The sequence below is a fragment of the Xenopus laevis genome, chromosome 1L, assembly GCF_017654675.1.
Source record: "Xenopus laevis strain J_2021 chromosome 1L, Xenopus_laevis_v10.1, whole genome shotgun sequence".
Lineage (NCBI taxonomy): Eukaryota > Metazoa > Chordata > Amphibia > Anura > Pipidae > Xenopus > Xenopus laevis.
The window spans coordinates 41,737,470-41,809,558 of NC_054371.1; the positions used below are offsets into that span (position 1 = coordinate 41,737,470).

Below are 72,089 nucleotides of genomic sequence, written 5' to 3' on the forward strand. Positions count from 1 at the left end.
CAGTATCTTACACCGTTCCATTTGCTTTTCTAAGCCATTCCCAGCTATCTTGTTGTCACCAGTCATATCTGTGAAGGTGTCACCTCCTTTGCACTTATCTGTCATTCCAATGTTACTTTCCACATTCCTTCTAGAGTTCCACTGTGTCTCTTCACTCACTTATCTTTCTGCTCTTCATTCTCCTCTACCCTAGCTCACTGTTTCAGTTTTAGTCATAGTCTTTCTCTTCCTCATATTCTAATGGCCTCTTATTGTCAGACACAGGAACACAAATGTTTAAGATGCATCAGAGGGTCTCATAAAACGAGGGATTTCTTACATCCTTTGCTATAAGGAGCACTTTGAGTTCTATCACGGCACATACCAGCAATGTCTCAGCCGAAAGGGGAATCCTTATCAGTGTTCACATGACATAAGCACAGAGCAAAAAGCCAGTTTTAGATATTCACACAAGCATCTGGGAATATGGAGCTTGTTTTATATAGCTCTCATAGTATACCCTTGGTATTCTCTAGCCTAGTTTCCCATATATTACCCATTGTATTATCTAGCCTAGTTTCCCATAGGTTACCCATTGTATTCTCTAGCCTAATTTTCCATAGGATACCAGTATTCTCTAGCCTAGTTTCTTCTTCTGTCTCTTTCAAGCTTTTAGGTGGGGATCACTGACCCCATATAAAAACAAATGCTCTGTAAGGCTACAAATGTTTTGTTATTGCTTCTTTTTATGACTCCTCTTTCTATTCAGGGCTTCTCATATTCATATTCCAGTCTCTTATTCAAATCAGTGCGTCGTTGCAAGGGCAATTTGGACCCTAGCTACCACATTTCTGAAACTGCTAACAGGAGAGCTGCTGAATAAAAAGCGAAGTAAATTAAAAATCACGTAAAGATCTCTTACCTGGAAATCCCTGGTCCCAAGCATTCCAGATAATAGATCCCATATCTGTACAAACAAAAATCACAAACACAAAATTAAATAAAAAAAAGATATTTATTTTACACCAACAAAATATTGTACACCAATTCTTACAGAATTAATAGAATATGCTAATAGGATTATGATCCAGATGCAGTTCATTTTTTCTCAAAAGAAAATCCAACTTTTGCTGCCTGAGATGAATTTGGGTAGCACAGGATGGCCTAATACTTCCTCTGCAGCAGAGCATTTCAGACATGTAATGCCAATGAGAGAAGACAAGCGGCACAAAAACACTTCCACTTAGAACAATGGTGTGTGTGTATGTTGCAGACAGCCGACGGTAGCTTGTTTTGCTAGCGATGGGCATATCTCCTTTTTTTTGGGATCATTGCTATTCAAAACCAAATTATGCTGAACAAACAGTTTAGTCCCAGGACAGCCAGTGGGTACAAATGCCTGAACGGCTGCAGAGGAACTGTCTAATCTTGTCAGCATTATTAGCACTGATGGCTTTTCTTTTTCGCTTTTGTCCTTTAAAATGTTAACATGGAAGTGTCTGGGAACGGATAAAGCAACCAGTCCCTGCGGGATTATGAGCATGCTCCTTTCACCTGGAAACAGCAATACAGTATTTTTATGGGACATGAACTAGACAACATACAGATAAAAGATAAGATGATACCAGTAGCTGGTCGATGGATTTGGAATAGGGTTTGGAGAATTTGGAAGATAATACAGGTTTGGGACCTGTTATCTAGAATGATCGGGACTTGGGGTTTTCCAGATAATGGATCTTTCTGCAATTTGGATCTTCATACCTTAAAATTAAGCCTACTAGAAAATCATGTAAATAATAAATAAACCTAAAAGGCTGGTTATGCTTCCAAGAAGGATTAATTATATCTTAGTTTGAATCAAGTATAAACTACTGTTTTATTATTATAAAGAAAAAGGAAATCATTTTTAAAAACTTGGATTATTTGATTATAATGGAGTGTATGGGAGACAGCCTTTCATTTATTCAGAGCTTTCTGGATAACGGGTTTCTGGATAACGGATTCCATACATTCTTCTCCCCTTAATAAATATGTCTCATTTCTACTACACTTCTTGACTGTTATAGTGAGTAGGGCCCACATTGCTGTACATTGTCCCCAGCTGTAAGGTCTATAATAAAATAATTTTTAACCAACAAGGGTTAATGGGTAAACATAGGTTATAAGGACCCTTCTTTCAAGAGCTTACAATATAAAACAAAACATATTACTGGCTAATAAAGTAAAAATAAGACGAATAGCGTCTCACAACCTGTAGAGTGCAAGCTCTTGAGCAGGGTACCTAGTCCTTCTGTTTCAAACCTTGTTTGTTGATAATATTATTGCAAACCCCTGAGTAAATTGCTTGTGCTATTTCAGTAGATGAAAATGATTATAAAGATGACGATAATTATGATAACAAATAGAATCAGTATTATTAATCAAAGCATTATTTCGTAAACTATTTGTACATTTATGAGAATTTAAAGAATAGAATTTAGCTAGAATTGAGGTAAATAGTACTACATTACTCAAAGCTTAAGAATCCCTTGATCTAATATGTTTGTTTAGGAAGGTTTTTAAAAAATCAGGGGCGGGACAACAAGAGACACCACATTTATCATGACTTCCAAAACATATTCCAAGGAGACCTACAATCTATGGCAAACTACATCTCAACACTCAACTATAACACCATGGGTGTAACTATAGACTGTGATAAATTAAAAGTTCCCTGGTTGGTCTGTTTGCCTATTCCATGTTGAGTTGGGTGACTTGGGGCTAAATAAATGTATCTACTGAAATGTACCGTTTACACCTTTGAACCCTCTATTGTTTTACTTCTACTTTGCTCATTTATAAACCATAGGGTGAGAGGTGTACTGTAATTTGTTTCTTAAGGAGGAAAGAAAACTGCACCACTTGTACAAGAGATTTTGTCATATTTATACTCACCTTTATAGTAACTTTTAGGATGATGTAGAGTGTGAAATTCTGAAAGCAATTGGCTTTCATTTTTTTATTATTTGTGGTTTTTGATTTATTTCGCTATTTATTCAACAGCTCTCCAGTTTGCAATTTCAGCAATCTGGTTGCTAGTGTCCAAATTACCCTAGCAACCATGCATTGATTTGAATAAGGGGCTGGGATATGAACAAAAGAGGGTGATAAAAAGTAGCAATAACAATACATATGTAGCTTTACAGAGCATTTGTGTTTTTTATTTTGATGGGGTCAGTGACCCCCTTTTTGAAAGCTGAAAAGAGTCAGAAGAAAACATGTAAAAACTATAAAAAAAGAAAAAATGAAATCCAATTGAAAGTTGCTTAGAATTAGCTATTCTATAACATACTAAACGTTAACATAAAATTGAACCACCCCCCTTAAAACAAAACCCTGGAAGACATCATACATAAATTGCATGCCAGTGCATGAAATCAATACACAGTGCAGTCAATTACATTGTTTCTAATTAGCACCATCATCACCGTTATTTTTAATATAGAACATTACCCTACAATAAACAAGTGATTGCAATGAACAAACAAGGCTTGCAGAATGAAGCAGGAGGATAATAGCAGGGGTGCAGTAGCATTTCCCTATAGACTAGAGAACAACACTGTGATCACTTCCAGAGCTCTCACGTCAAACGCTGCGCTGTTCACCAGTAAGTTCACCAGTAAAAGCCAGTGCAGATTTTGCACCTTGGCCTGTTCAGTTTCCACTGCTTTGTAGCCTGTTCAGAGCAGGTAGGAGGCAGCTCACACTAGGTACTGAGCTGTACTAGCTCCAATACAGAAACCTGATAGAACTGCATATTCATGTTAATTTTTCCTCTCATTTCAATGTGATTAAGTGGGACGTGTTTTTAACCTTTTACCGGAGTACGTGTAAAAAACAAAAGCAGCCATGGCACATAGGGGCTGCAGGGATAAGTAGTTCTACAAAAGAGTGCTAGAAGAAGGTATCCTATCATGCCAGAAAATAAAATACAATCGGCTTCTGCATCTTCAATGTTAAATGGCTTAGCATTCACTTACAGAGCAGTCTAGACACATTAGTAGTAATGAGGGTAAATTATAACTTTATTATTCGCTAGGAGCAGCCAGACTAGAGAACCTTTTACTTTACCCAAACCTCAATCAGAGGATTCTTTGATCTCTTCTCTCACAGCTGTGATGGGGATACATAAATAGATGGGTAAAGCTGTGTGGAACAGTCTGCCTGTTTGTGTATTGGTGCCCTGGCCAGTTTAATAGGTGCACTTCTAACATTTGTATGGCACCCTTGACCTGCTCGGGCCACAACACACAATACATAGGAATAGAGGACAATACATAGAAAGCTGCCTGTGCTTACAGTCTATCTATCTCTATATCAAACTGTTATCTATCCATTTCTCTAGTACTGGGCTGCCAGTAATTTTCTTTTGAGGGGATCAGGACTAAACACATTGGCCAGAATTAGCCAAACATTTTATTGGTGGGCTACAGACAATGTAAAGCAAGCTGCACATTCATCAATAAAATGACATGAAAATGTACAATTTCCATGTACTCTTCTGTTTGCAGGTTCTTGAGCAGGTCAAATTATTCATCCCATGGTCAGGTATCGTAAGGACATGTCAATTATAAAGAAAGGAGTTGGCTTAAATATGTATGTACTGTATATATAACTTTATTTGTAAAGCACTGCAGCAGTAGTGCTGTATGGTGCATAAAAGTACAATATACAGTATGTATATATATATATATATATATGTATCTATAAAGCAAAAAAAACTTCCGCACACATAGGTCTTGATAAGTGAAAAAAAGCTGGTCTTGTGAATCCTGTGTGTGTGTATAACTTCATGTTCACTTTAGGCTCTGCCCTTCCTGATGACGGCTTGAGTTTGTAAGCTGAAACGTTGAAATAAATCTACCAGCTTTTTTTCACTTATCAAGACCAATGTGTGCGGAAGTTTTTTTGCTTTTTATATATATATATATATATATATATATATATATATATATATATATATATATATATATATATATATATATATATATATATATATATATATATATATTATATATATATAACAAGCAAGCTGGAGCACTCACTCGAAAACTGGGTCAACTGCCTGGGTGCTGGTTATGTAATAATATAAATAGCAAAAAAGAACCGCACTCACAGGACTTGATTTGATGAGGACTGTGACGTACGCTCAGCGTCCAACCGCTCGTATCCATTCTGTGTCATGTTAGTTACCGGATCGTAAGTCCCGCCTCTGTGTCAGTGCGAAACATCTGCTAGTAGTGCTGTGAGCGTAAGTCCATCCTCCCAGGTATATAGCATCACCTTACTCCCGTTCGGACTGCTAGTCCTGTGCCTGTTATTATTTTTTTACAATCTCTTTTCCATGTACATACATTTATCCTACCAACTGTCTGCAATACTATGTATCAATATAACACTGTTTATTTACTGTTACAAATATTGCAAGTAATACATGTTGTTGCAACAGTATCTATGTCTTTCCAATCTCTATTATGTTGCGATTTTCTCATGATAGGTGTTTCTAAATTTTAAATTTTAGTTTTTTTGTACATTGAGACACACGATGCCCTGGGGTACTATGCCAGCAATGATTGAAGGCAGGCCCTGGACGGTAATACGAACCCACTTAGCTGAACAACCTAAGGACGATTTGACTATTTACTATATATAATGACTATAAAATGTTTAAGATCCCCATGTGTCAGGTTACTGTCAGTGCGATCAATAGCTATGTATCTCTCCCCTCCTAAACTTCCACTGCTATAAGCCTTTCCCAGACCCAATACTAGGGTGATAATGATGAATAGCAAAGGGTGCGAGCGGGGTGAGTTTTATTACGACACCCTGGCTCTAGCACCTCAGCTAAAATGGGGGTCGACAGGCGCAGGACTAGCAGTCCGAACGGGAGTAAGGTGATGCTATATACCTGGGAGGATGGACTTACGCTCACAGCACTACTAGCAGATGTTTCGCACTGACACAGAGGCGGGACTTACGATCCGGTAACTAACATGACACAGAATGGATACGAGCGGTTGGACGCTGAGCGTACGTCACAGTCACGGATGCGATGGGAGTATAGGTTGCCGGCGTACTATGTGGGAACGTTACCGTCAAGGAGGGCGACATATTGGCGATCGCTACTTTTTGGCTGCAGATTAGTCCTCAGGGTAAGTGTCTCTCAACCTGCACTTGTCATTTTTTCTCGCTACCAGCACCGATCGTCACACTACTGTGATTACACGCTTGCACTGTAGTAAGTTATATCTTTGCACCAAATAGACATTGTAATACTATATAACACTTACTATGTAGGCGCTTGGGAAATATGGTATTTTTTTAGATGATTTCACTTGCTCACGTATACAGCACACAATGACGTCACACGTTGTAGGTTTTGGCGCCAAAATAGGGTTTAAATGTTTGGATTGTATAATGCACTGTGTTCATTTCCTGAAGAAGGCTCGAGTGTTAGAGCCGAAACGTCGGAATAAAACCACTTTATTTGCACCAAATCAAGTCCTGTGAGTGCGGTTCTTTTTGCTATATATATATATATATATATATATATATATATATATATATATATATATATATATATATATATATACATATATATATATATATATATATATATATACATATATATACATATACATATATATATATATATATATATATATATATAGTCAAATACAAGAGTCCTCTGCACTCAACCCATTATCAATATATTTAAGACAGCGACATTTTGTGCATACTGCTACTAAAAAATGCCTTACCCTTTAAACAAAACAGGGATTGTTTGTCCATATATTGCAATATATTTAAGATGGCCAACTACGTCAAAGTCATCCCATATCTGGCCAGTCCTATGCTCAATTTTATCTGATTCATTAAGAATTCTATTGCTTCATTATACATTTTACAAAGGGACTAGGTATATATATATATACATATATACTAAACAAGTTAGCCCCATTAGCCCCAGCACTCTTAATATATTACCCCCTGAAAAAATATTCTTGCACAACTGAACTGTAACTTTCTTAAAAAAAGACACTTTTAGTTACAAAGTTTGTACAAAGCATGCATAAGCTGATGCAGGCAGTGTCCATGTGTCAGTCGTATCCTAAGTTAAAAAAAGAAAGTGTTACCTTTGGGGGGAGACAGACCATACCCGCTTTTCTCTTTATTTAGCATGATCTCTTCCAAAGACACCATTAGGCGGGGGTTGGGAGAGCGAGCATTTAAGAAGAGAGCCACCTCCCCAAAATATAAAGGTTTTTAAACTAAACAAGCTGAAATGCAGCTCCTCACCTTTCTTATTGGGTGCACGTGGGCAAGGCTTAATTTACATACTAAACAAGTTAGCCCCAGCACTCTCAATATATAACCCCCTGAAAAAATATTCTTGCACAACTGAACTGTAACTTTCTTAAAAAACACATATTGTGAGTGCTGGGGCTAACTTGTTTAGTATGTAAATTAAGCCTTGCCCACGAGCACCCAATAAGAAAGGTGAGGAGCTGCATTTCAGCTTGTTCCGATTTTAAAAAAAAACTATATATATATCGCTATCTATCTATCTATCTATCTATATATATATATATAATATATATATATATATATATATATAAAAAGAATACACGGGGAAGACAAATCACATAAATATATACAGAATCATAAATATGTCATAGATATCTAGTAACTGCGTTGGAGCTTGCTGCTCTTGTGAAACCTAACACACCCAACCCAAATACATGCCTGGTATCATGTCACCTTACATATAGTTTTTGTACTCACAGGCTTCCAAGAAGTGCATTGTTTGATGTCAGGGCTAATTGCCTCATATTGGCCAACACTCACCAGTTTTGTCCAGTTTGTCTAGCTGCACAGAACCACTTTCTAGAGAAGAAACTCTCAATTGGGACCTCATATACAGCATTCATGGTGGGATTTGGCCCATTCTTGGTCATTATACTAGTGGGAAGGAAGACCAGGATTGCCCCATTTACATGGATCACCCTCAAGACTGAGCTTCACCCACTGGGTTTTAAAGGAATCGTTTAGTATAAAAGTAAAAACTGGGTAAATAGATAGGCTGTGCAAAAATAAAAAATGTTTCTAATATAGTTAGTCAGTCAAAAATGTAATGTATAAAGGCTGGAGTGACTGGATGTCTAACATAACAGCCAGAACACTACTTCCTGCTTTTCAGCTCTCTTGGTTTCCACTAATTGGTTACCACGCAATAACATATCAGTGAATTGAGGGGAGGCCCACATGGACCATAACTGTTGCTTTTGAATCTGAGCTGAATGCTGAGGATTAATTGCAAACTCACTGAACAGTTATGTCCCATGTGGCCCCCCTTAAAGTTGCTGACTAACTCAGAGTTAGAGAGCTGAAAAGCAGGAAGTTGTGTTCTGTTCGACATCAGTCACTTCAGTCTTTATACATTACATTTTTGACTAACTAACTATATTAGAAACATTTTTTATTTTGCACAGCCTATCTATTTACCCAGTTTTTATTTTTACACTGAACTGTTCCTTTAAAGCACAGCAAGAGCAGTATGCTGATCAGATTCCCAAATGCAGACCTTATTCGGGACTCATCAGTGCAATGAAGGGTTTTCCAATCAGCATATGTAGATCCATTTCCCTGGCTCTCCATTGACAGGCGACAGATTGAAGAAAATGTTGTTAGCTTTTAGTTTGTTATAAAATGGCCAGTTCTAAGCACCTTTTCAATTGGCCTTGATTTTTTTTTTATATAGTTTTTTTTAAATATTAGCCTTTTTCTTCTGACTCTTTCTAGATTTCAAATGGGAGCGATATTCTGGGACAATTTGCAATTGGTTTTCATTTTTTATGATTTGTGTTTTTTGAGTTATTTGCTGGTCCAGTTGCAATTACAGCAATTGGCAATTTGGGGCAAGGCACAAGTTCTGAGGAATATGTACTGATATTATGTTTAAATGTGCACAAGTCATGTGATGAGGAAGAGCCTGGTTCATTTTGCCATATTGTAGTGAGTGGATTAGTTGATACACCCACAGTCACATCTGTTTTTACCTCAGAATGAGTCTATTCATTTGACACTTGTTTAGCAGGGGGATGGGAATAAGATCGGCGGGGGAAACTCATCAGCAAATGGCCAAAGGCAGTTATGATAGTCAGAGGGCAGCATGGGCCAAGACACCCCAGGGCACATATGGTACACATATTCCCCGGCCAGCAGCAGGCACATGCACAGATAACAAGAAAATACACAAACCCTCCAACTGTGGAGCCTTGATAGGACTTTTCAACACCAGCCCCACAAAAGACCACACAGTTTTGTCGGTACTGTCTGACAGCAGCACAAGAAGCCCCTTTGATATCCATTGTACAGTATGGCAACCCCCAAGGGACAAGTCCCCCTGCCTAATACCTGCGAGTGAATTGGGGGTTCAAGTTGCAGGTTGGTAAAATCATACTGGAATTTGCAATTATTCTTTGTTGATGTTTCTGGAAACTCGTTATCCAGAAAGCTCCAAATTACAGGAAGTTCATCTCCCATAGACTCCATGTCAATGATTTCCTTTTTTTTCTGTGCAGGTATGGGACCATGTTCTGTAATAAATGTTTGCGAGGGGGCAGAATTGTAAAATGACTCCAGATGAATCAAGTAATTACAAACAGGAGGGAATTTGTAGCTGTGAGGCAGCCAGTACATTTCTTTTCATTCACAGAGTTCTATGTCCTCACATCTGGCTCCGGGGCCCACCCCCTGGTGTGTGACATATAGACAGGGGCTCGCATATCAAATGAAAGCTTCACTACAACCCCAGATATGCTAATCTAATCATGTTACCTCTCAGTGCCGAAACCCTCGGAGGTGGTACTTATTAGAACTCATTAGGAAGCTGTGACTTGCCCTTTTGTTGCACAACACTAGACTTAAAAATCCCTTGTTATCCTATCCACAAAAAGGGCTTTCATGTCCTACAATTGTGTTTTCTGTCATATATATATCTATATATACGTGCATGTAAGTATGGGTTGTTCTGCATCGGAGATCTACATATTGCATTGGTCTCTCCTACTCTCCGACACTGTAAATCAATAAAAAAAATATAAAAATATACTGCATGTCGTGGGACTGTCACTGGTAAGGAATGTTGGTTAATGGCAGCAGCAACAGTTCCATAGTCAGTTTTATTGCTCTCAAATACATACTTTGAATTTTTAGCAACTGCAGCAGTTAAAGTTTATTAAAGCTTAATATAAAATAAAATGATTTATTGTGGGTTAGTCTACTGCTTTGAGAAAGTGGCAGAAATGTTTTATACAAATCCAACCCCAACAGAGCCCTACAGTTATATGCCAGGTTCCTGTAATGAGCCTGGCTCCTGTTGTAGGTCTACTCTGCTCCTACTATAGTTACAGGACAAAGAATAAGAACAGACAGCTCATTTATGAACACAAGCATATAAAAATAGAACATGCACTGATGCTATTCACAAAAGTACTTGCATTTATACATGCTCCTAGCAATTTGTGGGCAGTGCCAATGTACCCCTTTAGCCCGTTCTGATGATTTGCACAACTGTGCTCAAGAATTTGAAGGCACAAAGGAACTACCACCAGCCTGGACCAGGGTTGGACTGGTGGGTGAAGAGTCCACTCCAGGGGCCCAGCCACACCCCCCCCCCCCACAGGGACCGCTGCCACCCATCCTCTCCCAAGTTTGCGTAAATGAAACCTACCTTTAGTGCATTGAGGAACGGAGTTAATCGGCCTGGGGGAGCGCCAATGGGGTTCGGGTCTGGGCTGGCAGAACCCACCAGGTTTTTTCCCGATGTTCCTCTGGTCACAGTGGTCACAGTCTCATTGCACCCCCGCCTAATGGTTTTAAAAATTAGTGGTGAGCACAACTTTCCCTTGTTTGTTATAGTTATACAGGAGCAGTGACCAGCTCCATGTTGTAGCTCCCACCCTTCCCAACTATAGTCAGGTGATCCCACTGGTGTCTAATAAAAGGGCAGCCAAGTTTGGGAGTTTTACTTTGAAAGCAGCAAGTAAGTTGCAGGTAAAACTTTTGTAAAATGTATAATGAAGCAATAGAATTCTTGATGAATCAGAGGAAAATTGAGCTTAGGACTGGCCAGATATTGGATGACTTTGACGTAGTTGGTCAGCTTAAATATATTGCAATATATGGACAAACAATCCCTGTTTTGCTTAAAGGGTAAGCCATTTTTCAGTAGCAGTATGCACAAAATGTCTCTGTCTTAAATATATTGATAATGGGAGTGCAGAGGACTCTTGTATTTGTCCCGATGTTCCTCTGGCCCAGTCCGACCCTGGCCTGGACTGGCAGTAATGCAAAGGTTCCACTAGAAAGTTCCATTCATTCACTTGTGCCAAGTGAGCTGGATATTAAAGCGGTGGTTCACCTTTGAGTTAACTTTTAGTATGATGTAAAGGATGATATCCTAAGACAATTTGCAATTGGTTTTCATTTATTATTTATGGCTTTTCAATTATTTAGCTTTTTATTCAACAGCTCTCCAGTTTGCAATTTCAATAAGCAAGTAGCAATAACAATACATTTGTAGCTTTACAGAGCATTTGTTTTTTTACCTGGGGTCAGTGACCCCCATCTGAAAACCGGAAAGAATCGGAAGATGATGGCAAATAATTAAGAAAACTATAACAAATAAATAATGAAGAAGATTGAAAAGTTAATTAGAATTGGCCGTTGGGGGATGGAAATACTTTTATGGAATGGAAAATCCCTTCTTCCTATCGCAGGTGCTCTCTTGCCACTACAACCTTTACTGTTGTCTGCACTGTGTGTAAGAAAGCCTCGACTCCCATCCACAAACAGATGCTGCGTGTTTGGGCCCCAGACACATTGGGGACCAGGCAATCTCCCCTGTATGATTTGACTGCAGCTGCAACTGTTTCCAAGAAAACTGAAATAATTAAACAACAGTTAAAGGGAATGTATACCCCATGCTCAACACGAGTTCAATGAATAGGATTTATGCTGATTATTCTTTTTTTTCTTTTGTTTTTTTGTTTTAATCACAAAAAATTATGTTTTTTGTTATACATTGATCTTAACAAACAGGGAAACTGAAGCTACCCCATGTTTGGTCCTTACAAGGTAGATAATTAGATCAGAGAATCCCTCAAAACATTGGCTGACATAGGCCTTTACAGCCATGGACAATACCTTAGAAAATGTATAAATTATTCTGTATAAAATGGCAAATTTGACAATGAAACAAGCTCGAATGCAGGAAAATCTGCCCTGGTAAACCTGATAGTTAATATGTCACTCCCTACATGATATTTATATATGATACACATATGTCCAGTAGTGATGTGTGGGCCGGCCGATAACCACGGGACTCGTGGGTCGGGCAGGTTCAAGCCGACAACATTGTTTTATAGACTCGCGCCTGCCCCGACTCGTCCCTTTTGAGACATCATCGGTGGGGTGGGCTGGCGTGGGTCTATAAGCGGAGGGGGAAGGCGGGTGTGGGTCCATGTTGGATAGAATGTTTAAACCATTCCATACTGGTCTCTTTTTCTTTTAACCAGGGGTTTTGATTACTCTACATCCATATTCTTACCAAAAAATACACAAAAAATACACATCCATTAAGTGGCCCCTAATTTACATTTTGGAGCTTTAATGGCAAAGGTTCTACATATATACGCAATGACAGTGCCACTGTCCAATAAGGAAAAAGTAGGATACTATACCCTTTAATTGGACTGTTACAGTTCATATTCCTATTAGATCATGAAATATTACAATATTGTGCCAGACCCAGACGTGGACTATTTGCCTTGACCTGGGCCTTAACTGAGAGATTTACAAGTTGGGTACAGGCCCAGAAATATTTTTGTATTAGGGAGTTTAAATGATGCCCCTAAGAATATACTTATTGAATGCATGGTTTATAAAGCACCAACATATTCCTCAGCGCTATACAATAAATACATTGAACATACAGGATTTACATACAAAACAGGCAATAACCGATACAAGAGGTAAAGAGGGCCCTGCCCAAAAAGTATATAATCATTAGAAAAAAAACACATGGAGATCAATATTAACTGATCAGTATATGGTTTCTTTATTACCCAGAACATATGCAGTGTATAGGTATTTACTTTTTCAGTGCTGATAAGACAAATCAAACATATAAAATGAAAGAATAATAATACTCCGTTTGCGTCTGTGTGACCCTCTGGATGATTGTTTATTATCTGCGCTTGATTTGCTATGATGAATGATTGAACGCATGTTTCCTGGTAGCTAACTCATGGCGACCTCTGGCTGATTTGCGTGATCCCTATAAATTACAGGGACAAGGCCTGAGAGCTCTGCTCAGTTTATCTGACCCCTATCTGATTTTATGAAATGACTGGTTCATGTGATACCACAGAATAGTTGGAAGAAAAAAAAATAACCCTTAAATTTGTTAGTCACGTAATCTCAAACTGGCTGGACCTATGTCTTTAAGTCAGGCTCCGACTGGCAATCTGTGAGTTCTGGCAAATGCCAGAGGGGCTGCTGTAAGGTCCCATAGACACTATTAAGTGGGCTGGTGGAGGACTATTTGGGCCTCTGTGTACTTGGAAAGCCAGGGCCTATTTTGACTCCCAGTCCAGACCTGCTTTAAGTTCCAGCCAAAGTCTGACAGAACCACACAGACAATGCTGCACTGCAATGTGTGTGCAACACAAAGATACACAGCACGGGGAGGTATTTGTCACTTAAACTATGGGGCTGGTGGGGCACAGCCTGGAGCCCAGCATGGGTGAGATTTGGGGGGGAGGGAATGCTTGTTCTCAATACTTCTGTAAGACCATAGATTTTTTGGTCAGTTACAGTTAAGGTGGCCATAGACACAAAGATCCACTTGTTTGGCGACATCTGCAAACGAGCGGATCTTTCCCCGATATGCCATTAACGAGCATGGCTATATCGGGGGTGATCTGAACGTACGGCCGTATGGCTGAACAATCAGATTATGATGCACAATGGGCTCCGGCGGGATCAAAATCAAACCTGTCTGATCTGATAGGATCTGTGCGTCTATGGCCAGCTTTAGCTTTAAGGTGCACACATATGCTTACCCAGATACTTTTGGAGCTATGGCTGAATAGTGAATACAGAATTTTTTCTTAAATATATCTGCATACCTCCCAACATTTTGCAAATAGAAGGAGGGACAAAAAGATTTCTTGTGTGGCGTACAGCAATTTTTTTACCCTGCCCATGTATGTGGCCACGCCCCCTAATTTCCATGTTCATTTTAAAAAAATTGTCGGGTTATGAAAGTTTGAACATATTTCTGTGGTTTTATGTGTTATTACAGTTTTGCTAATGAAAGTGAATTGCCATTTAAGATGCAACCCCAAGAGACCTACTCCTCTTAAATCATTACAATTGTTTCTTTGCTTATCTCAAATTGTAACAAATGTATCAAAGTGCTCCTGCCACATATTCTGGGCTCTCTGCCAAAAGCCAATTAAGTTTTAGAAACTTTGTATCTTTTTCTGGATGTTCAGTGCATGAGATCAATGAGAAAGTCAGGACATTTCAGTAACAATCCAGGACTGCTGGTTGAACAATCAAAATCGTGACTGTCCCGCAAAACAGGACAGTTGTGAGGTATGTATCTGTAACCTTGTTATTAGCTCAGGGGGTGTGCAACCTCAGAGGAGCTTGAGCTATAAGTCTGAATCCCACTGACAGTTATAGGGTTATCTTGTTATTTAGACTAAAATACATATATATTTACATTAATTGCAGTTACAAGAAAAGCCTCAGTTTGATTCCTGTGTTAGTGTCTCTAGCGAGTTTGTTAGTGACTAAGGTGCCAACGAATAGATTGTAAGCTCTATGGGCAAGGGTCTCTGTAAAAATGTTGTGCAACAGCTGCAGCACTACACACGGACAAAGCTATACAGACGCTTCTCATAAATAGAGATTAAATTCTGGAGTGGATGCTGGTTCTGTTGCCAAATCCCAAATCTCTATTAGGGTATGGTCACACTGGGCGTGTTGGGGAGATTTAGTCGCCTGGCTACTAATCGCCTCGTCTTTGCGGCGACCAATCTCCCCAGGTCACCGGCGCCGTGGCTATTCGTTTTCCGAAGTCACCCGAAGTTGCCTCACGAGGAAACTTCAGGCGACTTTGCGAACAAATCGCTTCGTGTGATTAGCGCCGGCGACTTTACATTTTAGCCAGCGCAGAGTGAGGGAAGGTGTTTGGGGAGATTGGTCGCTGCAAAGACGAGGCTATTAGCCGCCAGGCAACTAAATCTCCCCAAAACGCCTAGTGTGACCTTACCCTTAAAGGCTAACAGCAAATCAGCATCTCCTTGTTAGGATCACCCCCAATAAACACACATATACTAAAGCTGCTCATAGAGGGGCAGATTTAAGCTGCCAGTTCATTCCCTTGGTAGCTCATCTCCTTTTGTGTGGGCATTCCCTGACTTCTTCCCTGACCTTTTCCAGGTATCTGTAATCCTGTCATGGTGCGCTGACCTGCATAGACCTCCCTTATGAACCCATCATTGGACTTGGAGCCAAATAATAGGATCAGTCCAATTTGGCACAGCATATAGGTGGACAAATCAGGCAAAGATCTGCTTGTTAGGTGACCTCCCCAAATGAGTGGATCTTTATGTGTTTGGCCAGATTTAGTGAAGAAGGTTTCAAATTTAAAGGGCTAGTTCACCTACACAACACAATTTACTTTGCTGTTTAAATAGTACACTACAAATTATTGTTTTTTTTCCAGTTGCAATTTACTTTTTGATTGTAGCAGCTCAGTAAAGCTGGCCATAGATGTTGAGATTTTTAAAAGATCCGATCATCATTGTGAGACCACGATTATCTGGGAACGATCGTACGAATTGACCATCAACTAAAAAGACCAATTTGCCAGGAAAACAAATGGGAGCTGCCTGCTTGGCCCTGCAGACATAGATAGATTGCACTGGGACCGACAAAGATTTTTTAACCTGGCCGATCAATTTCCTGACAGATGTTGGCCGTAAAATCGTAAGATGTTCGATCGTTCGAATCCCACTAACTGCACTATAATTTCGAAGGATTAGTTAGACTTCGCTAAAATCGGTCGTTCGGCAAGAGAAATCTTTGCGTCTATGGGGAGCTTATGTCTAGTTGCCAGTGCTTTGAACTATTTCAATTTACATTAGATGCAGGTTTTTCTCATCAGCAACAGCTTGGGGAATGCCAGCAACTCATGGATGAAATAATAACAGTTGTTCTGTAAAAGACTTTAGGAAAGCTTCAAGCTAAGGAGCATGCTCAGTAGGGGCTAAAGTGGCTGCCTCTAAAGCTGGCCATAGATGCACAGATCCTATTGTAAGAATCAAGGATTCGTACGATTTTCGGATTGTGTGTGGTGAGTGCCGACATCTTTCAGTCCGGCGGAGATCGGACGTTTGGTCAATCGGACAGGTTTGATTTTGACTTGAATGATCCCGCCAGAGCCCATTGCGCATCGTAATCGGATCGTTTGGCCATACGGCCGAACGTTCAGATTACCCCCTATATAGCCATGCTCGTTAATGGCATATCAGGGAAAGATCCGCTCGTTTGGCGATGTCGCCAAACAAGCGGATCTTTGCATCTATGGCCACCTTAAGAAATGCTAGCAACCAAAATATCAAACTGTAAGTGTTTAGCAAGTCAGCATCCTGCCTTACTGAGCTCCTTCTGGAAAAGGGGGGAAATTAAAGGAAGAGTTAAGTGTAAAAATAAAAACTGGGTAAATAGATAAGCTGTGCAAAATAATATATAGTTAGCCAAAAATGTAAAGTATAAAGGCTGGAGTAACTGGATGTCTAACAGAACAGAACACTACTTCCTGCTTTTCAGCTCTCTTACTCAGTGACTATAAGAGGGGCCACATGGGACATAACTGTTCAGTGAGTTTGCAATTGATCCTCAGCATTCAGCTCAGATTCAAAAGCAACAGTTATGACCAATGTGGCCCTCCCTCAAGTCACTGATTGGTTACTGCCTCTTAACCAATCAGTGGAAACCAAGAGAGCCTAACTATTTACCCAGTTTTATTTTTTACACTGAACAATTCCTTTAAGTTAACTTTGAGTATGTCATAGAATGGTAAATTCCTAGCAACTTTTCAACTGTTCTTATATTTTAATTTTTGTCGTTTTTGAATTATTTGCCTTCTTCTTTTGACTCTTTCCAGCTTTCAAATAAGGGTCACTGACCCCATCTAAAAAAAATGCTCTGTAAAGCTACAAATATATTGTTACTGCTACTTTTTATTACTCAACTTTCTGTTCAGACCTTCTCCTATTCATTTTCCAGTCTCTTATTCAATTTAAGGCAAGGTTGCTGATGTAATTTGAGCCTAACAACCAGTTTGCAGAAACTACAGATTGGAGAGGTGCAATAACTCAAAACCCACAAATAATAAAAAATGAAATCAACTCAAGATATCGTATATTTTAAGATATCATATATATAAAGAGAACTGGTAATAATTATAGAAGTATAATGTGTATATACAATCTGTTGTGTTTTTGTATTAGGTACTGGGGGTTACTGTACCCCTTTCCCTCTTGTTCTTGACTATGTCAGTGCAAGTCACATAGAAGGAATACGGTATCCTGTTAGCATTCCTGTCAATAGACTGTTCATGTATTAGGCTCCAATTATTTCCTGCAGAAGCATATGGAAGCAATAGCAGCGCTGGGCACTCACCCGGAGTTTGGATTGTGGTGTAGTGCAGAGGGAAAAAGTCACAGCTGAGGGCAAATAATAACCTGCTCTCTGTCCCAAAATCTGCCACCAACCCAAGGTGATTATTTACATCAAACACTCCCAAGCATTTTTTACATTTAGAAACATTTAGATTGTAAGCTCTTGTGAGCTGAGCCCTCTGATGCTACTTCGTTCTGTAGCCCTTGATTGTTAAGTTATTGTAAGACTCCTGTTTGTGCTGTGTAACTTGCTGGAGCGACATCATTAAACGATGATGATATTTTAAAAACATTTCTTTAAAAAATCACAAAAATGCATTAATTAAGTATTTTTAAAGGTTTTAAAGTTATTTGTAACTACTTCTTTAAAGCATTCATAAATTGTGACTTCCCAGGAAATATTGAACTGCAAAATCCAGCTGTCCTGGGACGTTGACAGGTATAGTTTTACTACATCTGGAAAGCCACAGGTTAACTAGAGGCAGAAATTAGGAGGGAAAAAAAACCCCACCACCACCCCCATTGTTACAGACTTCGCGCTGCACGTTGGAGTCAGGTCATTTACTCACTAAAACTTGAATTTCTGTGTTTTTAAACACATGGATGCAATTATAACAATTCTCTGGTGGGTGAGTTAACCCCAGAAAGCCTTGTTTGGAGCAACAGCGCCCCCTGGCAGCCATAGAGGGGAACATGATGCAGGATTTATAATGGGAGATCATACATTGCATTTATCAACACTGGGCAAATGTGCCCATGGGCGCTAACCCATGGCAACCAATCAAATTGCTGCATTCATTGTTCTACTTGCAGCTGGCGTTAAAAAGCTATTCACCGATTGGTTGCTATGGGTAACTGCCCATGGGCAAATTTGCCCAGTGCTGATAAATGAGACCCAATGTCTCCTTGACACTGAGCACTTAATCTGTATTGCAATTATATTTTATGTTTATGTGAATTGTATTGCTAATAATGCTCTATTGTTACTTATTAATGCAGTAACCCCTTGATTTTTACTATTACTATTGCTCAAGAAGCACTATACAAATTTAAATATACATACATACATAGGACCATTAATAATGAATTTCCTTCTAGATAATCATACAGCACTATTGTCTTTCCAATGCACCCTAAGTAAAACCATGCATTTCCCCTAGGGCACAGATACTGGGATATTCATGTAATCTGCAGTCTAGACACTTCTCCAGGCTCTTCTGTTCCTTGTCCTGGAATATGGAGGGGTATTGGAGCAGCCTAACGTTATGTGCTTAGATGGATCCTTCTCTTTGACCCAAGAATATTGTACAGTTTAGTAAAAGTCTGTAGGTTTCTTAGATAAGCGCAACATCAGTATAAAAGTCAGCTGCGTTGCACAGGCTGGGCTTCTCTTGTTGCAGGGGCTTTTACTGTGGAGGAGTGGGAGGAGGGTTGTGACAGCTATTTACTTAAGGCAGATGATGAGTTTTGGAAGGTTTGGCTGGAACATTGAATCAATTACAAGGTTCCCCAGTCTATTGCATCTGAGAGGAGAAGGAGACACATCTGCTGGACCTTGGGATATATACACACATATATATATATATATACACATAGGCAAACACTTTTTTTTTTTTAACTTTTATTTTTCTTATTGGGATTTACAGACTTTAACAGATTGAAAGGTAAGATGCAATCACTTTGCGCTTATATAGGCAAAACAAACAATGGATGTGCAAATGATTAATTGCAGGCAGTAGTGTTGGGGTGCTGGGGTGGTATTAGGTGCAAGCTGGGGTTTGTATGTTAGGATTGGGCAGTGCTGATTGTGTCCAACACCCACCCCAATTTAGTGTCAGGGGCAGAGCAAACACAACTGTACAGTCAGGGAGGGTCATTCTCAGTTGTGGACCCACTGGCAGCAATATGGATATGTGGATGAGTTCCCCATGAAAGGGATGAGCAAGAGGATCCTGAAGCTGGAGGAGATGCCATCACCACAGGATGGGAATTGGGGCAACTTGCCAAGCTTCTCCCTGATTGGTTTTTACTCGCCTCTGTACGGGCTGGATGTACAATAAGGATTTACTATTGCGGAGCGCAAAGTTTCCTTCTGAAAATCGCTGAATTTGGGACGGTTCTCCCTTGGGCAGTTTCTCCTTTCTGTCGCTATTCACTTTGCTGGAGCTGAGAGCTGGTACCTCTGGAAGAATCTAGGGCAATCGCAGTTTTTTTTTGCCATTTTGGATTGTAGAGGATTCTGGGGGTGGGGAGGAAGGAGATTTGGGGCCATAATATTTACCGGATAATTCCTAATCATTTTTGTGTGTCGTTAAGAGCTCCTGACGGATACAGGTAAGAATATACCTATTTATTTCTGCCTTTGTGTGAAGTCGCGACGGAGCTGCGCGCAATGACGCCTGTTGTTTCCATTTGCTGAGACTGGTGTATTGTCTGCTGCCCTGTTGGCTTTTATTATGCCATTCAGTGCCTTATATTTGTCCTGTCTGTCTTGTGGCCACTTGTTTGTTCCCAACAACACGTTTGCGATGTCCAGTTGTCCCCAGCAATTATCTCAAGTCAAAGCCGGGGTTAGTCACTTATGGAGCCACAAAGGGAGCTGCCAGGTAGTTATTCCTCAGCCCAATCGCTGCAGCAACCCTGTTGGATGTTGCTTTCACTGGCTGGAAATTCTGCACTTTGCCAAATCTTCTTTTAATGCAACTTTATGGCGCCCACTGTGCCAAACGTATATCATCGCGCGCACTTGGCACAGCGTTAGAGCTTGGCGCATACTCTGCGTAACCCCAAGCTCTATCTCCCACCATAGAATAGTAACTTCATGGCCCCTATCCCTAGAAGTTCCCCCCTTGGATGGAGCGCTTAGAATTCGCTCATGTTGGCAGTTCCCCTATAGACATGGGCCAGACACGTTGGATCTCTCCGTGCGTTTTGTTGAACATATTTGGGTGGGCTCCTGTGCAGAGGCAGCATTTTTATTGTTTTATACTCGGGTTCTGTGCTGTGGTTATTGTATGGAAAATGACTTTAATTAATTGTACCATTAGTAATAATAATTAATCACTGGTGTCTGCTGTATATAGACAAAAGTCTTGCAAAATCCTTGCATTTGGATAAGCTTCTAGTTCAGCAGGATCTCTGCAGCCCTTGTTGTACTACAGTGTCCTGGGATGCAGTAAACTGTAGTTCAGTTTCAACTGAAAAGCCACAAGCTGCTGATGCTTCTGACTGCTGCTATGAAGTGTTCCCATGTGGGAATAAAGAGAATTAGATAAGATAAGGGAGTGCTGATAAACAGAACATCTGCTGATTGCAAAGTCAGACTTTTCAAAACTCAATAGGGAGCCCAGTGTATCTGCAGATTGAGATTCAATTCCCTGGCACAACCCTACAGTGTCTGCTATGGTTTATATAGGATTCACATTTCCATGGCATTATCCAGGGACCTAAAGATGCGTATCCCAGTCTAGACTGCAGGGAGCGAGAGATGTCCCAGCATGAAGTCTACTCTTTTCATTATGTTAATTCCAATTAATCAGCAAGTGGGACAAATCCAATTAGTCCTGATGTACAGTTAATTAGAAATAAGCAGGGCTGAGTCAGAGGTTACTTTTTTTTTTTTGCTTGGCTGTCTTTTCTTTTTTTTTTTCTTTTGTATAATCATTATGCATTTTGTTATGTTTTCTGAGGAAGGGAAAGTTTCCCTAGGAGCGAGTAAATGGCTTGACTTGTTTGTGGAATGATCTGGCAGCAACTGGTAAACAAGAATGCGGCCGGCTCTTGTGTGGGAGTCGGTGGAATCATTTGCCTCCACATATAAACAGGCTGATAGCATCAAGGTGGCCTCAGCATATTGCCACAGAAGGGGGGAGACGCCAGGCGTATGGAAAACATTATGAACAGGGTACAATTTACTCCCCCCCCCACCCACTGCTCTCCCAGATGTGTCCAGAGGAGGGAGGAAGGGGCTGGGGCTCAGTCAAGCTGATAATGGTCCTGATTGTGACCTGGAGCCCCCCTGCTTCTGTTATAGGTAGAACCAAATATTTCCAGTCCTTATGCTGGCTGCTTCTTAAAGAACAATGGTACCCAAATTACTGGAGGAATTCTATTCTGGCTTTGTTGTGGGATGTCATGGGAGGGACAGCAAATTAGGAACAGAGCATGTGCCTCATTCCTATATTTTTCCTTTCCAATTTAATGTCCATGCTCAGCACCATTTCTATGCAATTCCCACACTCACTTATGCACTTTTGCTTTACAATTGCCCATCTCAGTAGTTACTCAGATAATAATGAAGAACTTTAATTACAGTTATTTGATGTTATTGGCATTTATCTTGTTACACTGCAGCCTTCATTCATTTTTTGAAACACTTTAGCAGTTGTTGTATCTGGTCTGTATTGATCATGAGTTGGTAAAAATAAAACCTTGTGGGATCCCAGAATGGAGAGCAAATAGGACACAACAGAACTTAAAAAATGTGGGGGACGGGAGAGAATTGTTAATTACTTTTATTGGTAAGGTCCATTGCCCCAGCAACCACATATCAGCTGAAATGCCAGACAGGAGAGAATCACAATATAAGCCAAATCTTTATCAAGGGAACATAAATAAACTTGTAGACAAGGTTTCTGTTAAATATGGTACATGGCTTTAATTTTCTTCTTTTACTGGGTTACATAGTAATGCTGGGGGGTTGGGGGTTAATATAACAGAGTTACTAAATGCTATCACAACAACATACATTTGGGAGACAGATTGGCACCAGTTGGAAAACACTGTGGCTTCTGACAGACAAAAAGAAAAACAAATTGTCCCGGGTGGTGTGGGCAGTTGACGCAATGATAAAAAGAGGCAGATTGGTTTGGGTGGTGCTGGGGGTGTGCTGGATAAGGCTGGTGCCCGAGTTCCTTGCTATAGACCGAGAAACAAGTTATTGCTACAAAGTGCTCTTCTGCCCCCTGGTGGTGCTTAGGAACCATTAACAGATTGTTTTTATGCTCACAATAGTTCTCCCTTTTACCTAAGAGAATTTGATGATGTGTACCAGTTCATCTTTAAAGAATGCAGCAAATTGGGGTAAAGTTATGGTAGCACCAGACACAGCTTGAAATGCTGGGACCCCAATCAAAGAGAAAAAAATATCTTAGCGGTTGTCGAAAGCTGCTGATGTTGATGCTAAATTACAGCTCGACTGTCCTAGGCACTCTGGGAGTTGCAGTTCATCAAGTTCCAGTTTGTCTATCCCTGATATATATGTACTGGAAATGTCCCGCCATTCTACCCGATAGAGCTTGTTTTCTTTAGGAAGTCTGAGCCATGTTTCAGCTGCCACATGGGAGCTATTATGGGGGACAGATAAAGGCTCTCTTGTGAGAATTCAAAGCCCACAGAAGCTCATAAACTCTCCATGTTCATTATTTATTCTGAACACTTCCAGACTGTAAAAATGTGAGCTCTTCTCTCCTAATATATATATATATATATATATATATATATATATATATTGAATGGGTAAATAGCAGGTAAATACCTAGGCAGGGAGAGAACTGGAGAGCTTGGCACCAAACTTAAATACTTTGGTCCCCACTGAGATAGAGAAATTAACTCAAGAGGATTAATACAAATGCTTTTTCATTAATAAATGGACTGCCCCATCTGCTCATTATTGAAAAGCATTACTAGATAGATATAAATGATATATAAACCGTGACAGAAGAAACGAGTGAGGGGAGAATACAGAATCTAGATGTAGAATACAAGAATCATTTAATATACAGTGGTATCTTTTTATTGGGTTATCAGTTTTCGTAGATGGAGTTTCTCTTCCCCCATGCCTAGTCTCAAGATAATTTGGACTGACAGTTGAGATAAAAGAAGTACAAAAATAAAAGAAAGAAAAAATGAGAGAGAAAGAAAGAATGTTTACAATGTCACCACCTTACAAAAATTAAATATCATGTCCCATTTAATTTATGTAGAAATTTGTTCCACTTTATTAGAGAATAGTGTGGAATTAATAGATGTAATTGGAGGAAGCCTGTAGGCTTAGCGCCGTTTATTTGAGTAACATAACATTGTCATTGTCCCAAATAAAGAATATTGTAAAGAGGAATTTGAAGCCACACAGAGGGCACTTATAATCTTTATATGGCTCAAGTAACAGAGGGCTTGGCTGGGTAGAACTGGGTTGGAAGGAATAGGCTATTTGTATTTAAGTCCAGCTCTGGCCTTTTCTCTGGGGGTACAAACAAAGGAAACTGCCCAGACCCTGCAGAAGAAAATTAAAGAAACCCTATTTTGCTGAGCTGATTATCCCCTTATGGGAAATTTCACAGATGAATTGGTTATATCTCCAACTCCCCGCACCTACTAACAGACACAGGCTGGAGTTGTAGTTAGAGAGCTGACAAGGGGTAGTTTGCCCTGGACCCACCAGCAGTGCAATGTATGTTACAGGGTGACCCAGCGGCATTTGTAAAACCAGCAAGCAGCATTTAATATAATAATAATAATATTTAATAAAATGTCTCTGTAGCACAGACTAATATCTTTCATGCAGTTTTGTGCATAACAAGTGTACATACAGTACAGTTACACATTTGATGGATTATTAATGCGTGTGATTTGCCTCTAGCATCAATGACAACAGCTGGCGTCAATGTAATCATTCAGTTTGTTGTCTTATCCGTGGAGTCATTATTTGGCTTATCATTTAGTAAATTATAATACCCAGCTGTTCCAGTGACCAACCCAGCCATGGACATTTGCTTTCATAGCACTTGAAAGAAGAAGGACAACAGTGACCTCTAGTGGGCTCTGTGTAGTATTTCTCTCACGCTACTTCTAGTGTACACAGCTGGACGCATGGCTTTCTTGCTGGAAATACTTACGTGGCATAATAAAATATTCTGTGGTATTCTGTTATTTAGGAAATAAAAGATCCAAACTGGTGACGCCCCATAATATAGCTTTATATGAGTGAAATTTACAAACGCTTGAGGTTTCCTATTTGATATTTGTAAGTTCCAATATCTAAATGGATAGAATGATGCTGCAGAGGGAACTGAGTCTTGCTATCACATGTGAGATATGAGTTATGACTGGCTATATAATAAGAAGGCTGCAGGGTGAGTGCTTTTATACAGGTTACATTACTTCGACACAATGTGTTATATCTTTAATTAAAAGGCTGGGTGTAATTTTAGTTCAATAACAGCTGGAGGGAACCCCTGGTTTTCTCCATCAATCTCTGTCAATGGGGCTACTGATCCAAAATGATTTTCCGTTGTCATTGCAAGGGGCATCGTCACAGTTTGGCATTCTAAGGGTTACCACTGATTGCCTTCACTTTATTCCAGCTAGTTTATTGGTACGATAATGCCCACTTCCGATATTCTGTTGCCAGATAAGAGAATTTGTATCATCAGTACAATGAGGGCACAGCAGACTGATTGAAACATGATAAAATGCAGTCAGTCTGGGGGGTGACGTCCCTTTGAAGTGAATTTTTCCCTTTGTTGGGAGAGATTGTGCATCTTAGCACATGGCACCAATTACCATGGAACCCTTTGGAAATAAGCACCATGTGTGCAACAACCGGCTCCTTTCCACATTTGCTCCCAGCTTTAAGATCTAACAGAAACTGGGAAGTATTTGCCTTGGATTCAATTATCACTGAAATCTGCATATAATGCACAAGAGCCATGAATATCCTGTAAATGATATCCTTATAAATGGTGCTTAGTGATGTCATCGGTTATAATCCGAGCTTAGTGATGCCATTTCTGTCACATGACTCACTGAACTTGTGTATTATAATAAATAAAGTACCTCTGGTTGCAAAATATGAGGATATTAGAAGTCACTTTGGAATTCCATGACCTCTATAAAAACAGTTCTATGGTTATATGGAACTCCTCGGTAACTTATAATATCCTTATATTTTACAAGAGGGCGTACTTTATTCACTGTATAATGCATGACCTCTTCATTCTGGCGCCTCTGAAAATGAATGCTTTAATATCGACCAACTGCACAGAATAGTGGCGTAACTAGGTTTTTCTGGGCCCCACAGCAAGATATCTTTCAGGCCCGAAAAAAATTCTAGAGTTTGAATTGTTTTACCAATATTTATTGTAATTGTTATGAATTAGGGCCTCATGGGGCCCCTATACCTCCTGGGCCCCTTGCAGGTGCAGGGTCTGCTTCTTTTGTAGTTAAGCCCCTGGCACAGAAGTATGCACCACTCCTATTGCTCTGTAGGCTCTGTCTATTGCAAGAAGATGCTTCATCCCAGTAGTATGCTTGCACAGCACTGAATACTGCGACAGTACAGTTCTAATAATACATGCAACAGTGCAAGCGAGTGCTTATTAATACTGAGCACAGTTACACCAAAAGTCAGCTGCCGGGTATTGAGAGACTACTTGAAGCAAATGTCACACAGAGCTTACAATCTAAGAAAGCCATGAAGTAGAGGGTATCAATTGTATTATCTATGTAACTGCTCACTGGCTTTTTTAGGGACTTAATGTTCACCTTCCAAACACTTTTTTTCAGTTTAGTTGTTTTCAGATTGTTCCCCAGAAATAGACTTTTTTCATTTACTTTCCATTATTTATTTTTTATTGTTTTTCCAAAATCTAAGTTTAAGGTTTGATGTCCCTGTCTCTGGTGTTTGAGTCTGCCCACTCAGTTATTCAGGTGCCGACTCTAAATTGTTACAATTTAGCAACATTTAGTTGATACATTTCTCAGCAGCATCTCTGGAGTATTAGCAACTATTGTATCAATTCTAACAGCTGCCTTTAATGAAACCCAGAGATTCTGCTCAGCAGGGACAAAGATAAGAAATGTATCAACCAAATGTATCAGTTTAGAACAGTTTACAGGGTCGGCGACCCCCCGAACTGCTTTAGAAGGTGAAAAATGACACTTTACACTTCAATATTAGAAAAACGGTGACACATAGAAAATAGAAAGTCTTTGGAAAATGTCATCATTTCTGGTGATCTATCTGAAAACAACTAGTTGTTTGAAGGTTGACAACACCTGTAAGCTAACTTCATAGTAACTTCATAGTTACCAGATTCAACAGGGTTGTAGTGGACGGCATTAGGTTGCCCCTTCCTGAGAAAGATACAAAGCATTAAAGGAATGTTATAGATACTTGTTGTTTTTAGTTTTGTTTTACTATAGCTGTATATTTGGATGTCTGTGAGGTTTTCTACATGAAATGTAACAGAAGCAAATAATTGACTGATGTTCATGTCCTTTAGAGTGTAAGCTCCTATGAACAATCTTATTTTTATACTGTAATTTATTGTAAGACCCTTGTTTATTATGTTATTGTAATGTGCTGGCAGTATATAAATAAATGCTGCTGATGTTTGAGAGAAGGATGCATATGCATGTCTGTACATATATTTAAATATTATATATAGAGCCAAAGCTGGGCGAGGTTAATGGAATGCTGTAAGATATGTAAGAGATGTCCCATATGTGCCTATGACAGTAACATCCTGGCTCTCGTGTGCATAACGGCTTACGTGTCGCATTCCTGCTGAAACCCAGAAACATACTGTGCAAGAGACAAACCATACTAATTCTCCCTCCATGGAAAATTGCACAATGCAGAATAAAAATCACTTTATTGAAGGTGTGAGCCCAGAAGATTAAAGCAAAATGTAACTAGTTGTACATGTTGTGTGGGCTGCCGCTTTGTATTGAGGTGTGTCCTTCCATAAGCTCTGTAATGGAGGATTTTGCAAAGCATTTGGGGAGTGATAACTGTAATTAATCTATAAGGCTATATAAGCATTTGCAGCCGTTTGGGGAAAGCTAAAAGACAAGAGTACAGAAAAACACTGTTGACTTACATTACAAAATGCTGCTTGTAAAAATAGTTTTGTCAAGCTGTTATTTTTTCCCCGGTATTTAAGTCCAGGCATGGGATCCATTTTCCAGCAACCCATTGTCCAGAAAAGCTCCAAATTGCAGGAAAGCCATCTCCCATAATTAATTAATTTAATTTTTAAAACCGATTTTCATTTTTTCTTTAATAATAAAACAGTACCTTGTGCTTGATCCAAACTAAGATATAATTCATTCTTATTGGTAACAAAACCAGTCTATTTGGTTTATTTAATGTTTAAATTAATTTTAAGTAGATTTAATATATGGAGATGCAAATAACGGAAATATTCCTTATCTGGAAAACCTCGGGTCCCTAGCATTCTGGATAATAGTTCTTATACCTGTAATTCACTTTCCCCAAAATTACATTTTGGCCAATTCAAAGAGAATGTAACTCAAAGCCACTTTCCAATACATATTTTCATTGGTTGCAATGTTACTTGTACGTGTAATTGCTATTGAAAATGTTGTCTGTCTGTCCGATTTCTGCTGGTACTGAAATAACGTTGCAAAAGCCAGAGCTGAGAAGTAGCATGCAGAGCCGCTGCATGTGACAAGACAGAGTCAGAACCAGCAGTGCAGAAAGGGATAAAGCAATACTACTTTCAATAGCAATAACATTTACAAGTTCTTTAATAACAATGTAACTTTATAATGAATGTATATTGCAAAGTTGCTTGAAATTCACTCTTTTTGTGTGTGTGTGGGGGGTTATATCTTTAATTTTGCAGTGAAATCAGAACATATTATTGATTTACCATTTTTTTTCTCTGTATTTTGTGTAGTTGTTACGGTCCATGATGCCTGCCATGAGGGCATCTCTTATTTTGGGATGTCTCCTGATTATAGGTAAGATTCTATACTTCTATTGTATTTATGTTGTTACAGATGGTCTTTTGTTACACTCTGGGATGTAATACAGCTGCACAGTCATAGTATTTGCAAGACTCATGGCTGGCCTTACGGTCCAACAGTGTGAAAATAATGATTTGTGTATTTTGAAAAGATTAAAACAATGTTTTAAAAAATGGATTTATGGATGAAGATGCCACTTTGATACAGATACTTTGTACTAAAGGCATAACATGTACTGGGCAGGAGGAGAGAAGCAGTCTCTTATTGCATTCATTGATGACTGAAGATAGAAATATTGGGCTGAATTTGTCTTTGTTCTGTTGCTACCAATAAGACTCATTGTAAATTCAGAGTACTATAGGCAATGGCTTAACTAGATAATGCTGGGCCCTACAGCAAATAATTTTTTAGGCCCACAAAATGTCTAATGGATGACCTGTTTTACCAATATTTATTTACATTGGATATGAATTAGGGCCTCATGGGACCCCTAAACCTTCTGGGCCCCCCTGCAGCCACAGGGTCTGCTTCCTCTTTAGTTACACCCCTGATCATAGGACAAAAGATTGCCCCCCACCAAGCCACAGGACTGACAGCTTTTAGGTGACACTTAGATGCATCTCCTTAATATGCCCAATAGGGGCACCACAAATAACACTTCTGATAAACCTCTTATTCAAGCCACACAACTTATCTAATGCTACATTATTCTTGAGTTCATCTTGAGTTTATCAATTTTTCTCTCACTTTCCTTGTACTATTGGTTGGGGGGGACACATGTGGGAGGACATGCTCTATTAGATATTGCACTCTAAGGAGGCAGCAGATATTCTTAGTAGTAGTTTTAACTACAATAGATTTTCTTTCTTAATTGGAAACCTAGTTCTAAGTTTATAGAATTCTCAATAATGTCATTCCTTTATGGCACAGGTCCGTGGGCAATTCTTGCTGAAAATCCTTTGCCCACCATATTTCCTGACAAGGATGAGTTGGTTCAGGCGTTGCACTCCTCCTTTACACTAAAATGCACTGGCGAAAGTGAGGTGAGCTGGCAGAACCCCAATTCCAATCCCGAGAAGCAAAATGTAGTCATTCGAAGTGAAGAAAACAACAGCGGCCTCTTTGTGTCCATTCTGGAAGTGAGCGATGCGTCTGCCTTTGATACGGGACTTTACACCTGCTACCACAATCACACCCAGACTGAGGAGAGTGAGATTGAAGGCACAGATATCTACATCTATGTCCCAGGTTTGTCTTGCTCACTTTATTTGTTCAAATGAATTTTAGGAAACCCAGTGAAAATTATAAACAAAATTGAATTGAACTGGAAACTTTCTGATTTCCTATTTTAATAAGTTTCTGGGTAGCCTGTGTTGAGGTTCAGATGACTTTAGTTAAGTTCGTTGTAGCTGGGAACCGCCAAGGTTGGGTTTGACTTGCAAGTTTTTGTATTGTTAATGGAATGTACAGAATGGTCTTGGAGTAGTGTCGGACTGGCCCACTGGGATACCAGGAAAACTCCCGGTGGGCCCAGGTGTCAGTGGGCCTTTTGATTCTAATCATTTGGCCTCTTTTATGGCCATTCCCTATTTCTTTAAGAGGCTTAATAATGGAAGCATTGAGTATAGTATATAGAGATAAAAGACTAGAAGAATAAAGAGGTTGAGTGAGGAGAGGAGGAATAATAGTTTGGAAAGTGGGCCCCCAGTCTAAGGTGTTCTGATGGGCCCCTGGCATCCCAGTGCGACACTGTCTTGGAGTTGCATATGGGAACAGTTGAACAGTTTGTCATTAAGGGAGTAGATTGCTGGCCTGTAATAAAATGTTCAGTATGAGGCTCTTTCACTAGACAGGGTATTTTTCCTTGTTGGCACACAAAGCAATATAGCTGCCATTATGGCCAATTTTCAGAATGCAGAAAAGCACATGTTTTACTGTATTAGTCATGGAGCAAACATTCCTTGAACGGGGTTAGACTGGCCTTACAGAGAACTGATAGGTCCCAGTTTGGAAAAATTCTTATTTGTTTTTTACCAGAAGCCTATGTAACCATTTACCACTGTCTCCATATAACTGACTTGAGAGTGGGCCCTGGATGACAGGTTTTATAGTGGACCCTAAGAGGCCCAACTGTTTCTGAACCCTGCAGACCTCACCACAACTGGAATTCAACTGATTGACATAATCACCCTCTGGTTTTGTATCTTTCACAGATCCTAATGTTCCTTTTGCTCCCCCTGGGTTATTTGACCATATTATCGTGGTTGAGGAAGATGAGTCTGCTTTGGTACCTTGTCGCACTACTGACCCTTCAAGCGAAGTGATGCTGAAAAATATAGAAAGTTCTAGAACTGTCTTCGCCTTTTATGACAGTAAGCAAGGGTTTGCCGGAAATTTCCCCCCAGGATCGTACATCTGTGAAACAACCTCCAACAAAATGGTCTATCAGACAGAACCTTACATTTTACAGACATGGAAAGGTAACTAAACCACTTATATGAAACTTACATACTCATCCCTCAAGCTCATACAACAAACACACAATCCACACGTGCAGACACACACCACAAACCCAGGAACACATATAATAAACAATTAACGCTTAGCACGTATATAAGTATGTCTATGTATTGTAGAAGCAGGAACGAGGCATCTAAAGAATGCAGATATGTCTTTACTAAATGCATTGATTTTCTTCTAGCAACTCACAACATTTCAGTTGAGATGGAAGCCCCCAAGACTGTGTTCAGAGCTGGGGAAACCATTGCTATTGACTGCATTGTGCTGGACAATGAGGTGGTAGACTTGAAGTGGACCTACCCAGGAAAACAGGTATAATAGTTATGGAAACCAGATAAAGTGTAGATACAGTTTTCATTACCCTTATTAAATAGTGTTGCACAGAATATGTCATATGGTGGTAATGCCATAACAATGCTGTGTTTGCACCTAACCCATAGCATCCAATCAGCAGGGGACATTTACCCTTCGGCTGATTAAAAGCAAACATCTGATTGGATACGGTAGGTTGATAATTTGCACCAGGTCTAAAAACCCATAGCAGTAGAGCAGCATTTAATGGCCATGTGTTTGAAAGAAAACATGTTGCTATGGTCTAATATGCCATTAAATATAAACAAGATCGTATTCTCTTATCTGGAGTCTAAAGCACAATAAAAGACTAGGACAGAAATGACAATATCTCACTGACAAGGGAAGGCTGTTGGGATAATGTTGGGTATTGTAATTGAACAACAGCTGGAATGCTGTAAAACTGACAACCCTGTTTAATGTAAATCACTGTCAAATGAGGGCCAATTATTTTCTAATCCCACCCTAACAATATGCTGTTTATGAAAAAAGACTTGAAACCATAAAAAGTAAACTAATATTTATAACAAATACACATACTGTATTGTAAAGTCTAGGAGATAAATGAAAGGAAAAAATGAGTATTAAGTCTAGTTACCTATAGCAACCCAACCAGATATTTGCTTTCAAACAGCAGCTCAGTAAACTGTACATACTGATTTGCATGCTGGTTGTTATGGGTTACTAGAATTGGTACCGGTGTATGGGACCCGTTATCCAGATTGCTTGGGATATGGGGTTTCCCGGAAAAAGGGGTCTTTCCGTAATTTGGATCTCCATGCCTTATGTCAACTAAAAAATCATTCAAGCATTAATTAAACCCAACAGAATCATTTAGCTTTCAATAAGGATTAATTCTATCTTTGTGGGGATGAAGTAGAAGCTACTGTTTTATTATTACAGGGGAATGTAATAAAAGTCGCAAAGAGCAAAATAATTCGCACCAATAAGACTAAAAATCCACAACTCGCAATGTAATATTGTTCCTTAAACTGTTATTGCATTGCGAATTTTAATTGCGCATTGCGAATTTTAATTGCGCACTCATAAGAAGTGCTTGAAGGTGTCGTAATCTTCTGGAGCAAACATAACGACTTTTTCAGTAAGAAGTTTTATTACATTGACTGCGCATTGGCGCAAACTATAAAATTCGCAAACGGTCTTTCACTGTCGGAAGTGGTCGCTAAACAGTTTCCGGGCTCGCAAAAGCTATATTAAATTCGCACAAAGCAAAATTTGTTCGCGCAAAGGCATAACTTTTCGCATTGCGAATAGTTTTTCCGTTAGCGATTTTTATTACATTCCCCCGATATAGTGTTTTATTATTATAATCAGTGATTTAATCAATGATTTGATTAAAATGGAGTCTATGGGAGATGGGATTTCTGTAATTTGCAGCTTTCTGGATAACAGCTTCCTGGATATAGGATCCCATACCTGTGTATGCTATTATATTGCCTTGCTTTTTAAAAGAGTTATTCCATAACATTTGTGCTGTGGATGTTTCTATTTAATATATTAATTCTCTTTATTGCTTTCTTTTTTGTGTAATTAAAGAGAGGGGTTGGCATTAGAAATGTCGAAGAAAGCAAGGTTCCGTATCAGCGACTGGTGTACACTTTAACCCTCGCAAATGCCACTACAGAAGACTCGGGAGAGTACGAGTGCGCCGTTATACATGCAACCCTCGATAACCGGGTAGTCAAGAAGACAAACATAACAGTTCATGGTAAGAGCTGGTCAATGAATATGTAAAGCTAGGGACCTTGGGAAGTGTCCATGTAACAGATAGGATGTAAATAAGAAATAATGTACAGTATATATTCCATATATAGTGCTGAATACATTCTTTTTTACAACCTCACCCTCTGATCAGTGTCAATTTTGTGTATATAGAAAAGGGATTCATTGACCTGGAGCCCATGTTTGGATCGGAGGAATTTGCCAATCTCCACGAAGTGAAGAGCTTTATAGTAAACCTGCATGCGTATCCCACCCCTGGGCTCTTCTGGCTGAAGGACAACCGGACACTGAGTGAAAATCTGACAGAGATCACCACTAGCATTGTTACAACTAAAGAAACCAGGTATGTCAGCAGCACAATATGCTGGGAGTGTGGACTTCACACCACAAACAAAAGGAATCTCAATATTCAAGTGTGGTCATGAATGTCAACTCTATTGGGTATATTTATCAAAGAGTTAAGTTAGAGATAACCACAGTCCACTAGAGTGAAATACAGCCTCTCTCCATTCATTGCTATGGGATTTTTAAAGGGTATTTATCAAAACAGCACTCTCTTGGTTTCTATAATTCCCAATTAATGTCTAAATGGCCAGGACGCTAACTTAAACCTAAACCATAACCATAAATCGTAATGCAGCCTTACTTCATAGAAGTATTAGTTAGCACTTATTAAAGTAAAAAATATCTCTAAAACAGTCTGAGTCTAATTAAGATAAACCCCAGGCATAGACGTTCTTTTTGGAGATATTTGTTTGTAATTCTCAGGATTCTACCGGTCAAGTCTCCATCTGGAAGCGATCATTTCAATTTAACGAGCTGTCTAAGCAACACTAAGGGGGGCAGTGGGAGGATAATAAATCAGCCATGTAAAGGTGTTTGCAACTGGTCATTTCATGTAGGCCAAGAGAACTGGGCAGCCTCTTATCACAAAGTTAATTATTGCACTTAGTTCCAAAACTGTGGCTATAAAGCTCTTTAGTCAAGCAGAAAAGCAAAGTACAATGTAAAATTAGAGCTGACTATAATTTACTATCGTTGTTAATTATATTTACTATCTTATGTTTATTATATTTAATATTTAAGTTCAAATGTGTAGTACAGGTGTGGGACCTGGTATCCAGAATGCTTGGGACGTGGGTTTTTTTGGATAATTGATCTTTCCATAATTTGGATCTTCTTACCTTTAGTCTACATGTAAACATTAAGGGGCAGATTTATCAAGGGTCAAATTTCGAAGTAGAAAATACTTCGAAATTCGACCATCGAATTGAAAAACTTCGACTTCAAATATCGAAGTCAAAGTATTTTTCAGCAAAATTGCCCATCCTGCGATCGAAGGAAAATCAAATTCAAATCGATCGATTAAATCCTTCAAATCGAACGATTTTACTTCGACTTCCAAAAACTTTGAAAAATGCTCTAGAAGGTCCCCATAGGCTAACATAGCACTTCGGCAGGTTTAATTTGGCGAAGTATTGAAGTCGAAGTTTTTTTAAAGAGACAGTCCTTCAATTATCGAATGGTCTTATATTCGAACGATTTTACTTCTAATTGAATTCAAAGTCGAAGTCGTAGTATCCTATTCGATGGTCGAAGTATCCAAAACATTACCTCGAATTCACTTCGACCCTTGATAAATCTGCCCCATAATAAACCCAATAGGCTGGTTTTACTTCCAATAAGGATTAATTATATCTTAGTTTGGATCAAGTACAAATTACTGTTTTATTATCACAGAGACAAAGGAAACCGTCTTAAGAAATTTTGATTATTTTGATAAAATAGAATCTATGGGAGACAGCTTTCCCGTAATTCAGAGCTTTCTGGATAACGGGTTTCCAGATTACAGATCCCATATCTGTGCACATTATGCAGCCGCCTCACCGTTTTAACAATAAACAATCGTTTATTAATTATTATTGGCTGCTCCAAACCTATAAGGGAAATGAGACTGCTAAGGATCCTTTTCAGCTGAATACTCCTATAGATTTACTCATATCAGTACAGATTTTGCCATTATTAAATAACTTTCCCCTTTTTTTGTCCAGGTTTCAGAGTAAACTTAAACTGATCCGGGCCAAAGAAGAAGACAGTGGGCTTTATACTCTGGTGGCACAAAATGATGCAGAAACTAAAAGTTACTCATTTATGTTGCAGATAAAAGGTAAATATGGAGCTGATATTGAAAGCTCAGTTTTATTTTACTAGTCACATGTCATATGTCATATAGAGAATAAGAGAATATAGAGAATAAGACCACCGCATTCTAATATATAAGGGCTGGGCATAAGAAGTCACTAAGGAGTGAAAATCAAAGGTTACTCCTAAAATGATGATATTTTACAGTAGGGGTTATTTTATAGAATACCTTATTCGTAGGGGTTATTTTATTATATATTATATAAAAATGTATTATTAAAAATAACCCTGCAATTACAATAGGGGTTGTTTTGTAGAACAATTAAAGAATACTGTATGTAGTGTGTTATGTGACTCCATGGTCATCACTATGAGCTTATTACATCACTATTTACCATTACATCGTTATGACTATTATTCATGGCAATTAGTTATACAGATGGGACATTAGTTTCCTGCTGACTTACTTATTTTGAAGATGGTTTCTACATATGATTATCGTTAAGCATTCACAGTTGTATAGCTGCTGCCTGTCATTTATTCTTTGCTTTGTTCATCTCTAATATCTGCAGAAGGAAATGCATTTAAATGTCAGTCAGCATGACAGATTATACATTATTTTTATTTGCTCTGCAGTACCAGCTTTGATATTGGAACTGGTTGATAAGCATCATGGGGCATCTGGTGAACAGACTGTTGGGTGCTTAGCCAAAGGGATGCCGGTCCCTGATGTGGAATGGCTGGTCTGCAAGGACATTAAAAGGTAAGCATCCTGCACACTAGATAATACATTTTCTTAAACATTCTCCTAGCATATTGCTGCCTGTTCCACAATACAGCACACACATGACATCAACTGCTTCTTGACAGATGCAACAATGACACCTTGTGGTCCATTCTGGCAACAAATGGATCAGAAATCAGTATGGAGACCCATCAAGATGATGAGCAAATTGAAAGCCAGGTGACCTTCAAGAAAATTGAGGAGACAATGGCAATCCGATGTATCGCAAAGAATGAACTTGGTGTTGTGGCCAGGGAACTAAAGTTGGTTGCACCTAGTAAGTAAATTATTTCCATCCACTGTAGATCTCTAGACTAGAACTTACTAAACCAGCAAGCCATAAATTAACTGTGATACGACCTCCAATTGTCTCCACCCTATATGTACAAAAATCATCATATTCTGTATTTCCATAAATCTGTCAAAAGATGTATCTGTGTAATGCTAACTTCCATTGTCATTTGAGAGATTCCTTTTATGTTTTTAGCCCTGCGTTCGGAGCTAACTGTGGCTGCTGCTGTCTTGGTCCTTCTGGTGATTGTCATCATATCCCTCATTGTACTTGTCATCATATGGAAACAGGTGAGGCTCGAGTACCAAGTAACTTCTGAAGACATGTTCTAGACACGAAGTACAGGCTGAGACCTGTTATTTTTGTTTTTAATCAGAAACCAAGGTATGAAATAAGATGGCGAGTAATCGAGTCCATCAGCCCAGATGGCCATGAATATATCTATGTGGATCCAATGCAGCTTCCTTATGACTCTCGGTGGGAGTTCCCAAGAGATGGACTTGTTCTTGGTGAGGAGGCTTACAATTTTTATTTAGGATTTATTACATTCAAAGGCAAGGACCATAACAATAGCTAGTCTAATATATAAATCTCTTTATTTGTACCTGCCAGGTCGCATCCTTGGCTCTGGAGCTTTTGGGAAAGTGGTTGAAGGCGCCGCATATGGATTAAGTCGTTCTCAGCCAGTTATGAAAGTTGCTGTTAAAATGTTGAAACGTAAGTTAAATATTTTCTTTGAGACTGTATGCACTCCATGCAGAAAACTTATAGTATAACCTACATAAGGAAACACGGCTGATAATATGAGATTATGAGTTGCTGTCAGTTTCTTCAATCTGATTTGTTATTTTCAACCAACAGCTACTGCCCGGTCAAGCGAAAAGCAGGCACTGATGTCCGAACTGAAGATTATGACGCACCTTGGCGCACATCTCAATATAGTAAATTTACTAGGAGCCTGTACCAAGTCGGGTATGTACATACTCTTTATGGTGCTCCAAATAAAACAATAATTATAATAACTCTAGTGCCAATCTCTGGACATTGGTATTGAGTTGTTTGGTACTGCCAAATGCCTTGTTTTTTGTAAAACAGCCTCAACATTTAGAATATTGGTTGGTCTTGCTGTAAAGTAAATGGAGAACTGGGTAGATCTGGACATGACACATGTAGGTGTAGTATAAGGGCATGGCTAACATATTTAGAACGTTTTTTGGAGCATCTTGGTATGTACAGGGATTCAGCACATTTATCTGCACTCCATCCATTTAAAAGGCTACTAGTCTTACCATGACCTGATGTTCATACCACATTGTTTCTTAGCAAGCATGGTACAGATTTATTTAACAAAAGCCCTTATTCTGGTTGTCTTCAGTAAATGTGGACAATTTACGTTAATATACTATAAATATTTTCATTTCTAAGACACAGATGACTAATCTTTCTACTTCTATTTCACAGGTCCAATTTATATCATTACTGAATACTGCTTCTACGGTGACCTCGTGAATTACCTGCATAAGAACCGGGATAATTTTCAGAGCCGACATCCAGAGAAACCAAAGAAGGACTTGGATATCTTTGGGCTGAACCCAGCTGATGAAAGCACAAGAAGGTCAGTAATGGCTGTACTATACTCCACACAATGTTATAGTTTCACCAAAGATGTTTTTTAATTTATATGAAGTCAGTTAAAGATATAGCAGAATGCTAGTGAAAGTGTTTCGGTGAGACTCATTTAAGGAGAGGATCTCAATAACCTCAGAGGCGATTGAGTTGGTCGTTGCTGGGCTGAAGCTTTTTCAGTTTCCACCGCAAGGTCCCTATGGACGATACACAAAAGACTGTAGTTATATTCAGTAATGTTCAAATTCAGCCTACTAGCAACTACTGAAAACCCACATTTGGAGATCCCTGGTATATAATGGCAGGAGAGGCATTTTTTAAGCATTTTTCCAAAATATATTTCTAAAAAATCTTTTAAAGTTATTAGTAAATGTAATTGCATGCTTTTTCATTAATAATGGAATTCCCATTTTTGGCATTAGATTGTCTTCTCTGTGTTCAGAAACGTAATAATTAACACGCATGTATGTATGTTCATATTTTAGCTACGTTATTTTATCATTTGAAAACAATGGCGACTACATGGACATGAAACAGGCTGACACCATGCAGTATGTACCTATGCTGGAAATGAAAGAACCCTCCAAGTATTCAGATATCCAGAGATCCTTGTATGACCGTCCTGCATCGTACAAGAAGAAGCCTTTATCAGGTATGAGCAATGCTATTAAACCTAACAACTGAAGGGCCATGGGTAGAACATTAAGTTAATATTTTTTTCTCAAGGCAGAAGACAATTTTGTCTATAAAAGTGGGCCAAATATTTTTTAAGGAATTCTCTCTGAAAGTCTCTGAAGAAGAGGGCAATGTCCAACTCACAGACTACTGGGCATTGGAAACCACGAATCAGTTGTTGAGTTTGGCATCTGTGCAGTCATTAAAACTGATTTTATTTAATAAGTCTTAGTGTAAAATAAATACTCTTTATTCTAGGAAGTCCTGTGGGGTGTGTAGTATATTTGTGATATCAAAGTTTTGAAGAGCTTTCAAATTATGTTGTTGTTGTTGTTATTATTACAGAAGTGAAAAATATCTTGTCTGATGATGGATTTGAGGGTCTGACAGTACTGGATTTGCTCAGTTTCACATACCAAGTTGCAAGGGGCATGGAGTTCTTAGCCTCTAAAAATGTAAGTACTGCCCTTAGATTACAGTAAACCCAGGGCTAGCTTTAGGGCAGAGGTAGTATGCAAATAAATGAATAACTGGCTATGATGATAACGTGACCTGCTCCCAATGTCCATACTGGCTGCCAGTCCTGACATGTCTCTTTGAATACAATTAATAATGAGGTAAAAACTGTGCTTAGTCCAAATGTGACAGGGGAGATGAGCTGCACCAATATTCAGTTAATGGATCCACTTATCCACGTTTCAAAAAAAGTTCATAGGGGTGATGGAGGTGCGCTGAAGATACACGGGGGAATCCTATAGGAACAAGAATAGACAAAGCCTCTAATACACCATAGAGGCTTTGTCTATTCTTGTTCCTATAGGATTCCCCCGTGTATCTTCAGCGCACCTCCATCACCCCTATGTCTCTTTGAATGGTTCACACGAGTGGGCAGTAATTCACTTTGTTCAGTAATGTACTATTTGCTAATTCTTCATCCCCTCTCTCTATGTTTAGTGTGTACATCGGGATTTGGCAGCTCGAAATGTCCTATTAGCACATGGGAAAATTGTGAAAATCTGTGACTTTGGCCTAGCGAGAGACATCATGCATGACTCCAACTACGTATCCAAAGGCAGCGTAAGTATCACTTCTACATGTACTATTTTATACACCCCTCTGATATTGCTTTGTCTATCTTCTGGTATAAAAAAAATCACCTCCATAAGAAAGGGAATTTATGGAGGGGAATTAAATGTCTGTTTGTAAAATATCTAACATGTTTGTCTTTTATAGACTTTCCTTCCAGTGAAGTGGATGGCACCTGAAAGCATCTTCGATAACTTGTACACAACTCTCAGTGATGTGTGGTCATTTGGGATCCTGCTATGGGAAATATTCTCTCTTGGTAAGGATTGCACATTAAAATACAAGTTCTGTAGATTGTAGAAGTTCTAGTGTCATTATTCAGTTGGGCAAAACTTACAGTAAATATGAGGGGCACAGCCCTGTCCTACATCTCATTCCGAATTTCAAAGGTAATAATATCAAGTTGGCCATCTCTTTGCTGTTTAAACTCTACTCATTTTGGGAAGTGATGTTGGAACATTGTTGGAAGGATTTGTTTCCATTTGGGTTAGTGACGTCAACTTCTTTCACTACCATCTCTGAAAACCAGTTCTGTATGGACAAGATCTTAATGCAGAACCTATTTTCTGAGCTCCCTTATTTAGTCCCAATACTTTTTTCTCCAAAGCCAGATATAGTAGAACCCCCATTTTACAGTTTCCATGGAACCATAAAAAGATCTATTATGATCACAAAACTAGTATAAATTAAAGGGGTGGTTGACCTTTGAGGTAACTTTTAGTATTTTATAGAATGTAAAATTCCTAGCAACTTTGTCATTGGTCTTCCTTATTTATATTTTATAGTTTTTGAGTTTTTTGCCTCTTTCGTCTGACTCTTTAAAGCTTTTCAAATGGGGGGGAGGGTCGCTGACCCTATCTTAAAAACAACTGCCCCGTAAAGCTACAAATGTATTGTTATTGCTACTTTTATTACTGATCTTTCTATTCAGGCCTCTCCTATTCCTATTCCAGACTTGTGTTCAAATTAATGCATGGTTGCTACACAATCGGGACCCTTGCAACCAGATTGCTGAATTCGCAAACTGGAGAGCTGCTGAATAAAATTCTAAATAACACAAAAATGATAAAAATGAAAACCAATTGAAAATTGTCTCAGAATATCACTCTCTACTTCGTACTAAAATTTAATGTAAAGGGGAACATCCACTTTAAGGTTAAATTTAAATTAGGGTATGTAAAATTAAGGTTTTATTGTATCTTATTATGTTAGCAAGCACAACTATTATTACCGCAACATGAACATGCACAGTAGGTTGGTTTCATCAGAACTAAATTAACCTGTCTGTACTTTTTTCTGTTCAATCAATAGGTGGCACACCATACCCTGGCATGATTGTAGACTCAACTTTCTATAATAAGATAAAAAGTGGCTACAGAATGACAAAACCTGACCATGCCACCCATGAAGTGTAAGTACAGTTGTTTTGTCTTTAGTTACCATTGCCTCTGGTCAACACTGTGGCTACTGGGTTAGTGACATCACTACATCTTGCATTGTCCCCGCAGGTATGACATCATGGTAAAATGCTGGAACAGCGAACCAGAGAAAAGGCCATCATTTGGCCATCTGAGTGACATTGTTGAAAGTCTACTTCCCACGGAATACAAAAGGGTATAGAATGCCACTTATTCCTATTTCCAATATTTTTTGTGTGTGGAGTGTAGGCTAGACTGTGCTATCTTTAATTAGATGTAAATAATAGCTAAGCTCAACACTATTTAAGTATGATAACTGAAAAAAGTTAAATTTTTTTTACATTTTATTTTTGTTGATATATCTAACTTAGTTGTGAAATTCTGGTGGTTGTGGGCTTGATGGTGTCGCATACAACTATAAAATGCCCAATTAGGGGACATGCGGCTCTTCGTGCCATGGAGATTATACTCTTCTATTAGCTCTATTCCCTATTAGCTCTATTCCCTAAAAAAGGGGAAGAGCCATGAGAGCTTAGGGAAGCATAGGGAACTTGTTATTCTGGGACAACCTTACAGTAACTTGATTTTTGAAGCAGTAATAACAAGGATAGTCTACTTAGCATAGAAGTTGAAGTTTAAAACAAAGGTCTAATGAGAACATGTATGCTTTTGTGCAGTGCTACGAGACAGTTCTTCACGACTTCCTTAAAAGTGACCACCCTGCAGTTACCCGCATGAGAAGTGACAGTGACAATTCCTACATTGGGGTGACGTATAAGAATGAACACAAAATGAAGGACAGAGAAAGCGGATTTGATGAGCAGAGGCTGAGTGCTGACAGCGGTTACATTATTCCCCTTCCCGATATTGACCCCGTCTCAGATGATGAGTCTGGCAAGAGGAACAGGCACAGGTAAGGCGATTTCCCACTTCAGAGCAGGGATAGTTATGTTGTCCACTGCAAGACTGTGCTTTCAATGTTCAGTCCTAGATGGAGACAGGAATGGAGTTAGTCCTGATGAAAATTGAAATTATTTAAAACAAACTGTAGTGCAAATAACTCAGTTTTAGAATAGTTTGATGAGCGACTTAGGAATTTGTCTTGCTGTCATAGACCAGCAAAGTGTAATTCTTTTATCAAAAGGGCCTTCATAGTACTACGGCTGTTGCAAGACTACGTTAAACTGTATATGAGACACCAAGTCAAAACACTACATTGGCTGCCTTTGTGACCCAATCATTGACCTCAAAAAACACAGATCAGGCAGATATGGCCCATTAGTCACAGCCCAGCCGTATGAGAAGATCTTTACTTGTATGACCAAGTCAACAACTGCTAGTTTAAACCATTGGTGAGAGAAACTTCTTCATCTGAAAGTGTATAGACAGTCTATGAGCATGAGAAACTCAAAGATAATAAGAACAAGCTGTTAAAAAAGTCCTTTCCTGACAATTTCCATATAGTTAAAGTTAGAAAAATAGCACACAATAGCAATAGCGTGTACTGAGTAAATAAACTCTGTTTTAATTATCAGTTCTCAGACATCAGAAGAAAGTGCAATCGAGACTGGTTCCAGCAGTTCCACTTTTATAAAGAGGGAGGATGAGACCATTGAAGACATTGAGATGATGGACGACATTGGGATTGATCCCTCGGATCTAGTGGAGGACAGTTTCCTGTGAGATCTCGTAGAATCCATTTCACTTGCCAAGCCATGCAAACTAAAGGGAAAGGCTGTGAAGTCTAGAGATTTATATTTTTTACCCTAAAACTCTCTCATTGCGTCGAAGAATAAAACTTTGGAAATGGTGGCCACATGGTACTTCAAGGGACGGAGTTTGTATCAGAATCACACCATGGAACTGGAAATAATGCTTGGTACAAAGACCAAAACCCTCTCGGAGTAGTTTATCAAGCGGTACATCGTAGCATCTCAGATTGTTTGTGGATTTTCGGACAGACATCAAATAGCAGCTTCCTGTTTTAAGGGCATTCATGGCTATGAAGACCAGAAATCACACAGCAGTTCAATTCCATCGTTGTAATTATGTAAATAAGAAAAAAACATTTTATTTGGACTAAAAAATGGAGACCACTTTTGTACATCAATGGCTGCTGTTACTCAAGCATCGAAACCACTTTAAAAACCCTTTAAGACTGACGGAATTTTTTTTTTATTTTTTTTTTACGAATTATGCAAATGCACACATATTTACGGATAAAATTCTGGGCTCAACAGCCTGTTTAACTCTTTTATTTTAAATGATGTTTTCTTGTGTACGTACTGCAAGTATTAACATAAAAAATAGATGTATTTTTGATAACACTTTGAAATTAATTGCATTAACCAACAAAAAAAAAACCACAATCCTTGGGTTAATATCAGCTAACAAGGAGTCTTTTTTTTTTTAAATAAAAACTATTTTTGGTGTATTAATGCAGATATTAAAGATGCTTCAAGCTGAATTTAGCTAATATGCAGTAGAACTGACAGTAGTAGTAACCACTACAGGGATTACATGGGAAGTAATGTTGTGTTTGGATTTGTGCATAGCAATTAATAGATCTTTTAACATTGCATTAGCAACTAATTCTGTGCATTACAAACTCTGACTGTCGTGTCTCAGTGTACTAAAACTATTCCTAACAGGGCAGATATTAGAGAAGAGTTACTTTAAAACTAGACTAGAATCCGTTGTGGTCCTGGGAAAATCCAGTTATTATCAGGTACATCGAACTTGTATTCATTCAGCTGTAAGTCTCAAAACCCAGCTTGAGTAGAAGGTCAAGACATGGTACAGCATCAGTATTACTGTGATACATCACACTGCTCAGGGCCCAGTGGTACTTTCAGTTACATATAAAAGGCACAACATACTGTATATACAGTGTCACACATTGCAGGGATTTTCTGAATTATCCATCATGAACAAGTTCTTAGTTAAACGTTTGTATTTATGGGGGAACGTATTAAAAGTCCCTAAGAGAAAGAATAGGTGCAGTTGTGCAAACAATATGCATCATATCCAGGATTAAGTTCAGGTATCGGCCGAATCCCAGCACTTTTTGAAGAATTCTGATTCGCCGGAAACCTGTTCAGCCAAGCCCAAACCCTTAATGTGATGTATAGCTGTGGGCAACTAAACAGACCATGCCATTTCTACAATTTTTGTATATTCAAGTTTGAGTTTAGTTTCAGCCAAATCCATACAGTTTGTGTGATACAACTGCCTAGAAAAGACACAAGGGGTAATATACCACCTGCAGGGCAGGGTGCAAAGTCACATGTTTATTGCCTTTGTATCTTGCCATGCAGGTAAGACAGAACCCATATCTTTTCTATGAATACAGCACTGCCTGCAATCAGCAGCACTGTATTCATGAGGGATGGGCAGATGCACACTGATGTTCCTCTTCCCATCCCGAATCTTGCATGTCATTTTAATGCGGTCATCGCTGTGCCCACTGGATCTATTCTCTGCACCTTGTGCCAGATTTCTTATCCCAGTCACAAATTCTATTTATATGAGCACTATGGGACTCACTTCTCCCTAGTACTCTTGCATTTGTGTCTGGGGTCTCAGTAAAAAAAACCCTCTATACAGTGAAAAAAAATCACCTTCAAGCAGGTGTAAAAAAAGTGCAATGCACAATAAAAATCTGCTATCTAAAAACACTATGAGCAACAATATTACAACCTTTCAATCTTGATTTAGGGGATTTAAATTAATGAATTCATTTTACATTCCCCCAGTATTTTTGTGTTTACCTTTTCACAAGATTTTGGTTCCATAAAAACTGCTGCAGCCTTTCAGCGCAGCTCACTCCGTGCCAACACGAACTGGAAAATGGTTCATTATGAAGCCAAAATCTGACCTTGTGGACCAAGTTGTTTTATTAAAAACTGCAATAACGAGTTAATAAAATGTGTACAGTGAATGATAACCACAATAATGACCTTATGAAATATGTACAGTGATGTTTTTATCCTGCTCTCAGACCTGGAAAAGAAAATGTCTCAAGGAGAGAATCCCTCATTCTTCGCATTGTTTTTACACAGCAATAATTATATGAAATGGGGTCTGTATTACTTAGTCCTAATATCCGATGAAGGACGTAAGCTATGATGATGTTATACATCAATTTGTATATTTTTATTACTATATAGTCCTTAAATACTGCCAAAACAATTATGTTAAGCTATATCACTGCCTTTGTTTATATTTGTTTTGACTGTGTTGTACTCCACAGATGCGTAACTGTTGCACTTTTAAATGTTGAAATTATATTTTAGAATAATAAAAATCTACATGTTTGTAAATGTGTTTTGTGACCTGTGATTGATGGATAAAAAGGTAAGTTAGATGGTGTGAGAGCGCACCCTGACATGCACCCTGACTCCTTCACTCCAGTCAACATATTAAAAGTTACAGATATGGGACCTGTTATCTAGAATGCTTGGGACCTGGGGGTTTCTAGATAAGGGATCTTTCTGTAATTTGGATCGCAATACCTTTAGTCTACCTAAAAATAACCCCAATAGGATTGTTTTTCTTCCAATAAGGATTAATTATATTTGAGTTGAGATTAATTACAATGTACTGTTTGATTATTATAGGCTGAGCGGTAGTGATGGGCAAATTTGGGGCGTTTCGCTTTGCCAAAAAATGTGCGTATTTCCTGTGAAATTTGCGAAACAGCGTAAAATTAGCAAAACGGTGGCAGCGTCTCGTTTTTGACGGCAGCATCCGTTTTTTGGACGCCGGCGCACATTCGCTGTCGTAAATGCACCGGCATCCAAAAAAACGGACACCGGCATCCATTTTTTCGCTGCGGTTTTGTGAATTTATTCGCCGGCGGCGAATTGAGGGAGTTTGCTGCAAATTCGCGCCTGGTGAATAAATTCGCTCATCACTACTTAGCGGTTGTATCCCATGAAAATCTTTGAAAATAACAACAACATTGGGAGTCTGGTGTGTTCCAAATAACAGGGATGTACTTCTTAAAGGAACAGTAACATCAAAAAATGAAATTGTTTTAAATTAATAAAAATAGAATGTATTCTTGCCATGTACTGGTAAAACTGGTGTGTTTGCTGTTACTACTATTGTTTATATAAATAAGCTGCTGTGTAGCAATAGGGGGCAGCCATTCAAAGGAGAAAAGGCTCAGGTCACACAGCAGAGAGCAGACAAACTCTGTAGAACATAATGGTGTTATCTGTTATCCACTATTTAACCTGTGCCATATAGACTTTTTTCAATTTCCGCCATTGCTAAGCAACAGCTTGTTTATATGAACTATAGTAGTGTTTCTGAAGCAAACACATCAGTATCACCAGTGCAGGGCAACAGTACATGATATTTTCATTACTTTAAAACACATTAATTTTTTGGTATTACTGTTCCTTTAAAAGGGAACAAAAGTCACTTACAGACAGAGTAGGTCTGGGATGTGCTGCTACACCAGGGGCCCCCACACCCCCTCAAGAGTGTGTGCCAACCCCTTCCATCCCGCATGCACCTTATGCTTTTTCACGCCAATAGGGTGAGGGTCAGCACAAGAGCGGTGACTGCAACAATGCAGCAAATGGGGATTGGGTCTGGGTCAGCAGGGCCCACAAAGGCAAGGTACAATGAGCTTTTTCCTAGTGTCCTGCCGGCCCAGTCCGACCCTGACTCCTCTGTACTTGATGAGATATTAGGGCAGTGGGGTCAATGGCCACCAGTCTGGTCCCAGGTATCCTTATACTGGTTCCTAACCAGGAATATGTGCACTTTAAGCAGGATCAGATCAACTCATATATAAGGACTATGGAGTGCTGTTTGTATCAAGTACATTTTGTCCACAAAAAAACATTCGGTATACAAAATAAATATATGATAAATATATATATATATATATATATATATATATATATATATATTACAAAATGAATTATATAAAAAATGTAACAAAATAGAAAATAGTGTAAATAACAAGCATATGCTTGTCTACAAAATGAACATCTCAATTTGCTAGATTTGACAAAACAGATGCTTATGACAGAAATGACAATTCACAGAATCCATTCTGCCAGTAAAATTACTGAACCAATAAGAAGCAAGCATACCTTTTAAGCAATATCAAACAATGTGTTTCATTGGATTCAATTTATTGATCTATCTTTCCACTGTTTTAATTGGGTCTTAACTGGTCTGGAAGTTCTAACAAATGGAAAATTAATATAATGTGGTACTGGCAGAACAACTCTGTTGGCATAAAGCTGATATAATGATTCTAAGGGTTTTGTAGATGATAATTAGTTATAAAGACAAGCATGCACACCATGAGTATGATAACTTGAGGCTATATGGCTATTCTTGTTATCTTTTATTCTAACCATCCTTACAACAGGCCTAATATCTCTTCATTAACATCTAGCAAACTCTCAAGTCAATAAACTACAAGATCATGGTAAAATCACTACAGGGTGAAGAGATAGTAATAAATTGACTGCAATAACAGACTGCTTGTTATATAATAATAAGTATACTGGCTTCTTATAAACAAAGTAATTTGACTAACAGAAAGTATTTTCAGAACTGATGTTGTTGAACTAAGTTTGGCATAAGATAGTCATCTAAACAATGGAATATTTTATACCTAATTCATGTTACAGATTACTGGTTCTGTAACATGAATTTTATCTATTTGAGATTCAGAATGCATGTTTAAATTAACGGAATGACGTTCCGTTAAAATATTAAAATATCCTGTGTACTGCAAAAACTTGATTTTGTTCTCATTCTTCACAAGAAATATGAGTTTTGTATATTATTTACCAATGTATGAGACCAAATGACATATTTGCCCTGAAAGAAAATAATGTGTTTTGGGGACATTTTTGCATACAGATTTGAAGATAAAATATACTTGGGATAAGCGGCACCCTATAGGCGGCTGCCATAGAAAGTTGAGTACCCCTGACACTTGCTGGCCTGGATCATACAAAACCCAATGCCCATTACAGTCTGTACCCTTTTTCTACAAACTATTTAAATCTTTCTTTGTAAGGCAGTAATAACATATTTCAACAGTGTTCTGAAAGATAACAGGTGATGTCCCTCTTCTCAGGAAAAAACTATTCTGACAGTTGGAATACTGACCAGCAGGTGGTGCTGTTGTTTCAAAATGAATTCTACTAGCAATATAAAATGGAATTCAATAAAATAAAAATATTTTTTACTAAAAATAATTTATGTAAGTTTCAGTAGTGCTTATAACAGCACTCAGATCAATTTCACATTCATTTATTTTTAAAGGTTTACATTTCCTTTTAAAGATGGACAAGACACTGTACCAAGACTGCAACTATATTAGCCAGAAGAAAAAAGTGCCAGATTGGTCTCTATTTCGCTGGGTCTTCATCCAAGAAAAGGTTAATTTCTCCTGCCTTAGCATTAAGTCAGAAATAATGTATCAACAGGGGGTTCAGGGGTTCACACTGGGGTCCCACAGGCACTTAGAACCAGATCAGCAACTAATCAAACAGAAAAGATCAGATTGCTCTGTGTCAATGCCACCTGCAGGAGAGGAGATGATGGATTTTAGGTAGATAAAGCAGGTAGTACAGGTATGGAATCCATTATTCTGAACCCCGTTATCCAGAAAGCTCCAAATTACAGAAAGGCTGTTGTCCATAGACTCCATTTTATCCAAAGAATCTGAATTTTTAAAATGTATTTTCTTTTTCTCTGTAATAATAAAACAGTACCTTGTACTTGATCCCAACTTAGATACAGTTAGGCTGCTGTCTGCCTGTGTATTTTTGTAGTCTGAAAGAAGCAGATCTGCTGCTCCGCTGTGTGTGACGCAAACAGACTGATCAGAAATGTGGTATGAAGTCGCAGCGTTGATCCGACAGTCGTGTCACGTCGGATCAACGCTGCAAATTCATCCAGCATTTCTATCTCTTACCTTATTTCCGTCGCATTCGTTTTGTCGCCCGCGTTTTGTTGTCGGATCACGGCAAAAACGTCTGTGTAGTCTTACCCGAATGGAGCAGGGGCACTGAGCAGATCTGCTTCTCTAAGCCTGCAAAAATACGTAGGCTGACAACAGCCAGAGTCATCAGCCTGTGTGTCCACAGCCTTATTGGAAGTAAAACTAGCCTATTGGGATGAAGGTCTGAATTATGGAAAGATCCATTATCTGGAAAACCCCAGGTCCGGCATTCTGGATAACAGGTCATACACCTGTATATACAGTAGCAATTCGTGGAGCCCCAGACTTAATTTTGCACTGGGTCCCTATGCTATTAATCATACAGTTCCACCCAAATTATAAGTTCTTGGGTGCTCAGAGCAAGTGGGGTATTGGTCACTAGTACAAATGCACTCTTTACATTAACCCTTTAAGTGCCACAGAACGTAGAATCTACGTTCTGTGGATCAAAGGACCAAAGTGCCACAGATCGTAGATTCTACGTTCTGCAGCACTTCCGGGTTTGCGAGCGGAGGAGCGGCTGTTAGAGCCGCTCGCTCCGCTCCTTCACGATCCCCTGCCCCTAGACAACGAGCAGAGCAGGGGATCGTGTGGCCCCTGGGGCGCGATCGCCCAGGGGCCCCAAAGCAGCAGCAGGGACGCGTTTCCTATGCGTCCTGCTGCTGCCTGCGCCGCACTTCCGCCCAGCTCCGCCCCCACATGGCTGATGATCGTTGGAGCTGGAGATCTGCTGCGTGGGACCCTTTCTGATCGATCTGCAGCATCTACCCCAGGTAAGTGTAACATTTACACACACAAAAACACACAAACACACCAACACACACTTATTACAGTAATATACACTTACATTCACACTTACACACACTCACACATAGATTTTTGGGGATTGGGGGGGTCACACACACTCACAGCACCCATGTACACTTGCACACGCGCACATGCGCAAATAACATGCAATTTACCCGTTGTGCACACGCATATGTACATATATGGCTTTGTGGCTTTTTTTTTTTTTTTTCTTATCGCATCGTCTCTTTTTGGGCTAAAAAAAATGTTTTATTGCCGTTCCGAATAGCGTATTCGCTAACCGTACTGTGCAATAGCTTTTGTATGTTATTTTGGTGGTTATATTGCAATTTTGGGTATTTTGGTGCATTTTTAGCCATTTTATTGAATTTTTAGCCATTTTATTGCATTTTCAGCTCTGCATTTGTGTTGTTCACTTGTTTCTGCCCGTATAATCGATTTGGCCCAGCTAAAATATTCAAACGGTAATTCTGGTGGCCGATTACACTAGTGTGAAAAAAAAAGCATTGATTTTTGTGGTTTTATTAGTTTTTGGTGATTTATTTGCATTTCACACTGTTCTGTGTTATTTTGTTTTGCCTATGTAAATTTTATCTACTATATATCCATTTGGGGGTCTCTGTGCGCCACATAGTTTGGTATATCTATGCATATTGGGCATCAAAGTGTTCAGTAGACCCCTGTCATTCATATTTAGGATGTTTTATGCTGATACGTTACGAAATGTGGGGCACATAATGGGGTAAAATTCAAGCTTTGTGACGATTTTCAGAAATTTGATAAAAACCGTTATGTTCAGCATTGCTTTGCAGTTTGGCAGTTTGCTGTAGAAACACTTATTTACCCATTTTGGATTCGTCAGAATGTGTACTTTCTGAAAATATATGGTTTTCTGGGGTCTCTGTACTGTTAGGGGGGTCTAATGTCGCATAATACACACACCAGGTGCTTATATTGCAGCAGCCAGCGCGTCAGCTGTGAAAATGTCTATACATATTGTCATTTGGGGGTCTCTGTGCGCAACATAGTTTGGTATATCTATGCATATTGGGCATCAAAGTGTTCAGTAGACCCCTGGCGCTCATATTTAGGATGTTTTATGCTGATAAGCTACGAAATGTGGGGCATATAATGGGGTAGAATTCAAGCTTTGTGACGATTTTCAGAAATTTGATAAAAACCGTTATGTTCAGCATTGCTTTGCAGTTTGGCAGTTTGCAGTAGAAACACTTATTTACCCATATTGGATTCGTCAAAATGTGTACTTTCTGAAAATATATGGTTTTCTGGGGTCTCTGTGCTGTTAGGTGGTCTAATGTCGCATAATACACACACTGGGTGGTTATATTGCAGCAGCCAGCGCGTCAGCCGTGAAAATGTCTATACATATTGTCATTTGGGGGTCTCTGTGCGCCACATAGTTTGGTATATCTATGCATATTGGGCATCAAAGTGTTCAGTAGACCCCATGCGCTCATATTTAGGATGTTTTATGCTGATAAGTTACGAAATGTGGGGCATATAATGGGGTAAAATTCAAGCTTTGTGACGATGTTCAGAAATTTGATAAAAACCGTTACGTTCAGCATTGCTTTGCAGTTTGACAGTTTGCAGTAGGAACACATATTTACCCATATTGGATTCGTCAAAATGTGTACTTTCTGAAAATATATGGTTTTCTGGGGTCTCTGTACTGTTAGGGGGGTCTAATGTCGCATATTACACACACCAGGTGCTTGTATTGCAGCAGCCAGCGCGCATCAGCCGTGAAAATGTATACACTATTGTCATTTGGGGGTCTCTGTGCGCCACATAGTTTGGTATATCTATGCATATTGGGCATCAAAGTGTTTAGTAGACCCCTGGCGTTCATATTCAGGATGTTTTATGCTGATAAGTTACGAAATGTGGGGCATATAATGGGGTAAAATTCAAGCTTTGTGACGATTTTCAGAAATTTGATAAAAACCGTTACGTTCAGCATTGCTTTGCAGTTTGACAGTATGCAGTAGGAACACATATTTACCCATATTGGATTCGTCAGAATGTGTACTTTCCGAAAATATATGGTTTTCTGGGGTCTCTGTACTGTTAGGGGGGTCTAATGTCGCATATTAGACACACCGGGTGCTTATATTGCAGCAGCCAGCGCGCGTCAGCCGTGAAAATGTATACACTATTGTCATTTGGGGGTCTCTGTGCGCCACATAGTTTGGTATATCTATGCATATTGGGCATCAAAGTGTTCAGTAGACCCCTGGCGTTCATATTCAGGATGTTTTATGCTGATAAGTTACGAAATGTGGGGCATATAATGGGGTAAAATTCAAGCTTTGTGACGATTTTCAGAAATTTGATAAAAACCGTTATGTTCAGCATTGCTTTGCAGTTTGGCAGTTTGCAGTAGAAACACTTATTTACCCATATTGGATTCGTCAGAATGTGTACTTTCTGAAAATATATGGTTTTCTGGGGTCTCTGTACTGTTAGGTGGTCTAATGTCGCATAATACACACACACCGGGTGGTTATATTGCTGCAGCCAGCGTGTCAGCCGTGAAAATGTCTATACATATTGTCATTTGTGGGTCTCTGTGCGCCACATAGTTTGGTATATCTATGCATTTTGGGCATCAAAGTGTTCAGTAGACCCCTGGCGCTCATATTTAGGATGTTTTATGCTGATAAGTTACGAAATGTGGGGCATATAATGGGATAAATTTCAAGCTTTGTGACGATTTTCAGAAATTTGATAAAAACTGTTACGTTCAGCATTGCTTTGCAGTTTGACAGTTTGCAGTAGGAACACATATTTACCCATTTTGGATTCGTCAGAATGTGTACTTTCTGAAAATATATGGTTTTCTGGGGTCTCTGTACTGTTAGGGGGGTCTAATGTCGCATATTACACACACCGGGTGCTTATATTGCAGCAGCCAGCGTGCGTCAGCCGTGAAAATGTATATACACTATTGTCATTTGGGGGTCTCTGTGCGCCACATAGTTTGGTATATCTATGCATATTGGGCATCAAAGTGTTCAGTAGACCCCTGGCGTTCATATTCAGGATGTTTTATGCTGATAAGTTACGAAATGTGGGGCATATAATGGGGTAAAATTCAAGCTTTGTGACGATTTTCAGAAATTTGATAAAAACCGTTACGTTCAGCATTGCTTTGCAGTTTGACAGTTTGCAGTAGGAACACATATTTACCCATATTGGATTCGTCAGAATGTGTACTTTCTGAAAATATATGGTTTTCTGGGGTCTCTGTACTGTTAGGTGGTCTAATGTCGCATAATACACACACCGGGTGGTTATATTGCAGCAGCCAGCGCGTCAGCCGTGAAAATGTCTATACATATTGTCATTTGGGGGTCTCTGTGCCCCACATAGTTTGGTATATCTATGCACATTGGGCATCAAACTGTTTAGTAGACCCCTATGTTTATATTTAGGATGCTTTATGCTGGTAATGATACATGGACAATACGATGCTGGAAAGTTGAAGCTTTGAGGCAATTTTCAAAATATTTTACCAAAACCGCCAAATTTGGCAAAGCCTTGCGACTCAGTAGTTTGGGGCAGAAAGGCATGGGTACCCATTTTAGATTCTGTATAATGTGTACTTTCCAAAAATATATGGGTTTGGGGGGTAAACATATATTTCTGTGTTTTTACCCCACAAAAATGCAGTCAATGTGTTGATTTTTCATTAGCTGAAGTTACCCACAGGACTATTTGTATGCGCTAACTTCATTTTGGGGCCTCTAACTGCCATATACTTTGGTAAACCTATGCACAGTGGGCACCAAACTGTTTGGAAGACCCCTGGCAATCATATTTAGGGTGTTTTTTTTGGTGCGTAACGATACGTGGGTGATATGGTGCTGAGAAGTTGAAGCTTTGAGGCAATTTTCAGATATTTCACCAAAACCGACAATTGTGGGAAAGCCTTGCGACTCAGTAGTTTGGAGCAGAAAGGCATGGGTACCCATTTTAGATTCGGTAGAATGTGTACTTTCCAAAAATATATGGGTTTGGGGGGTAAACATATATTTCTGTGTTTTTACCCCACAAAAATGCAGTCAATGTGTTGATTTTTCATTAGCTGAAGTTACCCACAGGACTATTTGTATGCGCTAACTTCATTTTGGGGCCTCTAACTGCCATATACTTTGGTAAACCTATGCACAGTGGGCACCAAACTGTTTGGAGGACCCCTGGCAATCATATTTAGGGTGTTTTTTTTTGGTGCGTAACGATACATGGGTGATATGGTGCTGAGAAGTTGAAGCTTTGAGGCAATTTTCAGATATTTCACCAAAACCGACAATTGTGGGAAAGCCTTGCGACTCAGTAGTTTGGAGCAGAAAGGCATGGGTACCCATTTTAGATTCGGTAGAATGTGTACTTTCCAAAAATATATGGGTTTGGGGGGTAAACATATATTTCTGTGTTTTTACCCCACAAAAATGCAGTCAATGTGTTGATTTTTCATTAGCTGAAGTTACCCACAGGACTATTTGTATGCGCTAACTTCATTTTGGGGCCTCTAACTGCCATATACTTTGGTAAACCTATGCACAGTGGGCACCAAACTGTTTGGAGGACCCCTGGCAATCATATTTAGGGTGTTTTTTTTTGGTGCGTAACGATACATGGGTGATATGGTGCTGAGAAGTTGAAGCTTTGAGGCAATTTTCAGATATTTCACCAAAACCGACAATTGTGGGAAAGCCTTGCGACTCAGTAGTTTGGAGCAGAAAGGCATGGGTACCCATTTTAGATTCGGTAGAATGTGTACTTTCCAAAAATATATGGGTTTGGGGGGTAAACATATATTTCTGTGTTTTTACCCCACAAAAATGCAGTCAATGTGTTGATTTTTCATTAGCTGAAGTTACCCACAGGACTATTTGTATGCGCTAACTTCATTTTGGGGCCTCTAACTGCCATATACTTTGGTAAACCTATGCACAGTGGGCACCAAACTGTTTGGAGGACCCCTGGCAATCATATTTAGGGTGTTTTTTTTTGGTGCGTAACGATACATGGGTGATATGGTGCTGAGAAGTTGAAGCTTTGAGGAAATTTTCAGATATTTCACCAAAACCGACAATTGTGGGAAAGCCTTGCGACTCAGTAGTTTGGAGCAGAAAGGCATGGGTACCCATTTTAGATTCGGTAGAATGTGTACTTTCCAAAAATATATGGGTTTGGGGGGTAAACATATATTTCTGTGTTTTTACCCCACAAAAATGCAGTCAATGTGTTGATTTTTCATTAGATGAAGTTACCCACAGGACTATTTGTATGCGCTAACTTCATTTTGAGGCCTCTAACTGCCAGATACTTTGGTAAACCTATGAACAATGGCCACCAAACTGTTTGGAGGAACCCTGGCAATCATATTTAGGGTGTTTTTTCTTGGTGCGTAACGATACATGGGTGATATGGTGCTGAGAAGTTGAAGCTTTGAGGCAATTTTCAGATATTTCACCAAAACCGACAATTGTGGGAAAGCCTTGCGACTCAGTAGTTTGGAACAGAAAGGCATGGGTACCCATTTTAGATTCTGTAGAATGTGAACTTTCCAAAAATATATGGGTTTTGGGGGGTAAACATATATTTCTGTGTTTTTACCCCACAAAAATGCAGTCAATGTGTTGATTTTTCATTAGCTGAAGTTACCCACGGGACTGTTTGTATGCGCTAACTTCATTTTGGGGCCTCTAAATGCCAGATACTTTGGTAAACTTATGAACAATGGCCACCAAAATGTTCAGAGGAACCCTGGCAATCATATTTAGGGTGCTTTTTCTTAGTACGTAATGATACATGGGTGATATGGTGCTGAGAAGTTGAAGCTTTGAGGCAATTTTCAGATATTTCACCAAAACCGACAATTGTGGGAAGGCCTTGCGACTCAGTAGTTTGGAGCAGAAAGGCATGGGTACCCATTTTAGATTCTGTAGAATGTGTACTTTCCAAAAATATATGGGTTTTGGGGGGTAAACATATATTTCTGTGTTTTTACCCCACAAAAATGCAGTCAATGTGTTGATTTCTCATTAGATGAAGTTACTCACGGGACTGTTTGTATGCGCTAACTTCATTTTGGGGCCTCTAAATGCCAGATACTTTGGTAAACTTATGAACAATGGCCACCAAAATGTTCAGAGGAACCCTGGCAATCATATTTAGGGTGCTTTTTCTTAGTACGTAATGATACATGGGTGATATGGTGCTGGGAAGTTGAAGTTTTGAGGCAATTTTCAGATATTTCACCAAAACCGACAATTTTGGGAAAGCCTTGCGACTCAGTAGTTTGGAGCAGAAAGGCATGGGTACCCATTTTAGATTCTGTAGAATGTGTTCTTTCCAAAAATATATGGGTTTGGGGGGTAAACATATATTTCTGTGTTTTTACCCCACAAAAAATGCAGTCAATGTGTTGATTTCTCAGTAGCTGAAGTAAAGTCCTGAACAATTTGGATGCGCTAACTTCATATTTGTGTCTCTAAATGCCAGATACTTTGGTAAACCTATGCATAATGGATATCAAACTGTTCAGTGGACCCCTGGCAATCATATTTCAGGTGCTTTTTCTTGGTACCTAATATAGTTTGGGATATGCGGAGCAGCAAAATAAAACCTTTGAAATGATTTTTCAAAATTTTGAATTTTATATTGAAAAACCGCTATGTTCAGACAAGCTTTTCTGTTTGGTAGTTGGGAGTAGAGAGACATAGTTACCCATTTTGTAATCGGCAGAATGTGTACTTTTCAAAAATGTATGGTTTTCTGGGGTAAACCTATGGTTTCAGGATTTTTTGCCTTGGAATCTAAAGCATGCCGTTTTCTGCCTTAGTGCTTTCAAAATTCAGTAATATACTGCCGGGAGTTTTTGCTGTACAGAAATCCTAAATCTCCCTAAAACTATACATATCTGGTATTGGCACGTTCGAGAGACATAAGGCTTTCCAAATCAGTTGGATTTTCATCTGTAAAATGAAATATTTTTCTGGTATAAATTGATATACAATGAAAAATGGTAATTTTTCATTTTTTTTTGTTATTTAGCACTATAAATTTTTTTGCACAGGTGGAAATACATAAAAACTCAGGCAGATTTAGAAAGCTCAGTTTCTACCGAAAAAAACAATGTATAGTTTTCCTAGGTAAACTATAGGTTTCCCCTCAGAAAATGCCCCTAAAGTGAGAGAGCACAAAATGCTTAAAAACGGCTGGCATTTCGCGTAACCAAAATGTGAAATTCTGCTGGCACTTAAAGGGTTAAAAGAGGCAAGGACATTAAAAGTATTGATAAACATTGCAACATGCAGAGGATGGGAGATATAGGTGGATGCAGGAATGGGATCCAGAAGCTGTTGATGCATGGGGGAATTTAGGGATAACTCACAGCTTAAAGGAAAACTATACCCCCAAAATGAATACTTAAGCAACAGATAGTTTATATCAAATTGAATGACATATTAAAGAATCTTACCAAACTGGAATATATATTTACATAAATATTGCCCTTTTACATCTCTTGCCTTGAACCACCATTTCGTGACTCTATCTGTGCTGCCTCAGAGATCACCTGACCAGAAATACTACAACTCTAACTGTAACAGGAAGAAGTGAGGAAGCAAAAGGCAGAACTCTGTTAATTGGCTCATGTGACCTTACATGTGGTGTGTTTGTGTACACAGTGAATCGTACGATCTCAGGGGGCGGCCCTTATTTTTTAAAATGGCAATTTTCTATTTATGATTACCCAATGGCACATACTACTAAAAAAGTATATTATTATGATAATGGTTCATTTACATGAAGCAGGGTTTTACACATGAGCTGTTTTACTCTGTATCTTTTAATAGAGACCTACATTGTTTGGGGGGTATAGTTTTCCTTTAAAGACTTTTTCCAAATCCTTTTGAGTTTCATGTTTATTGAATTGTTCTGGTAATTGGTTGCTCCACTATATTTGATTTCAGTGAAACCAGTAAAAAAGGCAATGGTGCATATACAGAAATTACCACTAGGTGGCAATATAATAAAAAGTAAACTTACAATGAGTATACACGTAAAAAAAGTCAAAATTGCCCTCTTATATATAAATCATTTATGAAGAGTTAATCTGTAACAGCGTATATGAAATTGGCCTGCTAACAACATGAGTCATTTTTGTTTTACTTCACTTATTTTATAGTGAAAATTAACACATTCTATTTCAGAGCTATTTTTAGGTCTTGGCCAGCTAATTTCTTTAATAGTCACTTAAATAGGAACTACATCCTTCCTAATATCCACCCCTACTTCCCCATCCCTCACTGTGGGAGTTTAACTGTTCTCTCTCATCTGTACCAGTTTCCAGAGTAGCTCTGGAAAGAAAAGAACCTTCATTGCACAATATAGATTTAGAGCATTTGCTGCACTGCCACCTACCACAGCATGGACATAGAGTAATATGTCTGGTATAACTGTTAGGGTTCTTATACATGGGCGTTTTTTCCTGCGCTTTCTTCCATTCAGCCTCAGGGGAGTGCAGAAGTAAACACACTCTATTATTGCAAAGGGGCCTGTACTCACACAGACGCATGTAAGCGCCAAATGCAGGTGGGACGCAGCATATTGCATTTCACCTGCGTTCGGCACAGACATGCCCTTAGGCACTCGCTACTGCTGTGATGGTATATCATTTATTTTATCTGCTGTCTAATAGATGAAAATTTATTTTCATTTATTTAATAACTTATTAACACTGCATAAAAAAGCTTTCACATTGGAGTAGGAAGCCAAGTGCAGAAATACATTTTCTCCCTGGGGGTCAGGGTGCAACATAATTCATAACATAATAATATAATAAGTAAAGCTGAGAATGACTGCCTCATAATGGGCTTTATTTATAAAGAAAGTGCAACCACCATGCACAACCCTATGACCACATTTCCTTGCACCTAGTGTCTATTGCCCCCGCTTTGGCTGTTATAGTGAGACAGTAGGAACAATTGACACAGCTATTGATGTTATCAGCGCCGGAATTTGCAGGTCGGGAGCCCCTAGGCCGTGCGATCGGAGCACATGGCTGCATGGTCCTAGCGTGTCCCCAGTGCTCCCCATAGAGCGGCTGGGCGGCATACCACCCCTAATAAGTTGCCGCCCTAGGCCCAGGACTTCGCCATAAATCCGGGCCTGGATGTTATTAGGGATAAGCCCTTTACTTGTACACATGCCATTGACCAGGACTGAAGCTCGGGTCTCTCTTTATACTTATGCACTAAAGCGCTACATTAAGAGACACAAATTCTAGCCCAGGATCTAAGTGGGCACAATTAAATTATGGAAACAAATCTGCACTGTGGTTATTAGGTTTTGGCTAAACAAATTAATATTATTTGAAAGAAAAAAAAATGTATTCTCAACCAGGTACCGTAACGATATCTCGCTCCATACCCAAAAAGGTGTTATTTCCTGCAGTCATGTCTGGGGGTCTGGAACAATTGGTCAGCACTCACCCAAACCACAAATTTGTCAAGCAGGTGCACGTGCGAGGTTGTCCACTCCAACCGGATAAGCAATGCAAGACGAAATCACAGCACCATCCAAATCGTGTATAATCTTAAAAAGCCTTTATTGGATTTTCTGGCTTGGATCTCAAACGAACAACGTTTCAGGCCTATGTGGCCTTTTGTCAAGTGTCATGTCTGGGGGTCCCACCTGCAGGGTCATTACTGAGCTGTACAAAAATTTGCTGGGAGAACCTTCCCAATACCCACTGAGAAGATTGGGAGAAGCTTCCATAAGGGCTTGCATTTTCTCATGTTGTGTGATTATCGTTTATCCGCTCCACTCTGAGTCCAGATCAAATCAATAAGTTCAGACTGTTTGTTTATAACCTACCACCCTACCTTATAATATTAAAGTTCACCTGCTTCAGTGTAGTTCTGTCACATCTTTCTTGGCCGTGTAGCCACTAATTAAATATCTGCCCTGGGCCCACTGTTACTTTTAAGTGGCCAGTGTCCCATTGCACCCAATGCTGAAACAAATGCATGGAAGGGTCTAAATGTAGAGCTATCATCCCATGACCCAGTTCACTTAGCTGGAATTCTCAGCCAATTAAATGGAACATGTCTTTGGGCGAAATATTGATGTCTTCGATGTTTCTTCTTAGAGGTTCTTCATTTTAGAACAAAAGGAATTGTATAAACATTTCGGTACATAACATCAGAAAACTGACAGTTTCCCAGCAACTGACTATAACTGAAAACAAAGTATGAATGTTGACTAAAAACATTAATGAAGTGGTTGTCCTCACTGTGCCAAATAAGTATTAAAAAGTACTAATAACAATAAAATTGTAGCCTCACAGAACTCCCATATTAAAACTAGAGTTATAAAAAAGAATAATTAGAAAATAAAAAATGAAGACTTGTCACAAAATTCTGTCATACAGGACAAGACACTGAAATATCCTTATATAGAATAATATAGAAGAATAGAAGAATAAACATAAGAAATACTTACATTCTTAGGGTAACTCTGTACAGGTATTGGACCTGTTATCCAGAATGCTCCGGACCTGGGGACTTCCGGATCACGGATCTTTCAGTAATTTGGATCTTCATACCTTAAGTCTACTAGAAAATCATTTAAACATGAAATAACCCCCAATAGGCTGGTTTTGCAGCCAATAAGGATTAATTATATCTTAGTTTGGATCAAGTATAAGGTACTGTCTCATTATTACAGAGAAAAAGGAAATAATTAAAAAAAAAAATTGGATTATTTAGAAAAAATGGAGTCTATGAGAGATGGCCATTCTGTAATTCAGAGCTTTCTGGATAACGAGTTTCCGGATAACGGATCCCATACCAGTACTTTGTAAACTAGATTCCATGGAGCATGCGGAGTAATTCATCTTTAATCCAGTAGATGGTGGTACAGGATGTACATTTTTTCAAAACATACTGAAACCAGAGCCTATTTTGAATCTCAGTCCAGACCTGGTCATTGGGCCCATGAGGGCAGGTACACCGAGTTTTCTCCCCTGTTTTCATGCTTGCCCAGTACAACCCTGATGGTTAGTGTCTCTCCAGGGTCGGACTGGGCTGGTGGGACACTGGGAAAAAAACAGATGGGCCTAGGGTTGCCACCTTTTCCATAAAAAAATACCGGCCTTCCAATATATTTATCTTTTTTCCCTATTAATAACATTGGGATCAACCATTGTTTTTACCGGCCAGGCCTGTAAAATACTGGACAGGTGGCAACCCTAGATGGGCCACAGTAGACCCAGACCCACTTCTCTGCCACAAACTACGGGTACTGCCCCCTGATCTCCCCACAAGACCCCCAGACCCCCCAGTCTTACACTGTTTCCCGTTTCTTACACAACAGATGTTATAATGGTGAGTGTATCTTCATACCCAGACAGGTGACATAATTGTGAATGTTTCTCCTTTCTTATAAAGGTGTAATAACTGCCCTGTTAAAACCACACACATATAAAATAAATGTACTCAACAGTTGATTTGGAATTTGGATGAATAATGTATGGCTTTATATAAACCAATTCAGTTTGCTGCTTGTATCTAAATGAACTACTACTTATCCATGTCAGATGTAGTAAAAGCATATCTCCATTGCCCCTTCTTTATGAAAGTTGTCCTTTATTTTTGTGTTTCCCTGCAGATGAGCGGAAGTGCCAGCTCTTGGCATGACTATGGCTCTCGTGAGGCAAAGAGATTCATTGTGAATGTTTCACTGATTTCCATACCCCATCATCATTAATGTTTCTTCCTATATCTAATTTAGGATTTAATACAACAAGAAAAGCAATAAACTGTTATTTCCCCTCAGACTGCCATTTGTGCGACTCTGTAAAATGTCCAGGAAGGAGCTGAGAAGTCTGTTACCGATCAAGGATACGGGGCAGGCGGATATTAAAGCTTTTAATTGTTGTTTGGTAGAATAAACCCCCAGTCGGCTTGCACACTGATTTGTGGTGGAAAAGTTAAGAATGGATCAGTAGAAAGTGTGTCCCGGGGCTGGGATGGGGTCAGGCAGAAGGATTAAGTGACTACTAAGTACATATAAAATACAAACTGCCTGTTCCGGGGGACTGTGGCTGATAGATGAAGTGATATGATGAAAGGAAAAAGATTAATGGAACTATCGATTGTACTTAGGCTTGAATTCAAAAATTAAACTTTTCTGTCTGCACCCAACTCCCTTAAAGGGGATCCATCCCCAAAAACTCTTTTGCAAATAATGAAACAATTTGTTATTCTTAGAAAGCTTCCAGTATGCATTTGTTAAAAATGTTAAGTGGTTTGCATTTGTAATTGCTATTGAAAGCGGTATCTGTGTATCTTCTTATATCCTCTGCACTGCTGGTTCTGAGTTTGAAAACAGTATAGCAGACCCCAGATGGGTTTCTTCCTGATGGCACTGTACTTATTGGTAACCCATGTGCCAGGGGCGTAAATACCAGGGGTGCAAATCGCACCCGGGCCCACACCCCCTTATGTTGGAGGGGGTTGGGGAGCCCAGCCACACGGCCTGCACACGGGCCCGCCCCTCCTTAGTTCCATTACTGCCATGTTCCCTATGCTTTAGTGCTTAACCTTTAATGGAATTAAATGACCAGTAACAGCAAAAAAATTCTTAAAAAAATTCGTTAGTATGCTACAAAAAAAAAACGCCAACACATATTAAACTTTAAAATCACTAAGTCTTTATTTAGAAATAACTTACCGAATCTCCACTTGCGCTCCTCTTCAGAAACGGCGACAGGGCAACGATCCATTGTGCAGTGCTCGATTTCTCCTCCCTGGCTATCTCCTATAAGGAAGATGAAGTGCCACACGATGGATCGCCTTTCCTGAAGAGGAGCATATTTCCTTCTTTTCTGTTTTTAATAAAACAGTACCTGTTATCCAACAGCTTAGATTTACAGGAATGCCGTCTCCCATTTTAATCAAATATTTCAAATTTTTTAAATTGATTTAATTTTTTTCTGTAATAATAAAACAGTACTTTGTACTTGATCCAAACTCAGATATAATTTGTTTATTGTGAAACATCCAATAAACTATTTGAAACACAAACTAAAATATATAATTAATCAAAACCAGCCTATTGGGTTTATTCAATGTACAAAATATACAGTAATTAATCCTTACTGGCTGCAAAATCATTCAAGTGGATTTTTATGAATGTTTAAATTATTTTTTAGTAGACTTACGGTATGGAGGTCCAAATTACAGAAAGACCCCTTATCCTGAAAACCCCAGGCCTCAAGAATTCTGTATAACAGGTCCCATACCTGTAATAGTAAAATGTAACTATTGATTAATTACATTCCACAGGATAACTTATGCAGTCTGTTCATACTATTAATTAGGTAGTAGGGCTCAGTGCTACCCTGTGTGTCCCATCCTTTTGTCTGTGGGCTAGAATTTGTGTCTGGCACCAGTTGATTAGGAGTGCGCAGGGATATCTGGGCACCAGATATTGTCTCCATTCTTCTGAATTTTATTAAAATAATCGTTGTGCTATACACCCATGGTCAAATACTGCCGTTATAAAGAAATATTTGCTATAGGGGTGCAAAAAAGTGTGAGATTTATTCCTCATTATATGAGACAATTATAAGTGCAGAAAATCAGATGACAGAAGGAGGTGACATTTGCTGCCAATAAGGGGACTGACAATGTTCGCCCCTACTGACGTTTCCAGAACCCACTGACAGCCTTCTCCATCACATCCAATTTAAATGTTATATTATTCCTGCTGCTATTTTTTTTCCTAAGACTGAAATACAACAAGGGAACAAGTAACTGGTTTACCAATCTGATTTACACACCTTCTGCACCAACTAAAGTCAATCACTCACATTATCCAAAATAGCCTGAAAGCCCTGTAATTAGGCAGTCATGTGATGCCAGTGATTACTGTAGCAATTCTGAGGCCGGAATTTACCAGCCTCTAGTGCCTGTTATTTGCTCTATCAATTACTGTGTATAGATGAAAAGTATCCATATAATTAGGTAGAATATATATATATATATATATATATATATATATATATATATATATATATATATATATATATATATATATATATATATATATATATATATATATATATATAGCAAAGTGCTGCTATTTTGACGTCACAATGTTTTTTCTGTGCACCCACTGCATATCTCCAGCCTAAGGGAGGCTTTGCCCTTTGTGCAGCATTGATTGTCCCACGAGAGGTGATAGGTTTGGGATACACTTTATTCTGCATGTGTATTTATACAGTTGTGCACAGGACTGTATTTTTATTTCTGACTTGCCCTTTGCAGAGAGATGGTATATGCTCCCAATGTCACACTAGCTTTATGCAAACCACACAGGGTTGCTGTAAGGCAATGGTTAGGCCTAGCAAAATCGTGGGAACAAGACATTTGTGACAGTACTGCCTTAACCCTGATTAAAAGGCTTGTTCGCCTTTAGCATGATGAAGACTGTAGAGAGTGATATTCTGAGACAATTTGCAATTGACTTGCATTTGCAATTATTTGTGTTTTTTGAGTTATTTAGCTTTTTTATTCAGCAGCTCTCCAGTTTGCAATTCCAGCAATCTGGTTGCTAGGGTCCAAATTACCCTAGCAACCACACACTGATTTAAATAAGAGACTGAACAGAAGGATGAGAAATAAAAAGTAGCAATAACAATACATTTGCAGCCTTATAGAGGGGGTTAGCGACCCCCAATTGAAAGCTGAGAAATAAGTCAGAAGAAGAAGGCAAATAATTCATTATCTATAAAAACATAAATAATGAAGACCAATTGAAAAGTTGGTTAGAATTAGGCATTCTCAATCATAATAAACTTAAAGATGAACCACCCCTTTAATACATACATATTGCTTTATGTTAAAATTAGTAAGTAGGTTTGGTACTTCTTCAAGAAGAGGAGCAGCAGCTTGGGGTAGTGGGTAAGCAACAAGAATCACTGGGGGTACCTAACAACTTGGCAGCTCCTAGCAAATAAGGTTATAAGTATGATGGGCAAGTATATTGTTCCACTATCCAGAACTATAAATGGAAATCTGAGCAATCACCTCTAGACAACATTGTTTGACAGTTCTGTTGAGAGCCACATATTTAGATGCTGTTTGCCCTGCCATACTGCTTTCACACAAGTAGGGTAGAAAATAATACATTTTCCAGGTTTCTGACTCAGTCCAATTTCCACAACAGGGACCTGAACCTACATATCCTGCTTATCCCCATCGCAACAGAGAAGCAAAAAAATCATTTTACCTTTTCAGGCAAGTGACAGGGGAGGATCAGCAGCAACACAAGTCTCTTGCAGTTTCCATAAACTTTGGGACAAAACAGCTTTATAAACACATATTGAAAATGCTTATGAGTCAATGACCCACTGGATTCTGCTTCCTCTAGTTATACCCCTGATGGACTTCCAAATGATCTGTCGGACTCACATGAACAAACAAATGAGCTAATAATCCTGCCACAGAGCCAGACTTCTTAGTAACCATTGCTGTGTTTCATAAAACAAGTAGGAACAGTTACTAATGGAACACAAAATATGTAGGCTACTGTAAATCAGGAAAGATTTATTTGTCAAATAAATGTAAAAAAAATGTCAAGATTAAGAATCAAGCAAACATATATGTGTTTATCTGTAGACAAACGTATATTTCTTTATCTGACATAGTGCAAATGGAGAATGGCTTGTTGTTACTCTATGGGAGGAATAGAAGTATTTCTACCCAACCTTTCCTCCCAGTGCACGGAGAGATAATAAGACCTTTCATTGTCCGGCTTATTATGCCTAATGATCTTAATAAGGAGAAGCAAATAATTATGTACATCGGGATTAACTCTGACTCAGACTATGTCACTTCCTTTCCATTTAGAGGCTTACATACAAAGTTGCAAATTCAACGAAGTCAGAATAAAGGATTCGGCCGAAACCAATCCCAAACCGAATCCTGGATTAGGTGCATCCCTAGAATAAACAAATGTATACTATCATTCTCAATGCCTCTGGTTATTTTCTATTTTAGTTCTTTCCGGATGTATTTTTGTGTTCTTTATGTAAACACATATGCCAGAACTCCCAACATGTTGGAAATAAAAAGAGGGACATGTAGCACGACAATTTTTGGACCACACCCATTTTCATTTTACAAAATTTGGCAAGTTATGAAAGTTTGAACATATTTCTGTGTTTATTTTCCCAGTTATTACAGTTTTGCTAATGGAGGCGATTTGCCCTTTAAGCTGTGAGTCTAACTTTCCCCAAGGGACCTGTTATCTTATGTTGTTACAATTAATTATTTGTTTATCTCAATATTGTTACAAAAGTATCTTATCTGCTGCTCTGGCTGTTCTGGGCGCTCTGGCTGTTCTGGGCTCTCTGCCAAAAGCCAATTAAGTTAGAAACTTTGTTTCTTTTTCTGGATGTTCAGTGCAGAGAAAAACAAGACTTTCCAGTACAAATGAGGGACTGCGGGTTGAGCTGTCAAAAGAGAGACTGTCCCTCTAAAAACGGGACAGTTGAGAGGTATGATATGCATAAAATTTAACCTACCAAACAGTTGTTTCCCCTGGGCTCGCTTACTGATCTCATTTACTCTAATTCTCAGGTGTTTTTTATATTCTTATTTTTGTAGTTTTTGTACAATCTTGGTTCCAATTTTTTCGTCACCCATGGGAAACCACACTCTCTACGGGCAACAGAAGTGCCAGGAAATACCTTTGCATTGTGAACATATAGCTCAGGCAAACCACTTAATAAAGCTTCAGGAGTTTTACCTGCAGCTTTTCCAGTGAATTTAGTACTTAGCCCAATCCACTCACTTCTCTTCACACACATTTTGAAATTGATATACCATACAATAGGTTATGCACTCTCAAAAATTTTTTCAAATATAGACTTAGGTGGTATCAAAAAAAGGCCTCTACTGTTTAAAACAATTTGGCAATATACAATTGTGTTAACAAACGTTCAGTTTATACAGTAATGATATACATAGCAATAGTATACATACCACCCAAAGGTTTGTACAAAGCAAAAAAAGAAGCAACAAGGATGCTATTGATGAATTGAACATATAATTCTGGACCTTGAACTTTATTGGCACCGGAAATTTGAATAGACAAAATGCAATTGGCACAGACACTTTAAATGGACACTGTAACTATATGGGATCTGGATTGTACAGACCTGGAGACTGGCGTTGGTTACACCTTTTTTTACAGATGAATTGCACTTTAATAATGGTCTAAAGGTGATTTTGTAATGGGATATTTATGCTTTTTGATACACTGACTTTTTTGCCTAATATTATGATAATGTTTTAATTGTACTGATCGACTAATTTGCACTTTATTGCATAGAGCACTTTAATTATTTACTGAAAGATGGGGTCCAGATAGAGATGGATAAGCATCCTAACTTTACTTGTGGTTATAATGGTTGCTATGATACAGCTTGCTTGCCAGGGTGGATTTCACAGTCTATGTAATACTTCCATACACCACTTGCTCTGAGTTTGCGAGCAGCGTCTTTTCGCCATGTGTATAGTAGCAGCGTAAACACGCCACGTCATTACGCTGGATGAATCATCGGCGGAAATGACACAGGCGTTTGTGACGTCACAGTTCGTGCGGCGCGTGAAAAAAAAAGACTGATTGACGCTTAATTGAATAGGGTATTTATATGCTTGGCGATCCGGTGGCACATCAGAATCCCCTTGATAAAGGCATTTGTGCCGAAACGTTGGGGTTATTCTCATTTGTGTATCCGCTCCTTGTTGCATCTTTTTTTGCTTTGTACAGACCTTTGGGTTGTATGTATACTACTGCATATTAATAATGTATATCATTGCTGTATAAACTGAAACGTTTGTTAACACAATTGTATATTGCCAAATTGTTTTAAACAGTAGAGGCCTTTTTTTGATACCACCTAAGTCTATATTTGAAAATTTTTTGTGAGAGTGCATAACCTATTGTATGGTATATTGATTGTATGGTCGCTCTATGTAGGGGTGACCTTGGTTTTCTGCACCTCTAGTGCATATTTTTGCCTCATATCTGATTGCATGGTGAGCCCTCCATTCATCCACATTTTGAAATTGGCACATGAAAACTATTTATGCGCACACAGCAACATTTTGACGGTTGGTTCCCAACATCTTTCATTTTTTTTTAAAATTCTTTATCTCCATTGTTTGCCTTCTTCATCAGTGTTTCTTTGTGTTATATTTATTTCCTAAAGAGACTGCATGGGTGCCTATTATGATCCAAATGCTGATGCAGAGTGAAACAATCAGATCAGCCAGTTTGGTCCAGAATATAGGTGGACAAATCGGGCAAAGATCTGCTCATTTGGCAACCTCAGTGTCGGACTGGGATGCTAGAGGCCCACCAGAAAACCTCAGACCATGGACCTACAAGCAAACTTAGACCGTGGGCCCACTTTCCAAACTATTATTTCTGCCTCTCCTCACTTAACCTCTTTATTCTCCTAGTCTTTTATATCTACTTACTATACTCTATTCTTCCATTATTAATCCTAAGAAATAGGGAATGACCATGAAATAGGCCAAATGGTTAGAAGCAAGAGGCCCACTGACATCTGGGACCACCGGGAGTTTTCCTGGTATCCCGGTGGGCCAGTCCAACACTGGGCAACCTTGTCAGCTTTATGTGCATGGATAGCTTTACTTTTCTGCATTAAGCTGGGAAGTAGTGATGGGCAAAATTTTTGCCACAAAAAAAAAAAAATGCCTGTAGACTAATAAAAACAAGTAATGCATCTTGAAAATGTTACAGGGAAAAACACCCATTGACTTTAATGCATTTGGCGATTTTTTATTTGGCAAAGTGAAATGGGACAGATTTTCCCATCACTAGTGGGAAGTAGTGTTCTGTGTTTGGTGCAGGAGTGTGCCTCTATCTAAAGCAGAGTTTGGGACTTGATTAGTGATGGGCAAATTTCTCCCGTTTAGCCAAAAAATTTGCGATTTTCCTGCAACATTTGCAAAAAAATTGCGGAGAATCATGAAATGGGAAATTTCGCGAAAAAAACGTGAAATTCAAAAGTTTGCACAAAAAAATCTAGTTATTCGAACAGTTTCACTATAAAATCAAGCAAACTAATGTTTTTACAGAAAAATCGAGCAATTCGAACGTTTTCACTTAAAGGACCAGTAACATCAAAATTTTTTTTACAAAAATTAGTTAGAATACAACAAAAAAAACCAACCAAGACAAATTAAATTTTAAAATAGCAAAGCATTTATTAAGAAATAACTTACCGAAACTCCACTTCCTGTCCTCTACAGAAAAGGCGACACGGCGACCATCCATACTGCAGCGCTCGATTTCTTCTCCCTGGCTATTCACTGACAGTGTGTCCTGCAGCCGGCCCTGATCTTCACGCGAATATCCCCAGGTCCCTGTGTTTGTCTGTATGTGTATCAGCGCGATGTATGACCCCGCCGTGCTCCTGCCGACCCCGCCGCCTTGTATGTGTCTTTGGTGGAGGATCAGCGCGGGAAGCGGGGCATCAGCAGGTCCCCATCCTCTTCTTCCTCTGCCCGCCGTTCGTCCTGCATGATCTCCTCTGCTGTGCGAGAGCCCTATGCGATGCGCTTGGGAGCCAAACCGGTGCCGATACCAATTCCTGCGCAGGGTTAGTAGCTCCATTCGATGCGCTTGGTTTCTAGTGATCCCCAACACAGCAGCTCCCCAGGGCTTTTTCTCTGCCTGCCTCTTCTCCCAAAGCTACCGGAGAGCTGAATGAATGAGCAGCCAGAGAAGTGGCACGGGGAGCAAACGCTTGTCCACTTCTGCTGATCCATAACTTAGCAGCGACTGCAGCAATCCAGCTGGACAGCTGTTTGTGCAAACCCTGCGCTCTCGCAGGAATTGGTATCGGCACCGGTTCGGCTCCCAAGCGCATCGCATAGGGCTCTCGCACAGCAGAGGAGATCATGCAATTTGAAAGTTTTCACGTAAAAAATCGAGCAATTCGAACGTTTTCACGGAAAAATCGAGCAATTCGAATGTTTTAACGAAAAACGGAAATTGATGCCGGCGAATTTTCACCAGTGAATTTTCGTGGGAGATTAGCAAATTTATTCGCCAGCGGCAAAATGTGGAAATTCGCAGCAAATTCGTGCCAGGCAAATTCACTCTATCCAGTACACTTTGTCTTACATTTTTGCAATTTTCCTTGCATTTTTCAAGTATAATAAAAAATATAAAAAAGTATTATGAAAAAAGTTTTCTACAGTAGAGCAATTTAGAGCCACTGGAAGCTGAAGTGTTAACAGTAGACCTGTTATAATATAATAAAGCTTGAGCATATCATGATCAATAGCAGAAACATTAGTGGGCCATATTGCTAAATAGCAGATAACTGGATAGAGATACAGTGCTCAGTCCTATAATAAAAGTAGCCTGAATCCATTAATGTGCATTTTACAGACTCGAGGAATAAATTAGAAGCACAGTTACTTACATTAATAATACATAAAATGTCCCCCTAGGTCACATGTAGATCTGTAGGCACTTTCCCAAGCTAACAGGGTCGTGGTTAAATAAGAAACTTGAGATGTAAACTGGATATTAAACCTGTGACTTACTCCTACAGTACAATTACTACTAGGAGCATTCTGCTTTCAGTGGGTTACTGGGGTTTTAAATTAGCTGTAGCACGAAGGCTGTAGCTTGGTGAAAATAGTAAATAAGATTGAACAATATTTATACAAATAAATGATGTGCCATTTGCTTTTTTACCTAGTATACAGCAGAATGAGTAGTGCATGAGAAACACTCTCTTTGGTATGATGAATTGTGAATCACAAGATTTGATGATACCAGGAAGACACTACAGGGTCGTACTGGGGGGCCTGGGGCACACTGGGACTGCTGGTCCAGGGCCCCCCTACTGCAAACTCTGCGCAACTGATCGAATGTGCTGTTCGGTGTGCACGCAAGAACGCCGCCATGCGCATGCGCAAGCAGCGTTTCTCTGTACGCATGCGCGAGTGGTGTTTCTTGGTGCACATGCGCGAGTGTTTCTTCAAAATTTTAATATTGGGAGAGGGGGACTGGCCCAGCGGGGGCCCACGAGGGTCAGGGCCCATCGGGTTTTTTCCCTGTGTCTCGCTGGGCCAGTCCAACACTACCTGCCCGAATGTATAATGGTGACTGTAATGTTTGGTGGATGATGAAGTAGTTAGGCCAGAGATTATGTTTCATGGTTTGGTCTAGGGCCCCTAATTCAAGTAAAAGAAAACCTTAAAGGGATAATGTCGGGGGAAAACATGTTTTTACTTTCAAAATGCTGCTCTAGCAGAATTCTGCATTAAAATCTTAATTTAATTTTGAAATCTGACATGGGGCTAGACATATTGTCAGTTTCCCATGAGCCCTTAGATCATGTGACTTGTGGTCTCATAAACTCAAGTCACTGCAAGTTGGAGTGATATCACCCCTTCCCTTCTCTCCACAGCAGCCCATCATCAAATAAACAATGTGCAGCTAACCAGATAGCAGCTATCTGACACCCTGCTTTTTTCCTGCTTGGGTGCTATTCTCATGTCTACCATAAGGTGGTGCTAGGGGCTTTTAGCACTGCAAACACAACCCATGTCGTGGTATAATACAATGGGAAGGGGAGAAACAATAGCTGTCTCAAAGCATCCTGAGTTACTGGCTCCTTCTCAAAGCTCAGGATCAGGCACAATGCACTGAGATGGCTGCCTCCACACCAATATTACAGCTAAAAAAAACCCTTTTGTTGGTTCAAGAATAACATTTTAAATACCGTAAATTATTTGCAATGTAAACAGCAATTTAGAAATAAAAAGTAAACCATAAAAATCATGACAGAATCCCTTTAATGCCATAGTGTACAATTACATGCTTGACGCTTTCAGCTAAGGCCCATTCCTGTTACAGTATGATAATGCCCCCAAGCACAAAGCAAGGTCCACATAGAACTGCTTTGATGAGTGAGTATGGAAGAACTTGTCTGGCCCTT

At 39.1% G+C, this 72,089-nt stretch overlaps 1 protein-coding gene across 2 annotated transcripts; it reads left to right on the plus strand.

Annotated features, from left to right (window-relative positions):
- Positions 1–19,275: 19,275 nt before the first annotated feature.
- Positions 19,276–45,518, plus strand: pdgfra.L (platelet-derived growth factor receptor, alpha polypeptide L homeolog). 2 transcript variants are annotated; one of them, NM_001087084.1, is given in 23 exon segments: positions 19,276–19,447; positions 28,490–28,553; positions 29,490–29,807; positions 30,773–31,039; positions 31,261–31,391; positions 32,988–33,159; positions 33,327–33,516; positions 35,225–35,340; positions 35,952–36,078; positions 36,186–36,376; positions 36,587–36,681; positions 36,768–36,900; positions 37,004–37,108; positions 37,253–37,363; positions 37,853–38,006; positions 38,503–38,669; positions 39,038–39,147; positions 39,647–39,769; positions 39,926–40,037; positions 41,090–41,189; positions 41,287–41,392; positions 41,874–42,109; positions 42,732–45,518. In NM_001087084.1, coding segments are annotated over 22 exon segments (3,264 nt in total). In that variant the 5' UTR covers positions 19,276–19,447; positions 28,490–28,501; the 3' UTR covers positions 42,880–45,518.
- The last annotated feature ends 26,571 nt before the right edge of the window (positions 45,519–72,089 follow it).

What these genes read in the sequence shown, in the direction of transcription:
- pdgfra.L (XM_018269172.2), top strand. Translation starts at nt 28,502, where the DNA reads ATGATGCCTGCCATGAGGGCATCTCTTATTTTGGGATGTCTCCTGATT. An exon ending in GCTGATGAAAGCACAAGAAG is followed by an intron (nt 38,007 to 38,502) that starts GTCAGTAATGGC and finishes TTCATATTTTAG; the next exon opens with CTACGTTATTTTATCATTTG. An exon ending in TTCCCACGGAATACAAAAGG is followed by an intron (nt 41,393 to 41,873) that starts GTATAGAATGCC and finishes GCTTTTGTGCAG; the next exon opens with TGCTACGAGACAGTTCTTCA.